The sequence below is a fragment of the Passer domesticus genome, unplaced genomic scaffold (genome assembly GCF_036417665.1).
Source record: "Passer domesticus isolate bPasDom1 unplaced genomic scaffold, bPasDom1.hap1 HAP1_SCAFFOLD_60, whole genome shotgun sequence".
Taxonomy (NCBI): Eukaryota; Metazoa; Chordata; class Aves; order Passeriformes; family Passeridae; genus Passer; species Passer domesticus.
Window position 1 is genome coordinate 637990 of NW_026990165.1, and position 69030 is coordinate 707019.

At 50.8% G+C, this 69030-nt stretch overlaps 3 protein-coding genes and 1 long non-coding RNA gene across 4 annotated transcripts; 3 read left to right on the plus strand and 1 right to left on the minus strand.

Annotated features, from left to right (window-relative positions):
* Positions 1-2367: 2367 nt before the first annotated feature.
* Positions 2368-28079, plus strand: LOC135292961 (hydrocephalus-inducing protein-like). The gene is made up of 16 exons (XM_064406994.1): positions 2368-2625; positions 4345-4461; positions 5580-5699; positions 8257-8376; positions 10719-10853; positions 12291-12490; positions 16104-16287; positions 17357-17456; positions 18739-18857; positions 19923-20209; positions 22135-22202; positions 24343-24575; positions 25373-25473; positions 26720-26855; positions 27302-27466; positions 28020-28079. The coding sequence occupies exons 2-16, from the start codon at positions 4390-4392 to the stop codon at positions 28077-28079; spliced, it is 2100 nt and encodes a 699-aa protein (XP_064263064.1). The 5' UTR covers positions 2368-2625; positions 4345-4389.
* A 120-nt stretch (positions 28080-28199) lies between these two features.
* Positions 28200-33502, plus strand: LOC135292966 (neurofilament heavy polypeptide-like). Its single transcript, XM_064406999.1, has 4 exons — positions 28200-28435; positions 28942-29104; positions 30398-30624; positions 32496-33502. Exons 1-4 carry the CDS (start codon positions 28317-28319, stop codon positions 33310-33312), a joined length of 1326 nt encoding a protein of 441 aa, XP_064263069.1. The 5' UTR covers positions 28200-28316; the 3' UTR covers positions 33313-33502.
* An 18504-nt stretch (positions 33503-52006) lies between these two features.
* On the minus strand, positions 52007-55460 carry LOC135292993 (uncharacterized). The gene is made up of 3 exons (XR_010355136.1): positions 54068-55460; positions 52301-53564; positions 52007-52140 (listed from the first exon to the last, which is right to left on the minus strand). It is a non-coding gene; the product is annotated as an uncharacterized LOC135292993 (long non-coding RNA).
* Positions 55461-61034: 5574 nt separating this feature from the next.
* Positions 61035-62033, plus strand: LOC135293000 (olfactory receptor 14A16-like). The gene has a single exon (XM_064407010.1). It carries the CDS (start codon positions 61035-61037, stop codon positions 61965-61967), a length of 933 nt encoding a protein of 310 aa, XP_064263080.1. The 3' UTR covers positions 61968-62033.
* The last annotated feature ends 6997 nt before the right edge of the window (positions 62034-69030 follow it).

The following is a 69030-nucleotide window of genomic DNA, read 5'->3' on the forward strand; positions in this document are numbered from 1 at the left end:
AAATCCCCCTCCCTGCCCTGCCAGGAGATTCCTCAAGTGACAAGTTTCTGTAGGGTGACAACCCTCTGGAGAGGCACAGAGAGCTTTGTGTCAGTGTAAGGCACCCCCACAAGGGCACATCCCTCATTCAGGCTCCATCTTTGTTCACAAGCAGTTCCCAGCAGAAAATTCGCAGTGATTGCATTTCCCCAGAACAGGTAATTTCAAGCACATTTTTCTCTTGAGCTGTTCTGCCTTTCACAAAAGCAGCGTGCCAGGGATTGCTTTGGAGCATCAGGAAACACAGCAACACCCAACAGCCAAGACCATCCAAAGGCACTTATCAGCTCATCCCTACATCTCCTGGACTCACTTGAATGCCCGGGAGAGTCTGAAAAGCCAACTGTTTTCCAAGAAACTTGTTGTTTGTTGTGCAATTGAAAGGTAAATGACAGGGACAACCAGCCCCACACAGGTGCCTCAGGCAGGGCAAGGAGCAGGAGGGATCCATCCCTAACAGGCAGAGGTGCAGCTCAAGTGATGCTCACTCTCTATTTGGGGTTGCTTTTTGTTGCTTTTACATTAACAATGCATCTCCACACCACAACTGTTCTCCCTCCCTGCAGCCACATGGAAAAAATTCAGTGGTCTCTCACCTCTTTCTGTCCTCTCTTTGCCTGAAATAATTTTTTCCCTCATACAACCAGCAAAACAGGGTTTGTTTTCATGCTGGAAATAAGTCCACAAACTCTTGACTGATTTCAATAAGGAGAACATCACTACAAACCACCCATTACGCAGATGCCCCAAGGCAGCAAGGGAGGGAAATTTGACAACAGAGGTGGCAACACCAGCCGTGGGTAACAGCATCACATTCTGCCTCTCTCACGGATGCTCTTCTTTCCAGTCCAGAAAATTCCCTGTCCTTTTTAGGGCTGTAGAAGGCTGCTGTCTGCCCCACAAAATGAGGAGCAAACCAAGCAGCAATGCTGCAGAACATCTCTGTTCCTATGATATTATTCTGCTGAAGCCATAAATTTGCAGAAGAATGGGCACTGCCAACTCCTGATTGCAGAGGAGGGAGTTCGTCACATGCTCCTTGTAAATTAGGATTTATCAGAGATGGAGAATTGATTGCCAAGCAACCTGCAGAGACAAAACTGCTCTGCAGTTTTCCAGGACTCACTGAGCAGTACAAAAAGGTTATTGATGCAGTTGGGGAGTGTTTCTGTACAGGATGTGCACCTCCTGACATCCCAGGCAGGGAAAAAATTACTTAACATTTGCAAGGAGAAAGCAATTCTTATTTAAAAAAAAAAAAAAAAAAAAAAAAATAGAAAATCAACTTCATGGCAAAGAGCCTCAGTAAGAGTTTGCAGAATTTGGTGAAAACAGGTCATTTACAAGGAAATAATTTTCATCTGCCTTCAAGTGGAGTTGTGAAGCAGGTGGAGATGGAGATGTCTCAGGCACTGAGTGTGCTCCTTACTGACAAAATGACACTGATATTACCAAATATTAGAAGTGAAAAACCTCAGTGATAACTCAGCCCTCCAACACAAAACACCTTCTCCCACGCAGTCAGCACTTGTCTGAAATCATTCCCCTTGGCAGGAGGCCCTGCATGGCCTGGCTGCAGCCATCGTGCTGCTCCTACTCCCTCCCAGCATGATCCCAGTATGGTCCCAGTACAGCCCAGTCACTCCTACTCCTGGCATCCCCTCTCTGCATTCCGCCCTGTCCCGGCTCCATCTCCGCTCCTCCCGCAGGCTGCGAGGGCTTCGGAAACGGGGGAGGAGGAGGAGGGAGGGAGGAAGAGATTGAGTGGGAGAGGAGAGAGGGAACCACGCCGCTCCGGCGCTTCCTGAACCCGCAGCGCCCTCCTGCCAGGGAGCTGTGCAGAGCCACAAGGTCCCCTGAGCCTCCTCCTCTCCAGGCTGAGCCCCTTTCCCAGCTCGCTCAGCCCCTCTGGCTGTTCCAGCCGGGACAGAACACTAGTGCTACACAGAGAGCAAGGGACAGACCTGACAGAGTTGCCTCTAGCACCACATTTTAGGCTTTCGCTAATACTTACAGAAAGACTCTTCACAAAGTTACAGCAGTAGTTCAAGTGACAATCTCCTTTGAAAATCACTGCGGCCCAGCCCGGCCTGGCCCTGCCTGAACCCGCCCGGCCCCACCGGAACCCGGCCCGGCCCCGCCTGAACCCGGCCCAGCCCCGCCCGAACCCGCCCGGCCCCCCCTGAACCCGCCCGGCCCCGCTGGAACCCGCCTGGCCCCGCTGCAACCCGCCCGGCCCCGAGGTTCGGGCGCCGCGGTTGCCTGGTAACCGCGCGGGCGGCAGCGTCTGTGACAGCGGCGCGGCCTCAGTTGCCCGAGAACGCGGCCCTGGCTGGGTGTGCGCAGCCTGGGCTCGTACAGGCAGCTACACTGGGCCATTCGCCAAGTGAATTGTTCGCGGAGCATTGGTCTCTGCCAGTGAGTCCTTTGAATTCGCGGAGCATTGTGCCCCGCTGAGAATTCCTGAACGTGCAGAGCATTGGCCTCTGCTAGGAGTCCTCAATTCACGGAGCATTGGTCTCTGCAGAGGATTCCTCAACGTGCAGACCATTGGCCTCTGGAAAAGAGCGTGAATTTCCTTTGAAGGTAAAGATTGACTAAAGTTGAACTGTTTGGTTTTGTCTCATGTGCACTCTGAGAGAGAAGGCCAAAGGGAAATACAGGATGGGATAATGCCAGTCTTCTGGTGTAGCAGTTCAGTGGCATACACAGCTGAGTGGATGAACAATAGTTTGTCTGCTGATTGTGCTTTTTTTTTGCACTGAAGAAATGCAACATTTTCTAAATGTACTCATCTATACTTTTTTTTCCCTAAAGTGATTGCTTAAACTGCTTCAAGGTGAATGAGTTCTGTTCAAGTTTCCATGGGTTGTTATCATCTGGTTATTAAAATTATTAGGGAGAGGCCTCTGAATTGAGGTGCAAACGAGGCAATTTGCCAAAGTCAGTAGTCTGGATTTTATGGAACAGTAAATGTGAGGAAGAGAGAGAAAGGAATAGAAAAAGGCGGGGGTGGGGGGGTGGTGAAGGGGGTGGAGATGGGGTTGGGAAGAGGGGGAAGAAAGAGAATGACAGAGACAGATTAAGTAAAAAATATCACCATTCCATGGATCCCATTGGCATACCATAAAATCCTCTTCTGGTCTTCTCTGTGGTGAGGTCTCGCAAAATGTAAGATTCCAATGGATGAATGCAGATTTGGGCAAGGTGGGACGTCCCAGGTACCTCCCTGGGGTGGGGCAAGTTTGACTGTCTATTGCTACTTTCAAATAATAGAAAATCTTCAGCACAAGTATATCCTTTGAGTCTGCCATGAATTGGGTTGTGGATTTTTGGATCTGTTGTGTTACTTTGCATGCCCTGCAGTCATCTGGTGCAAGGGCTCAGGAATGGCTCTGGGGGCACTTTGGGGGTCTTTGATGGGCTATGACACCCCCTGAGCTGCCCCTGATGGGAATGTCCCCTGGATGTGGCCTTCTGGGGGTGGGGGGTTTAGAGCTGAGCCAGTTTGTGTGAGGGAGGATGGGTGTCCACTGCCCCTTACCAGAGGTTGCGCCACAGACCCTAAATTTCCTCCTCCCCCTCTGTTGATGGGAGGTTTGTGTGCAAACCTGGCCTCAGCAGACGAGTCTGTGGCTATGACCTGCCCAGCCTGAAGGCAGACAGAGCTGATTTCCAGGAGAGCTGCTGGCTTTGGCTTTGTTGTGGATCTATTTTTCTCCCTTGGCCTTGTTCACTTCTCTGGAGACCTGAGCTAATGGGACAATAGTGTCACCTTTATCTTGTCTCAAGTTCCCTTGTGGGGCTGAACTCCCAGTCCCAAGTTCCAGTCAGGAGGCATTTTCAGGGAAGGGTGGGCTTGGGTGCTCTCAGCTTCTTTATAGAGTTTTGTCACAGTGGGCAAAACGTCCTTTATAGCAATATTTAAGCCATGAGCCATAACATTGCAGTCTCTCCCAAGTCCAGTGAGGAGCAGCTGAGAGAGCAGGGGGTGTTTAGCCTAAAGAAGAGGAGGTCCACTCAAGCTGATTTTAAGTAATATTTAAGCTACAGCTGTGTCTGCTCTAAGCATTATTAATGTTCAGCTTTTTAGCTCCAGGTTTCAGCAAGATCCATTTTTGAATTGCACAAGGTGGCCATCTAGTCCAAATAAAGTCCAACTAGAGGCCTAACAATACTAGCTACTTATGCCAAACAAGCACTTAGCTACTTTCAAATGATATAAAATGTTTAGCAGCAGTGTATGCCTTGAGTCTGCCATGAATTGGGTTCTGGATTTTCAGAGTTCCATTGTTCTCCTTCCAGTTTTGCTGAGGCCTTGTCACTCCTCCGTGACATCCTCCCTTCAAAATGGCTTCTGGATTCCCAAAAAAGACACCAACACCTCGTCTTTTGCAGAGGGAAAGACTGCAGCCTAACACTGTGAGTAGCCAGTGGGGCTGTGCTCAGGCTGGCAAGTGCCCTGGTGTCCCTGGTGTCCCTGCCCCTGTTGTCCAGCAGCGCTGGGAAGCTGCAGAGCCCCTGCCCAGCTCTTTGTGCCGTGCTGCTGTTGGTGGGGGCTGTCCTGGTGCAGGAGGGAACACTGTGTGATGTTTCAGGGACAGCCCAGCGCCTTGCCTGGCTGTGCCACGGGAGCCAAGTGAAAGCAATGTGCAGCTGAAGCCCTCAGCATGTGCTTCTGTGCCTGCCCTTTGCCACAGGAATTCCTTCTGTCAGGCTGGGCACTGCCCTGTGCTGCTGTGACCAACCTGCCCTTGGGCACCTGGGCATGTGGGGGGAGAGCTCAAACTGTGCCCAAAGCCTTGAGAGCCACGGCTGGTCCCAGCCAGAAGAGCTCCCAAAGCAGCAGTTCTCTCTCAGCTCCTGGGTGGGCACAGCTCCAGCCCTGCAGGCAGCACTGCAGTCAGGGCCACCAAGGTCCCTTGCTGTCTGGAGCTCACTGGGCTGAAGATGCCCCAGTGCTGAGGGTCTGCCAAGGAGATGCCTCTGTTTTCTTCTCTGGAGGGCTCTGTCAGCCCAGACAGAGGAAACAAATGCTCATTAACAGAGAGAGCTAAAACTTGGACACATTCCTGTGCACCTCCCTCTTGGTACAGCTTTTCTTTCTTGCTTCTCTTGGACTCAGCCAGCAGTGCTGTCTCCTGGCTGTGAGTTCTGAGTGTTGTGCAGGGATGGAGTTGGGGCAGTTCTGAGAGCTCCTTCCCACTCTCTGAAAAGGTCACTGCCTCAATCCTATGAAATGTAAGAGGAAACAAATGGCCAAAGAGCAGAAATCCCCAAACATGTCACATCAGATCACAGAGAGACTAATGGGCCACAGCCATGTGGTTGGAGTATGTGTATTGCACCCTGTATTATTAATTTATTCTTGCTATGCATTTCAGCAAGTAACTTCCAGGGCTTCCAGAACTATCCTGGTGGCTGTGATCACAAATTATTCACCAGTGCCACTTGCTCAAGAAATGCCTTTCTGAACAAGCACATCTCTGAGCTTCTTGCTGATATGTTTTTTTTTTTTTTGGATTTGTTTTGCCTTTCAGCTGCTTCCCTCTAAGTTCCAGCAGGAGAAGTTTCCCAGCACGAAGAAGGAGGCCAGCACTGGGGGGAGGATTCTGCCCAGAATTGGCCCATGGATAGACCTGAGCAAGACTGGTCCAAAGGTAGCCTTTTCCTGCTCTTTTCCTTTCTGTTTGATGGCAAGTTTGAAGAGGGTGTGTGCTTGTGACAGGCTTGCGTCCAGCAAAACACCTCAGTGTCCAGGTGCTGTTGTCATTGCAAGCTGCTGGTAGTGGTGGACTGGGAGTCCTGATGTGCACTGAGCCAACACAAATAACCTCTGCTGCAGCTGCTGGGCTGTGCTGGAGTGTGGCTGCCATTGCTAAAACAATGGGGGAAGGCTGGGGACACAAAGGCACAGCATTGCCATGTGCCATTCCCCTGCTGAAGGAGCCACCTCTTGCTTTGGTGTGGTCACCATCAAACGCTCGGGGTCACAGGATTCCCTCCACAGTGGCAGCATTGGCCTTGGAAGGCCGAGGACCTGCAGGAATTCCTTCAGATTTAACAAAACCAACTGCATTCCTGCTTTGGGTTGGAACAATGTGTTGGACCCTGGTGGGGTGTTAGATTTTGCAGGCTGCCAGATGTGCAGGGGACTCAGCCTGGGCAGAGGGGAATGGATGTGCTTTCTGTGGATCAGTGCCTACTTAGAGGTGTGTTTCAAGCTGCTTTTGTGGCAGGACTGGCTCAGTAGAAAGCACAGTCCAAAAGGGTAGGTGATCAAGGTGGGATGTTGTTATGAATGAGGTCCTATATATCTAATTTAATAAACCACAAAATTAGAATTTAGCAGCAATTTTAATTGAGAAGCAATTTTATATAAAATTATGCAATCAAATGTAATCAAATAGATACAAAATAATTTGGCAGTGGTTAGGATAAAGCACAAGCAAAACTGATTGGAGTACAATCAGGGTATGGGGGGGTTTCTCACCCTGCCTCCCGTACAAAAGAGAAAAGAACCCAAACACAACTTATATACTGTATGCTAATACATGTTCATCAACAATTTTTTGTAAATCTCCTATTTTCAATTCTTGAAATCTATGTCACTGTACTGCACAGTGCATGCTCAGCTTGTTTCCAAGGGGTCTTTTGGCTTTTCACTGGTTGCTTCCGACGAAGGCTTCTCCTCATCGTCACTGTCCTTTGAACAACCCCACAGGCTGCACATGCGTCCCAGGTCTTGTGTTATAGAAGCCAGCATTATATTCCAAAAATAAGCTATATTATTTCATAAACACCTAGACTCATCCTAATTTTGTCCATTTCAAGGCCAATTCTTTAATTATCCCAAGGCCTATTCCGTTTTGGGATTTTACTTATCTCACACTACATCCTGTCTCCTATTTTCTCATGAGCATCTGAAAACATTTGTTTTGTGACACTAATTACATATCCTTTTCCTCTATTACTTTTTAACATATATTTTCTAAAATATCTATATAGTTACAATTGTTAGCACGAATCCCATTCATTTATCACACTGTTGAGCACTGAATTGGCAGCAAGAGACATTGAATGTCTCTGCTCCAGAAGCATTTGCTGCTGCTGTGTCATTCCAGACATGCCTCTACAATGGTATCAAGTAAGGTAGCAATAATGACAAGAAAGCACCTATTTAAAGCTCATGGAAAAAGGAGATACCAACTCTACTTTTACCCAAGTTGCTGAGAAAATAACTGAACCTTATCCTCATTCAGCATTCACTTCATTTGTCTTTTTCCTAACTTCTGTGTTACTTTATTTTTGCCTTTACCTCTGTTAGAAATGCACTCACTTTTAAATACAATGAAAGGGGACAAAATCATTGAAGCAAAAGGAAACTGTGTATTAGTAAGGACTCAGCTGAGCCGGGCGTGTCTCCCTCCTCCTGGAGATGAACAAACACAGCCTCTGAGAAAATGGCAATCTTTCTATCCCCTTTATACCCGGTGAGGGCTGTTCTGTCCCCTTTCCCTTTGGATAGGTACTTGGGAACTTCCATTCCCTCCAAACGCCAGTTTTTCTGTCCCCTCCCCTCTCACCCTGCTTCCTTTTGGTCAGGTCTTCAACCCTGTTCCTCTCACAGCAACACCCAACAAACCAACCTGAACAAATCCAAACCCCAAACAACACAGAGAATCAACAACTTTCATTCTTTAACTTGATAACCTTTTGGCTTCAGCCAAATATCACCTCATCTCTCACACCTCCTCTGCTACTGGTGCCTAAGTTCTAGATCAAAAAAGGTATTTGTAGTTGTGTGGGCCTCGGTTTCCCTGTGTCAGAGTGAAGGACATCGCAAAATCGTTTCCCATGGAGTCTGATGTAAATGTATGGGTTTTACTTACTCCATGAGTGCTCAGGCAGTGCCCCAGAGCTCTGTGACCGCATGGGCACAGGGCTGTGCTTAAGGTAAGTGCTGCCTGGCATTGTGGAGGATGAAAGCTGGAGAAATACATGTCAAAAGAGCAGCTTGGCTGGAGCCTGCTCTGTGTGGCCAGCAGCTCTCCATCAGCTCCGAGCAGAGGTGGGTGAGCCACTGTTTGCCCAGTGTGGGCTGGGCAGATGTGCTCCCCCCAGAGTCTGCACTTCACTGGGGTCAGTGTAAGATTGTCCTTCATGAGCCTTCCTCCCAGCAGCATAAGCTGTCCCTGCTCTCTCTCGCCTCTCCAGCTGCCGTCAGCTCCCCCAAAGCAGAACTTGTTGCAGATTTCCCCACCAGAGGTGATATTTCAGAACTTCAACAGTCATGATGTCTCTGAAATGACAGTGTCTCTCATGAATGTGGACAAGGTAAGTGCTGGGATATGGAGCTTTATCAGTTTCTCTGGGTCGGGATTGAAGGCACTCGAGATGGTAGTTCATGGTCAGACTCAGGTGTTTATTATTTCTTATCAGTAAAACAGTCTCACAACCATGAGTTCGGCAGCTTGTCATTAGCAAGGCACGAAATGGCTAACAGTCTCTTGTTACAAGGTCTTTTAAGACTAAGCTATCCAATTCAGAAAGGACACCTGGATTATTTTACCTTTTAAGCCAATAACTGATCCCTGGAAGCATGCAATGCAGACTTTTCTGCCCAATTACACAATGCCACCCAAACCCATGAAGAAGAAGGAAGAAGAAGCATGAAGAAGAAACTCAGGATGACACCCTGTGCCCTCCATCTTGCTTCTATCCACAGAAATCCCAAAACCTAAATTTCTCAGCAGGTGATACACCTACACTACTGTCTATAATCTATTTCACGCTTTTGTGGATTCTAGCCTATATTGACGTCTAGGAAAGTTTCTCCATGAATGAGGGTCACAGTCAGTGCTCCCCCGGGGGTCAGGACAGCCCAGAGCAGACAGAGAAATATTCCCAGTGCCCTGGCCTAGGTTTCTACAGAGCTTTAACACTGTGCTGGAAGAGGAGAGAGCTGTAATTCCCGAAGTGTACAGCAAAGCAGGGTATCTGCTGCAGCACGTCCAGAAGAAAATGTCTCAGCACCTTTGTTCTGCAAGATGGTGGAAACCTTCCTGTGCTGGGAATTCTCCCCTGACTTTGGCCATGTGTTGACGGTATCTGTCCCAAAGGAGGTGCCTTCTCTTGAAAGCTCTGGATTGGTAGGAGTGTTGAGGCCTGTACAGTTCTTATCTGCTCTCGTGCTTTGCCTTGAGTGTTTACCACCTCCTGTGTCTCCTTGGTTAATCTTGGCTCCTCTGCCTCTCTCAGCCTGTTGGGCTCCCTTTGTGCAGCTTACAGTCAAAGCTCAGGGGCTGAGTCTTCTGCACTTTATGCTGGAATAACTTTTCATTAATGGCATTGGCACTGCAGGAGGTGTGTTCTGAAGCAGCCCTGGAATCAGAGTGACGTAGCAGAAGCAGAGGGAGCCCTTTAGGTGCCACTTGAGGCTCCTGCTAAGCTTCATCCAGCTCTGCTCAGCTTTTCCAAAAGCAACACTGCTCTGCTTTCCCTTTGGAGAACCACAGCACATCCAAAGCCATGTGCTCCTGGAGGTTTTCACCTTCACTTGTAGAAATTGTGGTTGTTTTGCAGTTTGCCAAGAGAGCTTTGAGGGGAAAAGTTGAAAAATGTCAGCAGTTGTGTTCCACTGTAAAGAGGAAAACGGAGACCATGGGAATTTCAGTCAGGGGAAACATTTTCTAAAAAGAGGCTTGTGCCAAGAGTGGGCTGGTGAGAAGAGACAGGAGGGAGTCAAAGTCATCTGGTTTAGACTTGTTGAGAGCATTTTGGTGCTCATTGGTTGATGATATCTATGTGCTAGAAAATGCTTGTTTGCTGTGTCTGTGTATCCCAGAGGGCAGAACCTGGCATGATGGCTGCAGGCAGGAATGCCCAGCAGCCCAGCTTGCCTGCACAGGCAGCAAGAATCCCTGGAGAGCCAAAATTGTCTTTCAGTATTGGAACCACACTGCTGGTCCTGTTTCTCCAGGCAGAAAATGCCTTTGAAGCCCATAGTGATAGGCACAGCCTGTCTGTGTTTCTGTCACTTTTGGCAAGCTGCTTGCTCTCATGGTTTTATGACTCTTCCTTGCTGCTTTACTGCCCATTTAAATTCTCTTTGCCATCTCCTTGTTTTAGGGGTTGTCCTGCTGTGTTCCTTCTTTGGCTTTTCAGCTTTGCTTTTATTCCCAGTAAGGCCACGGTGTTTGGTCTCCTTTCTTGCTGGTCTGCCTGCATGACTGTATCCCCAGAATGTCCCTACCCAAACCTGATGTACTAGAAGGGAATTTCTTCCTTCCCCCAGGACAATGTGCTGGTTTGCTTTCAGGGAGCACATTCCCCCTCTGGAACACGACTGCATGGCTGTGTGCAGGCAGGAGCCAGCAGGTTTTTTGGCCTTGTTGAATGTGCAGATGACTTGGTTCAGGTGCTCTGTCTCCATCCTGCTGGTGCTGACCTGCTCGGCCCTTCCTTCCCACCAGGCACCGCCCTACTGGGCCTGGTCAGAGTGCTGGAGCCAGACAGAAGGAATTTGAGTTCACCCTCATGAATTGTGTGCCTGTACATGCACAGCTGAAAGTGCTTTGGAAAAGGGGTCAAGGAGGGATGACACCAGGGCATGGACAGGTCTCCTCTCATCCTGTTTCCACAAGTGACAAAATCATTGTTTCATGTCTTTCCTGCAGTTTCCTCATGCGGTGAAGGTCTCCATGGAGAGATCACCTTACTTCCAGGTCATGGGCTCCAACGATGCCTACCGTCTCCTGGTGCCGGCCGTGTCTGTCCCTGTGCGCATCCGCTTCAGCCCCGGCGAGAACAAGGTGAGCCTGGAGGAGCCCAAGCACAGAATTCTCTGCAAAGCCATTGTTTTCCCTGCACTTTGGGTGCAGCCCATTCCGTGCTGGGAGCTTGGCTCCAGGCCGTGGGCAGGCAGCCTGCAGCCAGTCCCAGCTTGGCACGGGCTGCCAGGCACTGCAGCCAGGCCTGACAGGCTCTGCTTCCCCTCCCTGCACATCCCTGAGCATTGCCAAGAGAAGATGCACAGGGAGCAGGATGAAAATGACAGAGGGGGGTTGATAGATGTTGGGCCATCTCTAGGTACAGTGGAAGGGGGTTCATGATGATGGAAAACACTGGAGGAACAAAGAGGTCAGAGAGCTTTCCTCCTTCCTGCCTGGCAACAGCTTCCCTGCCTCCCCCTGGGCTGGAGCAAGGACGGTGCTTTTTCCCAGCCTCTCTTCTGCAGCCTTGCAGCTGTGCTGTGCCAGAGCACAAGTGAGCAAGGTGCAGCTGCAGGGCCAGGGCAGAGGATGTGCTGTGCCCGTGAGCCCGGCCTGGCACAGGCACCCTGGGCTCTGGGTGCCCTTGGTCAGCAGGAGGTTGCTGAGCTGCAGGGACTTGGACAGCTGCCTGCAGGAGCTGGTGTAGGGCAGGTGCAAGCTGCAGGCAGAGCTGTGAGCCCAGAGCCCGTGGCAGTGACGCTGCTGTGCCTCTGTCTTCATGCCTGTGCCTGTGCTTGCTCTGTCAGCTGGCACCCATTGCGTGCCAAAGGTGCTTTTGTGTGCAGGTTTGAACAGCAGTGCTGAGGCCCTGGCAAGTCTGATCTCAGTGCTGGCATCTGGGGAGTCAGTGTTGTGATCTGGGGGCTTGTTCATACAGAAGGGCTGAGGACCTGGCATGGAAGGGAGGAAGCCTTGCAGGGAAACAAAGAGAGGCTCTTTCCAGCAGCATCCTGCTGCCTCTTAGCACTGTTCTCCTCCTGACTTGGTTGGAGAGGCAAAGTTGGAGGGGAGTTCTGAGGCAGCTGATGTTTCTACACCAAGCCAGAGGTGCAGGATGTCTTTGGGTGCAGCTGTTTTCTCATCTTTTTTTTGCTGCTTTGAGTCAGTTGAACACTTTGTCCTATTCTCAAACAGTGGGAATATAGAAAGCTAAAGAGGAATGTCCTGTGTTCCCTAGCTCCATGTTCCTTAGAAGGGACTTAGGAATTCTTTAACATCATTAAAATGTAGAGTAAAAATGATGGTGGCCTAGGGCAGTTCTCTGGATGACCAAGTGACAGAAGAGCTTAATGCCACTGAGATAGGTTTTGCAAAGTGCGCTAGTGCCTCTAAAATGTGACATATCAGTAGAGCTTAGTGTTCATTTAGGGTGGGATAGGTAAATTGATGCCCTTGAAGGGTAATAGGAAATGGTTTTTCTTCTGCCATGGGGACGGCACTAAATGCCCTGTGCTGAGGCAGTTTCTTTTCCTGCAGGATTATTCCCACGAGCTGGTCTGTGTCACTGAAAGGGAAAGGATAGTGGTGCCAATTCGGGCCATTGCTGCCCGAGCTATCCTGGACTTCCCTGACCAGCTGGACTTCTCCACATGTCCAGTGAAGTGCAGCACCCAGAAGACTCTGCTGGTCCGCAACACCGGGAACCTGGAAGCTCGTTTCCAGCTGAGCACCCAGAGGTGAGGATCTGTCCTTGTGCAAAACACCTTTGGGTGATAACAGGGCTGGGAAAGAGCAACAAAAGGAGCCTGAGCATCCCTGCAGCCCTGGCTGGAAGGGAGCAGGATGGATGGCAGCTGCTCTCGCTTTCAGTCTTCAGAGCAGGATGCAGCCTTTGAGCTTTCTCTGTCCCAGCTTTCCTGGAGGCTGCTGCAACATGTTGGCAGCTGGCTTGCACCCTGCTGAGCACAAGCAGCTCCTGAAATGCTTTCTCAGCACTGTCAGCCACACAGAGCCATTCTCTGGGAGGCCACAGGCACGTGGCTTTGCAGGGGTCCCTGCATCAGATGCCCAACATGAGCTGTGCTGCAGGCAGCCCGTGCAATCCTGTTCCTGAAGCTGATCTGCTTTCCCTTGTCAGCTGAGGGCATCAGTCACCTCTTGTGTTCCATGATGAACCTTTGAAAGCCAGTTTAAAATTTCAAACAGATGATTTAAATCTCTGAATAAGGTTGTGCCCCCTTTTCACTGAGATTTCTTTTTGAGTACTCTGAAGTTCCTGTGTTTCTGCTGGTTTTTTCCATTTTGGTTTAAGTGTTTGACAAAAGATCATGAATTCTTCCTTGGGAACTTTCATGAAGGTCGAGCTCCTCTAATGCCTATCAATATACCACATGCCCATGGGTACTTGCAGAGGTGTGTAGGAAATATGAGACATTTAGTGAATATTTGAAAAGCAATTGGGCTGATTTAGAAGATAAAAGTATAGAATAACTTTTGGACGGGAGCTCTGGCAATCATCTGAGCAGACACACTGCTCAAAGCAAGAGCAGTGTCTGGGGATTGCCAGGTGCCATTGGGAGATCTGGACCTGCCTTTAGATGCCATGCAAGGAAACAAACATACAAAGGGCCCTAGTTAAAGAGCAGAAGAAAACAACCTATTCAAACCCTCTCCATACCTTATCTTTTCTGCCTGTCAGTAGTGCGGTAGTGCCTGTCAGGGTGCAGTAATGATTCATTGAAAGGGTAGATCTAACAGGATGAGAACTATCTTAAGGAACAGCTCACAATTCACAGATAAAATGCCAAAAATTTAGCTTGCCAGCCCCATCTATTGGCACTGGTATTTTCATTTGGTTATTCCAATGTCAGGGATGTCTCCTTCACAGCTCTTCTGTCTGTGGGCTCAGGGAACAGCTTAGTGATGTTGGCTGAAATTCAGAGGAGTTAAGTTCAGCTGTAGAGCTTGTGTCCTTGGGTCTTGGGGAGCCAGGTCTGTGTGAGAGATGACTGCTCCAGCAGGAACAGAGGAGTCTGGTGGGTACAGCCCGGGCTGGGATGTAGGAGATGCAGGGGCTGATTTGCACTTGGTTTTTCAGTCCTGAAAACTCAGTCCTGAACTGGGCTGGATCCTCTTCTCCTGATAATTTGAAAAGAAGATACCTTCTTTCTCAGGCAAGCCCTGAAGTCTCCCCCAGGAGTGTTATTGCCATCCTGCCATCTGAGGGCAGGAGCATGTAACATGGGGCAGCAGTGGGAATGGAATGGAATGGAATGGAATGGAATGGAATGGAATGGAATGGAATGGAATGGAATGGAATGGAATGGAATGGAATGGAATGGAATGTAGTGCTGAAGTGTGGCCAAGGATTCCCTTAACTGGCAGCTTCTCTGTTCCAGTGAAATTTTTGGCAGAAGAATAAGAACAAAATGCTGTGCCTTGCCCAGAGCAGGCACTGATCCCCCCGAGCCCCAGCAGAGAGCTGCAGCAGCCCTGGCATCAGCCCTGGAGCACATGCAGGAGCTCTGGGGCTGCTGGGGCCTTGTCTTTCCTCCCCTCTCTCCAAAGCCTCACATCCAGCACATAAGCACTGCTGTCCTAAGGCTTCTCCCTCAGCCAGCAGGGATGTTCTCACCAGTGGTAATGGGAACTGGGCAGGCCCATCATTGCAGCAATAGGTCCTTCATGAGCAGAACCTGAAGCAAGTTCATCACTGCTGACATGAACAAAGTTCAGCTTGGCAGATGTTCTCTTTATTTTTGTGTGTGATGCATTCATCACCAAAGTCCCCAGAAGACACTTGGAAGTGACAGATTGAGCAGCAGCAAAGCACCAAGGCCAGGAACTTTTGTTTCCTCAGTGGGGCTGTACAAAAGCACAAAGGCCAGCAGCTGCTGGGCAGAAGCACATTTCCCCTGAGCTCTCCCTGAGCATCAAAGCAGAGATTCTTGTGTTTGTCAGGCAAGAGCTGTTCACCTGGTGACCAATCCTGATTGCTGCTGTTAAATCCAAAGTGCACCAACACATCTGCATAATTATTTCCAACACATTGCACAGAGTTTCTCTGCTGGGCCAAGCAAACAGTTACCAGCGTGGGTGACAACCCACAGTCCCAGACTGCATTGCTGGTAAATACAGAGAAACCTCCTGTTCTGCTTCCTTGATGTGCTCCTGCTCATGGTGCTTCATTGAGCTGGGATTGGATCCTTCAGACTGAAAATGGCATCCTCCTTTTGGGTTTCCATGTCACTGTATTGCTCTGATGTGCATTTGCACTCTTTCAGAGTTTTGACTGCTCCCTTTCTTAGCGTAGCTTTCATTGAAGTACTGCTAAAATGTGCCCTTTTTAGGCTCAATCAGGATGTTTTCAAGGTAAAACACACCAAAGAACCACACTGCAAATTCAACAGTTATTATTCCTTGGTCTGTAAAAAAGGATTAATACAACATCACTTTCCAACATCACACATATAGTATTCATTTTAATATTTGCAAAAAGCCAATAATATAATAGGCATTTTTCACAGTGCTGATAACATGGAGCTGCAACCCAACTCTGTCTCCCCTTCCCAGGGAAGTCCTGCTCCATAATCTTTATCTGCCTCCCCCAGCAGCTCAGTGGGAGGAAAAGCCACTTGAAGTGGCTGGTGGATTCTCCCTCAGTTTTGGCAGAGGCTTTGAGCCACGAGGTTCCCTTGAGGGATTCTGGCTTTGGAAACCTCTCGCGAGCCTGCAGGTGTGGAGTAAAACTACCTGCTATGCCAGTGAACAACAAGTTATCCTGTGATCCCTCTGAGACCCGCAGGGCTTGGGGTCAGCCCTTGCTGGGGAGCAGCTGCTTGTGAGAAATAGCCACTCACTCTCCCTAAGTTTAGAAAGGTTGATTAAACCTTATCAAAAATACAACAGAAGACTGGATAGAGAAGATGTTACAGCTCTGGGAGCAAAGGATTTGCCCCACTGTGTGCTCACCCACACAATGGAGGTTTTGCCTTTTAACCCTTTAGCCTCTCCCAAAATTCTGACCATCGACCCCTTCTTCACTGTCCTGTGGTGGAGTTCACTTCCTCCAATCTTGATTGGAGGTCAGATGTCACCATGGTGACAAGCCGACCCTCCCAAATGTCCCAAACCCAGCTGCCCCTTGATAACAACTCAGGGGGTAAAAACCCTTTTCTTAACCTATAGACACGATATTGGTCTGTTAATGGTGAGAGTCAGTCGTGGCATTGCTCATCTGTCACACTGCTGCTCCTCCCCAGGTGCTTTGTTCTCCTGCACTCACACTTCTCTCTGCAAATCTGTGGCTTATTAAATGACCTGCTGGCTTTGTCTCTCCTCTGGCTGCAGGCAGAGTCTTTTTGGGCAGTCACAGAGAGAGCTGCGGCTGGAAAAATTAATGGAGGAGAAAGAAACAGGGAAGGAGAAGGGCTCTTGTGAAGATCGTGCTGCCCTCCTGAGAGCCTCGGGGGAGATGGCAAAGGTGCACCAGGACCCCATGTTCTCTGATGACGTTTCTGTCATTGAGCCAATGGTAAGTGATAGCTGAGAACCTCATTTTCCTCCTCTTCCTCCTCTCCCTCTTTCTCCTCCCACCCACTCCAACCCTGGCTGTGGTCACTGGGCAGATCCTCAGCTGGCCCCACATGCTGGGAGGGAGGGCATTGAGTTTCTGGTGCAGCTGCAGAGCTCACCTAAAAATGCTAAAGTGCTCAAAGCATTTCTGCCCTGGAGGGTCAAGGCAGGGCTGGGAGCCTGACAAAGCCGAGCTCTGCTGCCAGGGCTGGAGCTCAGGGCACTCCGTGCGTGTCCTTGCAGTGTCACAGGGAGCAGTTCTTGTAGGCAGGGGCTGCCCCCACACGTGGGGCTCAGCAGAGGCTGTTGCAGCACTGCCAGCTCACACACTGACCTGAAGCTGGCAATGGCTGGCTGGGAAAAGGAGGCCAAACTCAGCCCAAGGTTAATCCCAGAAATGCCAATGGCCTCCTGTAACCACACCTTGCACTATTTCTGAGTCTGCCTTCCAGTGTCATCTGAGAAGGCTGGAAGGTTCCACTGGGCCTTTTGAGTTCTCCTGCACACAGGGACAGAAAAGCTTTTCCTTTTCTGTTTGTGCAAGCCAACTGCCATGTGCTGCCATCAGCCAGAGCCCTGATTCTGAGCACTGGCATTGTGAGAGATGATGAATGCCTGGTGTCTGCACAGTGCAAAATCACTTCTCCCCTTGGAGTAAAGCCCAGAATAATCCCAACCTCTGCTTTCTTTCAAAACAGGTTAAACTAATATTTTTATTTCTGGGGGAGGGGATCATGATCTCTCCTTGTGAAGAGCCACCAGTGCACATTGGCAGTTACATCCCACTGCAGCTGACAGCAGCATGATGTGAGCAAGAGCTTGTGTCAGAGCAGTAGGAAATTGTGGAGAGTGGGACCTGCCCATCATTGAGAGCTTCCAGCACTGTGTTGAGCTGGCTTTGGAGGGTTTCCTTGGGCTCCTTGTGTTGTTCACTCATCACTGATGCTCTAAACAAAGGCTGACAGGACTATGGTTGAAAACAAGAAATGTGAAGATTGAAGAGAAATGTTTTGCTGTTTCTGTTGTAGGAGGGAGAAATCGAGCCGGATGGTTTGGCCAAAATCAAGATGACTTTCAAACCCCTGGAAGCAGTGGAGTATCAAAGTGTGGCTTGTTGCAGCATCTCAGGTGCAGCTCCTTTGCCCTGCTTCTCTCCCCCTCAGTGCAGCCATGGTGCAAGCCTGAGCCCACTGGGCTGCCCTGGCAGTGCTGGGAAGAGTCCCTGGCCAGCAGGGCAGTGCTGGCACATCCCCAGTGGCCCTGCAGCTCCCAGGGAGTGTCCCGTGCAAGGCCAGGGCTCAGAGTGCTGTGTCTGGGTTCCTGATCCCAGCACAGCCCAGGCAGTGCAGGGAGAGGTTTTGATGCCATGGCTTTGCCGGCATTTCCTCAAAGGCCAGAGAGCTGCAGAGCAGAGCAGCTTTAGTGAACAAGCACTAAGCCCCTGCAGGCCACTGGCCTCCAGGATGGCTCCACTGGACATGGATCCATCATCAGGTGGCAGGAGCTGGGTTAGAAATGTGCTCCCTGAGCCTGGATCAGCTCCCACTGCTCCCACTGAGCCCCCTCCAGAGCAGAGGGGGCTCAGCCCCCTCTGCTCTGGAGCCAGACAGCACCAGAGCAGAGGGGGCTGAGCCCCACTGAGCCCAGGCTGTTGGTAGAAGGAGCAGCCTTGGCCAGCAGCTGCTTCTCTCCCTGTGTGGGAGCTGTCACCTTGCAGCTCTCAGTCTGTGGAAACAGAGCCAGTGCTGAGGGTCAGAAGGTGAGGACTTGGGCAACAAAGTCCTGTGCTGCTGGGCCAGGTAGTTTGGTAATTGCCCAGCTCTGGATGAGCTTTGTGCCTTCACTGAATGGATTTCCAAGCTCCTCTAGGTGCATGGGAAGGAAAGCACAGAATCCTAGGATGTTAAGAATGGAATGGGCCTTAAAGATCATCTAGTGCCAAGGCCCCTGCCATGGGCAGGGACACCTCCCCCTAGAGCAGGTAGCTGCAAGCCCCATCCAGCCTGGCTTTGAACACTTGCAGGGCTGGAACCTGCACAACTTCCCTGGGGAACCTGCTCCAGTGTCTCACCACCCTCACAGGAAAAAATATCATCCCAAATATCTAACCTAAATTTCCTTTCTTTCAATTTCTACCCATTACTCCTTGGTCTGCCACTCCAGGACCCCTGAGATGTTTGAAACTCAGCAAACTGGTGGCTCCAACTGGAAACCAGCCCGAGGAATGGGTTAGGAATTAGAAGTCAGCCCCAAGGGATACCTGCTGAGGGAAGAGAAGGGTCCATATCTTGTCCTGCAGCATCAGGAGCTGGTGGCATCCAGCTCAGAGTCAGGGACTAGCACTGAGGCAGCCTGGAAAAGACAGTGTGACAGAGGGAATGCTTGTACTGAAATGGACATCTCTCCCCAGGCCGTGAGAGCAGGCTGCCCCTGCAGCTCAGAGGGGAAGGCCAAGGACCCTTGGTGGAGCTCAGCTGTGACACTCTGGAGCTTGGGGACATTTTTGTCAACACCCCCCATGTCTGTGAGGTGAGCAGCAGGGCTGGGGATGGATGCTGATGGCTCCTGAGGCAGCAGCAAGCCTGGTGGAGCTGTGGAATTCCTGCCAAGCTGGGCAGTTGTGAGCAGGGAATATTTGATGTGCTGGTCCAGTCTGGGGGGTCAGAAAGGTGTGTCTGTTGTTCATGAAGCCCCAGCCCCTGCTTTTGGGCAGCCTTCCTTAGGGATCAGCTGGGAGGCTTCCTGCAAAACAAGCCCTTGGCAGGTGAAACCAGCACTGGGTGCAAAAGCTGCATGTTCAGAGGCTTTTGTGGCAGTGCCAGACACAAGGCACCTTTGGACTGGGCTCTGCAGAAGCAGCTGGAACCAACTGGCTGCCTTTGAGCTTCAGTCAACTGCCAACAGCTTCCAGTCAAGGGTCTCCTGCTCATTCCTGGAAGTCCCAGGAAAGCCTTGGGAGTTCTGTCCCTTGCTGACCAGTGCCACACTTCAGCCTTGGTGCATCTCTGGCTCTGGAAAGAGAAAAGTGTTCCTGGGAATAAAGCAAAGGATTTTTCTACCTATTTGCCTCCACCCCCCAATAGTGTCAAGCTTGTAAAAAAATCATGAAAGAGCAACTGAAAAGAGGTAGGAAATGAGGCACTGCATCAGGGCAAACACTTTCAAAAGCTTGTCTGGGGAAGAAAAAGACACCACGAGTTTTCTCTACCAAAAGATGGTGCTGTCTGTACATTTTGCTGCTGATGCCTCATTATCAATGTCTTGTTTCCATGGTGTGGGAAAAGGTGAGTGAGTACATGGTGCTGTTGGAGCTGTGCAGGCTGGGGCAGCAGCAGCTCTGTGCTGATTCACCAGGCAGCTGCAATCACCCCACGTTGCTCTCAGGGCCAGGTCTCCATGAGCTGGGTGATGCTGCCCAGAGGTGCACTGCTCTGTGTCCATGGGATAACCCCAGGCTGACTGCAGGTCTGTGCAGCTGCCACTGCTTTGCATGCAAACCCAAAGGCAGAACTTGTCCTCTTGTATCTTTTGACTTCTGCCATTCAGCAGCACAAAGCATCTTCTGCCTTTTCTGGCTGTTCATTGCATCCTTAGACAATAGCTCCCAAGAAGGGAAGATTCCACATGGATTTCCACTTTGCTTTCTTGCTGCTGCAAGTGAACCTGATCAACCAAGGAGCTCTTGATGCTCCCTTCAGATACATCCCTTCAGCCACAAAGGTGGGCTTGGGCTTCAAGCTGGCACCCCAGGAGGGCATCATTGCAGCAGGTGGGAGCCAGACTCTCCAGATCTCCTTCAGTGACACCGTGTTGGGGAGGTTTGAGGAAGAATTGCGGTTCAGTGTGGCTGGATCTCCTACGCCTGCCATCCTGACCATCAGGTAAGGACCCTGGGAGCTTGGTGGGCACATCTGGAGCTGTCTCTGGGACATGCCCCACCTGCCTCCTGTTGGGGTGGAGCAGAGAGAAAAGGTGTTTGCTGAGGTCTTCACCTCTGCTCTGATGCTGGCATTGCTTTAGTGGGAGGATGCCTCCTGCCCTGTGTGGTACCTGGAGCTGGAATGACTCCTCCCTGCAGGGATCTCCCTCTGCCCTGGGCCATGGCAGGCAGTGGGATGGATCAGCTTTGGGCAGCAGCTGCTCTGGGATGTCCCAGCTGAAGAGCCAGCAAGGCCCCCAGGGCTTTGGAGATGGGCCAGCCTGGGGCATTCTGCAGCAGCAGCAGTGCTTTTAAAAACTTCTGTCAATAATCCATGCCAGATGGGCAGCAGCAGCCTCACCTCCCCTCTCATGGCCATGCTGTGGGGGACAAGCTGTGCTCCCAGCTGCTGTGCCCAGAGGGCTCTGGTGCCTCCTGTGCACAGCCAGGCAAGGGCTGATGTGGGAGTCAGGGAACTGTGCAGCAGGAACTGTGCCAAGGACTTGGGCACCATCCCCTGGGCTGGTGCCATGGCAAGAGATCATCCTGGCCCAGCACAAGGGACAAGGGGTGATGATAGGGGAGGCAGAGCTCAGTGCTCAGCACCACAGCAGCACGAGGCCCTGTCCCTGCCAGCCTGAGCCATGTGCTGCTAGGATAATGCAGTGGGAGCAGGAGAGCTGATGCTGGCTGCTCTGCAGCTTTGGAGCTAGGCTGCTGCTCTTGGGAGGCACTGGGGCAAGGCAGTGAAGAAATGAAAGCAATCTGCACTGGATTATGGCAATAAGATAAGGGAGATGGATGAAAAAGAACAAGGAAGTTATTACTTAGCAAGGGAAAAGTGGTGAGTAGGTCTGCCCCTAGTGGAGAAAGAATGATGATGGCTTTGTTTTGGAGGAAAAGTGATGCTTTTTTATTTTGGAGATCAAGAGGGAACCTTCCACCATCCAATAAGTGATTTTCCTCTGTCCCTCCCCTAAACTGGTGATGGGATGTTTGTGCATCAGCAGCTTTCTCCTTGAGCAAGGGCAGGTGTCTCTTGTTGAGATGTGTGGAGCAGAGCCAGGGGCAGTCCTGTGAATCCAAGAAGGCACAGGTCACTGGGCCTGGATTTTTAACCACAAGGCAGAGAGGGCATGGATTGGCATCAGCCATGAAATCAACTGGTGAGTGTTGTGCAGCTTCAAGTGCTGCTTTCAGTGGGTGTTGGTGACTTTTGGAGTGTGTCTGCTGAGTTCAAGGACAGGTGAGGTGCTGTGCTAGATTCAGGACCCCCTTGTTTGGTTGTTGAAGCTGTTGCTCTTGGCTGTGCCAGCTGCTGCACTGCTGACAAGCTGCTCCTTTCCTCTAGGATTCATCTGTGCCCTGTGTAGAAGTGTTGCTGCTCTTTTCAGAGGATGTTTGGGGCTGCCCTGGGTTCATGGCTCAGAACTGTGTCTGTAATGATGGTGTGGGTCAAACTCTGCTGAGAAAGCTCCTCCATGGGAACAGCAGTTCCAGCTAAGAAGTAGCAAAGCAGGGAACCTGTGGCTGGAAGGGCTGGTTACAGAAGTTTGTGGGGACACCTTGATGCCCATCCCATTGCAGATGGGGAAACTGAGGCCCGGAGCCATGTCTGGCTGTGTGTTCAGGGTCCTTCATGGGACCAGCAGCATCCCAGGGGCTTTTCCTGCCTGCCCTGTGCCCAGAGCCCATCAGTGGCTGCTGGCTGCTGGCCACTTGGCTTTAGCTGCCTCCTGTGCCCAGGGGCACTGTGCTGAGCACACGGTGTGTGCTGGTTTGAAAGGCACGGTGCCCTGACACCAGGTTTGTGCCCCCAAGCCACGACAGCCGGAGCTTTGCAATTCCTTGAACCAAGGCATTTCCTGCTCTGTCCTCGCCATGCAGGGGCAGCGTCACTGGACCCAGTTTGCACTTCGACCTCCCTGAGCTCGACTTCGGGGACATCTCCTTTGGTGAGTGCTGCCTGGGCTGGGACACAGCGGGAGGGATCTGTGCCTTCCAAGGGAAAAGCATCCCTCCCTCCTGCTCTGCCACAGCAGCCTCTTCAGGGTGGGAACTGCAGGGCTGCTGGTGCCGCAGGGAGCATTTGGCCATTGTCAGATCAAACAGAAGCAAGGCAGAGAAAGTCAGGATTTTCTGGTGTCTCTGTCCTGCTTGAAAAGACAGATATCTGCCAAGAAAGGTGGGGATCTTCCTGGAATGGAAAGATGAGCCCCTCCCTCCAAATGATGATACCTTTGAAATTACAGGGCTCAAACTATGGGGAAAGAAATAACAGTTCTTTCCTAGACTATATCAGGAGAGCCCAGAGAACAAGAGCAGATGTTTGCCAGCTGCCAAGTCCCGTTTTTGTCCTTTGGTGCAGTGAGGATCCCAGCAGGAGGAGCTGTGGGCTCTGGCAGGGCAGTGATCCCCTGCCAGCCGGCAGCGGCAGGGAAGGAGGGAAGGAGGGAAATGCTCCTTTTGCAGAGGGACAGAGGGCAGGGGGATGTGGGCAGTGGCTGAGAGCAGCAGGCAGCAGCGGGGAAGGCAGGCAGGGTGGGTGCCAGGCTGAGCTGCAGCCAGGGCAGTCCCAGGCCAAGCACACAACCTCCCGCAGCAGCACGCGGCCGAGCTCCCAGCCCCGAGCGGGAGGAAGGGAAGCTCCGCTCCCTGCCCAGCCTCAGCTCCCACTGCACAGTGCCCACGGCATCACGCCACAGCTGCCAAAAACCCCCAAGGGAAAAGCCCACCCCCAGGGCCAAAACCCCCAAACCCCCTATCCCCCTTCCCAGACCAAGGGGAGCATTCACTACCAAGCCTGAACCCAGAACAAGGAAGGTCATGGACTTTTTAAGGAAACTACTTGCCTTTCCTGAGCTGCTTCTGTCCCCCCCTGCATCACCATGGAGGCACTTGTCAAGTTGCCTTTTTGAAGAAATGAAACAAGAAAGGCAACCAATGGAACTATGGTTCTGAACCAGGAGATTGATCCTGCTGGATCTGATTTCATTCCTAAGGTCTCTTCAGCTGAAGGCAGCTGTTGTATCTTTGCTTCTTTGGAACTGTTGACTGTTGTCTGCATGCCGTGAGCTCAGTCTCATTGGAGGTTTTGCCATCTGTGTTTGTCCTTGTTGTGCCTCTCTTGCCTCCCTGCTGGAGTCACTGCTGGAGCTGGCAGTGCTCACTGGGATGGGCACAGAGAAGCTCTGGGCTGCAGCTGCAGTTGTTTTTTCTCCCCATCTGTGTTCCAGTGCCTCTTGGTGAGCAGGCCTGGGGAGAAGTCTCCTCCCCACAGTGCTGTCAGCCCAGCCAGATGCCCACTGCAGAGCAGCTTGTGGCTGCTCTCCGGGCTCTGCAGGACATCCCCACCATGAGTGGCTGCATCTCTGGCTTTCCAGCATGGAAAGCAAATCCCAGAGCTCCAGTGGGGTAAAGCCTTGCAGGCAGCAACCCCAGTGAGCAGCATGGGTGTGATGTCCCCGTTTGTTGGGTGAGGTGGGACCCGTTTCCTCATTGCCAATCTCCAAGCAAGGCTTGGGTGTGCCCCCAGTTGAGTGGGCTCTGAGCTGTCTCGTGCTCAGTCTGTTTGGCCCAAACCAAGAGATGCCTTTAGGATCCTGCAGAGAGAAGCTGCATTGGGCTGCTTTGCCTCACGTTCTAGTTCCTGATTCCATCCTCACTTTCTTTTGCTGTAGCTTCTTCTCAATGCTGACTCACTGTTTATCTATCTTGAAAAGGGTGGGAGTGTTGGCAGGCTTAACAGGGAATTTGACAGCTTGAATTCTCAGAGGAAATGCTCGGTCTGGGTGCACACTCATCACTGGGAGATCACTGGTGCTGGTTTGGGGCAGGTGAGGCAGCTCCTCCCCATCGCCAAGAGAGAAGCTTGCAGTGTTCAGCAGGGCTAAGAGTGGGCATTTTCAAGGCTGCAGTCTGCAATCTGTGTCAAAGGGAACTGAGTGGCGATTCATTCCTCATGCAGCGTCTGGGTGAGCTGTAGTTCAGATAATCCAGAGCTAAACTCCAATGCCACTTTCATCGTGCCAGGCCATTCCCAGCAGGAGTCATGCCACAATGGGAGCCTCAATGGATGTTGGTGTCCTTTCCTAGGCTTTCCCTACACCCAGCGCTGCCGGCTCACTAACAGCTCCCCGGTGCCCGTGACGTTCCAGCTCCGCATGTCGTTCGATGGCACACAGCCGGCCGTGGACAGCGTGGATCAGATCCGCTGCCACAGTGACCCAGCCTGGAGGAAGGGCGTTCACTTGTATGTGGAGCCCCGGGAGTTTACAATCACTCCCAGCCAAGGGACCATCCTGCCCCAGGGACACCAGGACATCCAGGTACGGGCAGAGTGCAGCCAGAGACGCTTCAGCACCAGGGCTGCAGCTGCACTGCAGTGTGGGAGGGCTTTAGCTCTGCTGCAGCTTTGAGCAGGGTGTGAGTGAGAGATCTGCACTGCTCTGAGGCCTCTGCTAGCTGCCTTACTCGGGGTGTTCCTCAAGGAGCACTGTTTTTTTTCCAAAATCATATGCTGAGGTCACATACCGTATGGTCAAGGCCAGAAGTCACTCTTGTGTTCTTGAGAACCATTTATTTGATTGCAAGTGGGCAGAGCAAAGATGAGGGCAGAAGGTGGCTGTTAGAGAGATGTCATTGTATAAAACAGTTAGCTTTTCTTCTTGGTCTCATTTCCCCTCTCCTGGGGAGCAGAAGGATTTGTGTTCACTGCAGGAATCTCCAGTGGGGACAAAAAAATCTGCAGCCATGAACTGCCCAGCACCTGCTGGGCCACACTTTGCCCTCAGCTTCCTGCTGTGAAGCTGAACTTGTTGTGTTCAAGTCAGATTTCTTCTGCATTTATGTCATTGTAGTCAGATGAGAAATTGGCCCCTTAATTTGAATACAGTGGTGCGTAGAGCTTTAGTCTAATGTTTTAATGTAGCTGAGCTATGCCCTGATAGCAAGGTGTGTTTAACACATCTGCTATTGCCAGAAGGCTTTTGTTGCTTTGAGACTGTGCTCTACACATGGAGCAGCAGCAGAATTAAGACAAAATCTTCCCTCAAGGACTGGAGGATATCACATGTGGATAATGAGCTTTTGTAAGGAAGAATTTCCTGTTCTTCTCTTCCACCAGGTGACCCTGTGTTCCAACTCGGTGATGGAGTTCTATAGGAAAATGCTGGTGGATCTGGAGGGTTTTGGCAAGGGAGTGGCATCACTGCTCATCACAGCCAGGTACCAGCCCTTCCCTGGCCTCCCCCAGCCCCTGCCTTGCCCAGGCTTTGCTGGCTGCAGCTGCCAAGGAGAAGTGCTGGTTCATGAGCTCATGTTGTGCCAGCTGGGCATGAGAAGAGCAGAGCTTGGACAGCAGCCTGTGGTGAAAAGCAGCCCTGCTCCCAGCCCAGCAGGGTCCTGGGCCCTTTTCTGAAGGCACCAGGAATGAGATCATTTCTTGGCCTGGCTTTTGGTGCTTGAGGTGGAACAAATTTCCCCAGGGCCTCCTCTCCTTCTTGCTGCAAGAGGTGGAGTTGTGCTGGGTGCGAGCACCGTGCATTGGTTTGGGACACAGCAAGCAGCCTGCTGAGAGCCAGGCTCTGGTTCTGTTCATGAGGGCACGTGGCAGGGGGGAAGTGGCTGCCAGCAAGAGTGCTGAGGGCAAGGTCTCAGGAGGGGAAAGCAGCCCTTGATGTGGCAGCTCAGCTCTAGATTTTCTCCTTCCCTCTGCTTCCCACTCTGAGCTTGAATGTTCTCAGGGTTGAGAGCAAAAGTGGTTGTTGCTGCAGCAGAATTCCATCCTGCTGTGCTGCTGTGGGTGTCAGTGGGATGCCAGGAGGGATGCAGTTCCCTGGGGCTGTTCCCTCTCCCAGGCAGAGCCATCCAGGCAGTGCCCGGGCTGGCATTTTGTCAAGCAGGTGGGGCTGGGGACAGTCAGTGCCTGGAGCTGTGGAGGGAAGGAGCCAGGGAGCTGTAGGGCCTGGGAGGGGCTGATCAACCACTCTGGAGGGCAGCTGGTGTCTCGTGCCCTCCAAGGCTGGGGCAAGCAGCTGAGTTCCCGGGCAGGGCAACAGCACCATGGCAGAGAAGGGAGTCATTTTTCCTGGGCACTGGAGTTGTGTGTTCCTTGAGCCTTAGTGAGCTCTGATCCTTGTTGGGAAGGCTCCCCCAGAGCTCATGGATCACTGGGAGTGTTACAGGAGTCCTTGCAAGGCTTCCTGGGGAAAGGAGGGGCTGAGGCAGCTGTGGGACAAAGTGCTCTGCCTGGGGCACTTGGCAGCCTCTGGGTGCTGCCTCTCAGGGTTTGCCCCTCCTTGACAAGACCTGTTGGAGTGGGAAGATGTAGAAGGCAATTTATCACTGCAGGGCTGTTCAATGTCCATTTGACAGTGACCAATGTGTTATGCTCCATTTCACAATCTTTGGGGGTAAATGTTCTCCATTCTCTCAGTATCTCTGATTCCCCTGGGCTCATCTCTTTGTCCAGATGTCTCGTTCCAAAGCTGCAAGTGTCCCCCCATGTGCTGCAATATGATGAGTGCCTCCTGAAGGTGCCATACGAGAAGAAGTTCCTGATTAGGAATCCCAGCCACCTGCCTGGCTGCTATGGGCTCATTGAACAGGTTTGGCATCCCATCCACCTCCCCCTCTCAAATATTATTGAGGAGCTTATTGGGGGAAAAACGGATTTGGACATGACCTTGCTGGTTTGTATTCAGTCTTAAAGATCTGCTGAGAACAGGATCCTACCCGAATGTAAACTTGAGGATGCAGTTTAACCTGCTGAGGGAACAGTTGATGTTCTAGTCTTCAGGGTGTTTTCTTGTGGGAGATCTTAGAGGGTTGTGAAAGCTGCTGCATCCACAGACACCAGTGCCTGTGCTGGCAGCCTCCTTGCAGGATGCCCTGGGAATGCTAAGTCTACAATTCTTGCATCTTGTTTGTGCCTTTTACCTTTGTCCTGGGCATTTTTAAACACGTGTGTCAGTTGCTGTTGCGGTGGATGTTAGGGAGTGTAAAGTTCCTTCAGAGGTGCCTCTGAAGCTGCATTTCATTGTGTCTCTTGCAGAAACGCAGGGAGGACGCTGCTGTGCTCTACTCCAGCCCCAAGCCCTGTGGGATTGTCCAGCCTCACAGCACTGCAGAGATCCCAGTGCTGGTGGAAGTGCAGGCGCTGGGCACGCATCGCACCAATGTTCTCATCGGCGTGTTTGGGGATGAGAGAAACCCACTGGTGAGTGCAGGGGAGATGTGTGCCTCTGTGCAGCTGCTCCTGGCAGGCTGCAAAGGGCACAGGGATTCTGCCGGGGAAAACAGGCACAGGCTGCTGTGGAGAAGGCCAGGAGGGATGGGTGGCACAAACAGCTCGTGCCTCACGGGTGGTAATCTCAGTGTCTGGCACAGAATGTCGTTGGTCTGAGCTGGAATCCAGGGTCACTTTAGTGCATTACTCTTGAAAATGCTGTTAACTTTGGAAACATCTGTTTGGAAATGGCATCTCTCTGAGCACAAAAGGGGATGTCAGAAGACTTCTGGGAACCTTGAGCTTTCTGTCAAGGAAAGGAAAGCTGGCATTTGAAGAGTGGTTGCAAGGATTGAAACTTACATTAAAACATAAGGAAATGACAATGCCAAATTCCCTGAATGGCACCAAACATCTGAACCTGGGCCATTGTGGCATTGCATGTAAATCAGTGAAGAGGAAGGACTGGCAAGGCAGGCTGTGCCAGGGAGCCTGAGGTTGGACAGAACAGTTGCTTTCAACTCTCAGACTGCTTACCTTAAAGAGGAGGGCTTCTCCCCACCAGAGGAACCAGTTGTTTAACTGTCAGCCTGGTCTGAACTAGAGATTTCTTGCAAAGCTTTTACCTTTGGGGCAATCCTTTGTGGTTTGAAAGGTTCTCTTACCTTGATCCTTTTAAATTTGGAAGTGAACATGTAATTTGCTTTTTATTTTTTCTCCAAAAGCCCAGCATTTCAGCTGGAGAGTGGTAGCTGTCCCTAAAGAAATAACTAGAGCAGGGTTGAGCTGTTGAAGGATTTTTAGGTTTCCCTGTTGTGGTTTGCTTTGGGTTTTTTTAAAAATGTTTCTTGCCTGCTTCCTGGGACAGAGAAAACAGTTATGGAGCTCTGGACGGCTGGCAGAAACCTCTCCAAGCCCAAGGCTGATGGAGTCTGGCAGGATCCCAGCACTACAGCCCATGTATGTATGTCTGGATGCATGGGGAATGCCACCTGAGTCCCCTGGGAGTGTTGGAAAATGTCAGCCAAGCCCCCAGCAGTGTCAGGGAAACATTCCTGATAAATACCTGGTGGAGCTGCAGAGTTTCTGCTGTTGGGCCCTGGGGGGGCTGTGCTGGCTGTCACTGCCTGGGTCTGCCCCTGGATGTCTCAAATCTGCCCTTTTTGCTTGCCTTCTCTGTCTTTTCCTCTCCCACTGTGCTTTTTGCATGCCCACAGAGTGTTCATCCCTGTCCTCTGCAGTTCCTCAGTGCAAGCAGTTGCAGCTGCTGCAGCAGCTCAGTGTCGTCCCTGGGCTGCCTTTAGAGCAGACCTGCTCCAGCCTGGATTGGGAAGGGCTGGATCAAAGCATTTCTCAGTTCAAGGTGCCAGCAGCCAGCCAGGGGCTGCATCCTGACCAGGAGCTGCTGGTGCAAGTGTCCCTCCCTCCCACTGCAGGTCCCTGTTCACAGTTATCTTCTTTTCCAGAGATGAGCTTCACCCACCTCAATTCACTCCCCAACCACCAAAGGAGATGAGAACATGTTTGGATTGCCCAGCGTCTCGATGGAGGCACTTCAAGGCTGGAAAGCAGGAGGCAGCCACAGCCCTGACTGAAGAGCAGGATTTGACCCAGTCTTCAGGAGTAGAGGTAGATTTTCTTGTACACCTACTGCTTGTGCTGCCTCCCCAGCCTGCCACCAGCAAGTCATGCTCCTGCTGAGCTCCCTTTTTGCTGCCCTGCTGTCCTGTGCCCTGACAGTGGCTGGGCAGCAGGGCCAGTGGCTGGACATGGGGGAGTGGGAGGGAGAAATAAGAGAGTTTTCCTTGGAGAAGCTCACTCAGATCCTACAGGCCTGTGTTGAGTGTGGCATTTTTTGCCTTGTTGCCTTCCCAATGCAAGATGAGGCTTTCATCTGCATCATGATGGGAAGAGCTGCAGCTTCCTTGGCAGAGCAAGCTGGGATGAGTCCTGATCTCCATGTGCCCTCTTCCCAGCCCAGCCAGACTCCCTGTTTGCAGCTCTCTGCTGTCACCCGAGAGCTGCTCTTGCACTGCTGGCCCTGAAGCTGTCTTACAAACTGAGACTTGGCAAAGTGGCTGTTTCTTCCTGCAGGCACAGAGAATGGCTTGTTTTTCAGGTGCCACCACAAGCTCCTGCAAGCCCTCACCTCCCAGCAGGCCTGGAGGGATTCAGGTGCTGCGTGGACGCACCGCACACTGCCCTGGGAGCGGAGAAGGGAAGAGGGAATCTGTCTCCCTTGCACACTGTCAGTGTGGCAAGCAGGGCTGGAGCTGCCAGTGCCACTGGTGGCCCTGAGCATTGGCCACAGAGGGGCCTCCCATCCCTGCAGGCCCAGCACAAAGTGCTGCTGGAGCAGCTGGGTGTTGGAGAGGCCGTGCAGGACACGTTGTGGGGCTGCCCAAGGACGCTGTGCAGCCCCTATGGAGGGCACTGCACCCCCTGCAACTCCTCAGGTGGTCCAGAGGAAAGTTTTGCAGGAGCTTTTGCTGTAGCACCTTGAGGGAGCAGCATTTAAATCAGAGAGAGAGGGGCAGAGCCTCAGGAGTCAGATGAGCTGGGCTGGGAGTCCTTTGCTCAGCTCCAAGAGCTCTCACTCTGAGTCTCCTCCTTTTCTAAAAACAGTAAGTTTTGAAACTTTGTCAAGGCAAGTTGTGCATCAGAGAGAATTTCTAGTGCCAGGAGACATCCCAGTTCACTTTCATGTCATGTACTTATGAATGCATTGACCCGTGAGGATGGGAGGAGATTTTCCCCATGGTCCCTGCACTGGTCAGTGGCATGGATGCAGGATGAGATCAGGGTGATTCTGGCAGTGTTTGGGGAATAGGCCCCTCTGGCTGCAGCTGCACTTTGCTCCAAGCTGCTCTTCTGCATCCATTTCCATGCTCAACACCTCCATCTCTCCTGTCTTCCATGCAGGCTTCCAGTATCCTGCCAGTGTCAGGTGTGCTGCAGCCAGGAGAGAGCCAGCAGGTCTCCTTGCCCTTCTCTGGCCACCTCAACAGCATCTCCAGTGCCACGGCGCTGTGCCACGTGGAGGGAGGCCCCAGCTCCGAGGTGCTGGTGCCCGGGGAGGCCTCACGTGTCAGCTGCTCCCCGAGCCCCCAGGAGATCAACTGTGGCTCTGGGGCACCTCTCAGGGAGAGGTGAGTAAGCCTTCCATGGGTTCCTGCTCTCCATGGCTTACTGTCCCTGCAGGGCTTCCCTGCTCCAAGGACTCTGAGCTCAGAGGTGCTGCATAGCAAAGGCCAGAAGCAGCACAGGGATGGCCACTCTTGGCTCCCTGGCTCCCAAGAGAGGAAGCACCTTCTTCTGTTGGGACAGAGCATCTTCTTCTCTAGTTTAGTGGTGAGCCCTCCTGGCTCAGATGCTGCCTGCAGGGAGCTGGGCTCTGGCCTTGCCTTGGCACTGCCTCTAGAGGTGTCTTTAGCTCCATGGTGTTGAGTCACATCTTCTTCAGCATCTCCCTTCTTCACCAAAACAGTGGGATTGTGGTGTGGGCAGGCGTGGGGCACAGACCAAACCTTGGTTTGGGTGCTGGTGCTGCCACAGATGAAGTCCTTGCAGTGCAGATCTGCCAGGGTTCTCCTGATGGTGGGGCAGCAGCCATAAAAGCTCCTGTCCTTGGGGCTCCCCTTCAGCTGCAGCAGTGGGCAAGCACAGGAGAAGCTCTGCTCCAGCAGGGCAGCCCAGCTCAGGACACACAGGCAAAGTGTGAGCTGGGAGTGGAGGCTGCTTAAAGCAAGCCTGTGCATCAGGACTTCCTTCAGGCCAGGCTGAAGTTGGTGTCATGGGGAGGAGAGGGACGAGGCTGCTTCAGATGGTTTCCATGGCAGACAGCACCAGCTGGCTTGGTCACAGCTGGCTTCCAGCAGGAAATCTGGCTGACAAGAGCCTGTCTTACTGGAGAGCAATTCCTGCAGCCTTTGCTTTCTGACTGATGGGATTATTCTCATTTAGGATCAGGCTATGAGTTGTTAAAACCGAGGCTCACGGACAGTGACTCTCTAACTCATTGAAGTTAGAAAGTGGTATGTTTATTAACCCCGGCGGGCGGCACCAGAGTCGTTCCTACAAGGCGTGACCGCGCTGTACAAGGTTATTTGCCCTCTCTTTATTTCCAAGGATCTTACACACAATACATGTGCACAGCCCCAGCACCTCCCCTCCCTGCTCTGTATTAAAATGTGGTCATTGGTCCTTCACACCTGCGCAATTCTTCTCTGGAATTGGGTCGGTGGTCTCGAATTGGGTCAGTGGTCTTAAGGGATGAAGTCAGGAATGTCTTCATCAGGTCTCTGTGACCCTCTGGCACCATCCAAGGTCCCCTGCTTAGTGACTGATTGACATCAAGCCCAGGTGCTAACCATTGTTCTGCTGGTTTCAAGATGTTCTTCTAACAGTTCACTTACTCCACTTCCTTCTATCAAGAAGCTCATCATGGTAAACAATATAACAATCAGCTCTGGCTTAAGCATCTCATCATCATTAACCTATGGTCTACCTGTCTAACTGACATCCTGATCAATGTGAATTGCTTCTAAGCCTCAGCTGAAATCCGAACTCATTGAAATCCTGCTTCAGTTCTGCCCAGGCAGAAGGGAGCTGAATGAGCTGAGTAAGAATTGCAGGAGAGATCAGCAGACGTTGGCAGTCTGTGCTCTGCTTGAAACTGGGAAGTCAAGAGACAAAGGGCGTTTTCAGGCACAGCGCAGAGAGCTGGTGGATCAGCCTTTGGCAATGGGCTGGAGGTGTCTGGCTATGCCTGGAGAGGGAGCTTGCACAGTCAAGCCCTTCTGATGGCAAGGCTCAGGCTTGGCTGGTCCTGGAGGTGCCCTTCCACCACTGCCCTCCCTTGGGATGTTCCCAACCTCTGTGGGTTGAGGAGAATTCACGGAAATGGTCTGGCGCTGCTGCCTGGCCTCAGGGTCAAGGAATGAAGTGCAGGGCCAGCCAGGACGAGTGAGCCCAAGGTTCTGGTGCTGACTCTCAGCCATGTTTTCTGTTTTGTCTGCAGAAGGGAGCTGAAGCGGCTGGCTCAAAAGCTTGAGGAGGAGACAAAAGCCTTGGCGGAGGAAGAGAGGCAGAAGGAGAAAGAGAAGCAGAAGAAAGAAAAGAAGGGTGTCTCTGTGGGGAAGGAACCTCCAAAAGCAGAGAAGGGGAAAACCAAACCCCCAGAGAAGAAGGAAAGCAAGGCCCCAGAGAAGAAGGACACCAAAATCTCAGAGCAGATGGAAACCAAAGCCCCAGACAAGATAGAAACCAAACTCCCAGAAAACAAAAACAAACATCCAGAAAAGAAGGAAACTAAATTCCCAGAGAGGAAGGAAAGCAAGGCCCCAGAGAAGAAGGACACCAAAGCATTATTAGAGAAGAAGGAAACCAAAGCTCCAGAGAAGATTGAAAACAAACTCCCAGAAAAGAAATACAAACCTCCAGAGAAGAGGGAATCCAAATTCCCAGAGAAGAAGGAAACCAAAACTCCAGAGAAGATTGAAAACAAACTCCCAGAAAAGAAATACAAACCTCCAGAAAAGAGGGAAATCAAAATCCCAGAGAGGAAGGAAAGCAAAGCACCAGAGAGGAAGGAATTGAAAATCCTAAAGAAGGAAACCAAATCTCCAGAGAAGAGAAGCAAACCTCCAGAAACGAAGGAAACCAAATGCCCAGAGAGGAAGGAAATCAAAATCCCAGAGAAGGAAACCAAGGCACCAAAAAAGAAGGAACCCAAAGCCCCAAAGAAGGGGGAAGCCAAAGTGCCAGAGAAGAGAGAGACCAAAGCCCCAAAGAAGAAGGAACCCAAAGCCCCAAAGAAGGGGGAAGCCAAAGCCTGAAAGAAGGGAGGAACCAAAATCCCAGAGAACCCAGCTGAGCTGGAGAAGAACTCTTTCTTTTATTCACACAGCTTATTTTATACAGTTTGACAAACCTAATGTGCAACTTGAGTTAGTTAATAGATTTCTTATTATTAGTTATGCCAGTTATTCTGTTGGATAATAAAATATATTTTACTTGTGCATCAAATCTCTCTGTTGTATTGTTTGTATTGTTACCTATTCTCTTCACTGATTCTCATGGGACAAATCCCTTGTTCTTGCAGGTGCATTTGTTTTTCACCCTCAGATCAGATTGGTCACCAAGTCTCATTCTCAAAATAACTTCACATGGGAACTTGTGACTGCTTAGCTGCACTTAGAAGAGATGACAGGCCAGCTGTTAATATAGCAGAACAAGGCCTGGTTTCATAAGGCCTTTCTTTTATCATTATTCTACCTGTCTCTGACATCTCCCCTTTTTCTTCATTTAAAAAAGGCTCCTATGTTCTGATGTTGAAACAGCTCACTCTTGGGAGGGTATGATCTCATGAAGGTTATCACTGGTTATCTGTTAGATGTGGGACAAGATACATAAAAGACCAATTACAATCAACAAAACTTACCCAATTCTGTCAAGTCATTGACACAGGGTTTTGCAGCATGAGCAAACAAAAGAATAATGTCCAATGTCTCTTAGGGAACTGGAAAGAAATGGCCATTTTTTCCAATTAGCTGAGAAGTAGGAGAAGGTCCATTAGCTGGAAATGTTGATCTTGGACATCACTGAATGTCCTCCTGGAGCTGGAACAGGGAAGGACTGAAGAAGGTTGGGAGGAGCACTGTCCCATGATGATGCCATGAGGCTTTTGTTGGCCAATTGCCTCTGTCAGTTTCCAGGCACAGCTGTGTCTTGGCAGTCCTACTCCTCTTCCTGTTTTGGCCACAAAGGCTGCAAAGGGATGAGGTTATTTCTCTTTCCACTGGGCCTCATTTCTTCAGAGCTGATCAGTATCTGATGGAATGAACAGGTGACTGCTTTGAGCTGTTGGTGATAAAACACAGGCATCTCTTCTCCTGAAGTTAATGAATCAATTAGGCTTCCCTGTGGGACACTCCATTGGGATTTAGATGGGATGATCTTTTTTCCAAATTTCTAATGTAACTATTGCATGATTCACAATGATTAGTCGTCCAAATTTCTCATGTACATATTGCATTATTTGAATGTTCTTAAGGCATTCATTTTTTTTTTTTTTTTTTTTTTAATAAGAATGAGATGCATGTCTTTTGTTATGAGTATAAAGAAACATCGTAGCAAAATAATACATGTAGTGGACAAGAAACTTAGAGCAATTAGGAATAATTTGGATACAACGATCAGGAATATTTCTAATAGCAGACAAAACTAACAACATAGGTGGAATGAGGTAAATAGAAATCTCTGAAATAATGTACCATCATCCCAGAGTCTGCAAACAGCTGACAAACCTCGATTCAGTGGGGACTTGGATAATTATTTCCAGATCATAATTCCCAAGCTCCCTTTAAAAATAGTTCTACTGTCATCTACAGACGGTCAAATTGCAAAGTCAAAGCAACTCAAATCTAGTTTTGATGCAGAAAACATCTGGGTCTGTTGGCAATTTCCTGTCCAGGCGGAGCTAAGGCCTGGCCACCACCCAAGCTCTAAGTGGGAGAGAATTCCCTAAATGTAATTTTAAACAAGGCTCTTAAGAATAGCACTTAGGAGTAAAGGTCTAGGGGTGAAAGACTGATGGACCATCCAATAGCTGTCTCCTCCAGAATTTCCTCAGCATGGAGATGCTTTAAACACAGCAAACTGTTGGAGTGGTTCTGTAATAACAATTGGGACTGCATCTGATTGCTTAGAGTAGATGTCACAATACCATCAGTTTAGAGGAGGCTTCTGACAAAGCTGAGATATCATTTCCTGGAACTCTGAAAAATACTTGAAAATCATGAGGCAGCACTGGGTCAAACCATGGAGCCCCAGTGCAGAGCCCAGCCAGAGGGGTAGTCTGGTCTAAGAGATACATGAGCAGCTAGAGAACAAAAGAAGGATCCTGAAATGACACGTGTCTTGTAGATAATTACACCAAAAGATGGTAAAACATATGAAAAGCTGGCTATAAAAACAGGAATACAAACATGAATGTATTTATGACACAAAAAATGCAACAAAGGAAACACTGAACAGCTCACTCATAAAATTTATGATATCTCAGATTAAATAACACTCAAACCTGATATAAATTCCTTTCGACATCAATAGAGCTTAACAAGATGAACTCAATAAAACCCAGCCCTAAAAGGATTTCAAATTAATAAACATAATTTCATTATAACCTTAGTAGAACAAAAAGCACTCTCAAGAGAACTCAAAGTTAATCACTATTAATACCGAACATAACTGGATCCATAAAAAGCTGGAATAGATCTTTGTTCAAACTAAGTAAAACTGAAACTTAACATTTATAAACTCTACCAAAATTTACTTAATAAAACTTAACCTTATTCAAGAAGGTAACTGAGCATTACAATATTTGGCCTTAATTTAACAGAATTCAAATGAACATTTTAAAAGTTATAGATATGACATGATGTAACTCAGTCTAAGGTTATTAACACAAAAAGACAACTTAAAGGTGAACAAGCTGTAAGTGAAATAACAGCATGATGGTCTGCTGGAGGCATTAAAGTTGTAACAAGCATATTAGAATTAGAAGTAAATCAGTTATGAGTAAAACCCATGGTAACTGCAAATTCCATGGAAAAAGAAATTCAGTAAGACTTTTCAAAGTGCAGGGTTACTGGGAAATAAATATAATAATGTGCAATTTAACATATTGCTGAACAACCCAACAGCTTTTAGTGACAGTATCTGGCATCATTTTATATGGCAAATGTGTTAGCATTCTTCTTAAAGAGATCAGACCATGTTAAAATTTGATAGGTAATAAGGCGCTGCATTTACCGCTTTTCAACCTCTCCAGTAACTGTAAAACTACATAAAACAATCAGAATTTAGTCAGAAACTAAAATAAACTTTTAAAAACCCTAGAGCACCACGTTTTCAAGGCACACAAACACAGCTCTGGGCCGGAGCGGGGCCTGTGCCGCCCACAGGGGAGAGGGAAGGCGCTGCCCACAGGGAAACTATGGGGAGAACAGAGGACATCTAAACTGCAATAACATAACTGTACACCAATAAAGCTTCTCTCAACATTCACACAACATTCATCCCTTAATTGCCAGAGCCAATCATCTCATTTTCCATCTCCCAGCAGGGCCCTGCGGCCGTGAATCCAGCCCGCCGGGGCTGGCCCGGCTCGGCTGCCACAGCCCTCCCGGGGCCGCTGCACCTCTGCTCCCCAAACACTGCGGGAAAAGAGCAGGGGAAAAGCAGCAACACACAACAAACCCTACAACCCGCACACAAAAGATAAACACAGAAGAGGCACAAGCTGCATTTTATTACACCTTCTGCCAACAAAGTTACTGACTGAGAGTTGCATTTCCAAGGCCAAGATCTGTCTTTTGAGAAACTTCAAACTCAGAAATACCATTCTTACTAGATGTGTACCAGGCCAGGCCTCATTGGAGGCACAGCTTTTCTTGCAACTCTGCATCATCTTGAACTGAAAAAGAATTAAGCAGTGTGCTCATGAGTCTGGCATCTCAGCCAGAAAGGCCAGGTGTTAGAGTGAAGAAGTCAGCCTATTTTTTCTCTTCCATTGGTCTGTCAATAATGATGATCAGAATATATTTCTACATGTTAATATGAAGGTGTTTGTATTTACATAAGCAGTAATGAATCTGTAAAGGCTTTTGAATTCTCTTCAAGGGCAAGGAAATTTGAACCAATAACCCTTTCTTAACAGAGAGGCCCAGTTTAACTTTTCACTGAAGATGTTAAACCCAAGGGCAGTTCATGTAATGCTGTCTTCACATGTCACTGTAGAGACAGACAAGACACCTATTTCTTCATGCACAACAGCCCATCTTTATTCTTCACAGCTCATATTTCTATGGTTTTCTGAAGGCATTGTGTTTCATTTTAATTGGTTAGTAACTTAGTGCAACTCAGTTCATTGGTTAGTAGTTAGTTGCTCATCTAGGTGTCAGTCAAAACCTTTCCTCTCTAACGCTGTTTCCATTCTTGTCTCCTGCATAGAAGATGTGGGTAGAAGTCTTTCCTCTCACAGGTGCAAATTGCTTTCTCACAGGAACTTGTCAGGCTAGCTGTTAGCTGTACTTAGCCCAAGCAGCAGGCCGGAGCCATCATTTTACAAGGGTAACAAGGCTCTTCTCTTATAGGGCTTTACCTATATGCAACATTGCCATACGATTCTTTCAATCTTAAAGAATCATATTAAATATCTTTCACGTAAATTTTGACCTTTGTAATATTTGTGTATGGTAGATTTGGAGTTCAAATCTCTTTTGAATCATCCCTTCATAGAATCCCAGACTCATGGAATCATTCAGGCTGGGAAAGCTGTGTGAGACCATGGAGTCCCAGCTGTGCCCGATGCCCACCTTGTCCCTGAGGCGACTCCGGCGTTTCGGGGTCTCCCGGCCCCGGCTGCTGTGGGTGCCCAAGACAGAGAAGTCCAATTCAGCACAACCTGTCCAGGCCCCTCAGGCAGGCCCCAGAGCTGCAGGCAGTCTTAGCAAGCTCAGCTCTTTATTGAGATCAGCTCTTTAGTGATTCTCAGCTCATTTGTGATTTCAGCTCTTGGCTTGCTGTGTGCCTTTGGCAGATGCTGGCAGAGAGAGGAGAAGGCTGTGTGAGGTTCCACAGAGATGTCTTTATTGATGTCTTCTGAGAAAGTCTCAGGGACAGCTCTTCTGCAGAACAGGGCAGAAGTAGGGCTTTATATAGGGTACAGGAGTTTTAGAAACAATCCAATAGTGAGGGTCGAGGCAAAAGTGACCTGTGGGCTTACAGAGTGATAAGCAAGGGTCCGAGGGTGGAAGAGGGGATCCTTAGGTCCAGTCATCATGACCAGGCATTTCCTGTCTTAGGCTGCTGAACACCAGGGAGGCATTGCAGGCCCTAGGCCTGCTACAACTCCACTTTCTGTATTTAGAAAAAAGGCCTTCCCTATAGTTCTTTTAAACCAATGGAAAAGGCATGAGAACATAGCTAATACAATGACAATTACAAGGAAAATCCACAACATTCCCTTAATCAAAGATGCAACCCATCCTGTACATCCCCACTGACTGAAAAGGTCATTGACCCAGTCTGGGCTGTTTTCTACTTTTCAGTCCTTCACCAGTTCCTTCAGTTTCTGGATGTTTGCGTGGATGGATTCCCAGTGTGAAGAGAGATTGAAGCAGCACATCCCTTCCAAGTCTTGGCAGCCATGTCCGTGGGCAAGCAGCAGGAAGTCAATTGCTGCTTGATTTTGGAGTGGTGCATGTCTTGTGGTTTCTTCTTCCTTTCAAAGATCGCTCAGGGCAGCCAGTGTAGCGCTGGCTTACTTACTGAGCCAGCACCCAAGGTGATTCACTTCACCAAGGGCTTTAGCTGCAGCTACCCATGGTAGGAATAGGGAGACAGCAATCCTTTTTGGTTTGTTCCAATCGTATAATTTGGGATTGCAATTTTCATCAAATTCTGTGTAGGATCTTTTGTGCCATTTTCATTCACTTTCTTTTTTTCAGTTATGTAGCAAGGTTATATTTGATGTGAGGGTAGAAAGTTTTCCAAGGGTACAGGGACCTCCCTGTAGCCATGAGGGGATTCCAGCCCATCCTCAGTCACCACAGATGAGAAACGTTCCCTTGGGTAGTACTTTGGGGTGGAGAGAGGATACAGAGATCACACGAGCAGTGTAATTACACCAATCAGGAGGGTTATAGGCTTTATTAATTGGTGATGTGTCTTTCCCGTATCTGGTTTTGGTCTGGTCAATTTCTGGCCAATTACTTTTTGGATGTCTAAAGTAAATTTGACACAGTATGTTGCCTTGGAGGACCCCAACAGGTCCAATTCTTGGGGTTCCTCAAGAGCATTGGGCAGCATTTTTGTCCACTGGTCCCAGGTGCCCACCAGGTTGGGTCTCTTACCTGTGGTGAGGAGGAGCTCTGAGTTATAGACGGGCCAGGCATCGGCTGCGAAGGGAATTCCTACCAGACATGTGGGAAGTGGGTTATCCATGCTTCCCATGGATAAGCACATGTTATCCTGTTTGAATGTCCTTGCTGAGGTTACCCAGACATTGTGGCCAGGCTGTGGGCTAATCCAGGTGATGGCACACGGTACGTGAGGAACATCCAGGCAGCAGTGAGGACAGCACCAACGGAGACATTTTTCATCTCTGGACAGGAATGGGGCTTCTGATAGGGAATATAAGCAAAATTTGTTATCTTGATGGTGGGAGGGGAGGGTTAGGGTTTTCTCCCTTGTTCCTTTCCTCCATTCCTTCCCCTCCCCTTTTTTCTTTTTCTTTTCTTTTATTTTCTTTTTTTTTTTTTTTTTCTTTTTCCATAAGCTAAGGAGGGGGGGTGTGTATAAGGTTAGGGGGTTTTGGTAAGAGTTGAGAAAGGGGAATAATATGGGTTTTTAGGGTAAAAAGGAGTAATAACATATAATTCAGAGAACAATTTTGTGTTCAGGCTGTGTCTGGCAGTAAACATGTTGTAGCAGAATGTTGTTCAGCTTTCTGTTTTGTCTGCTGTCCTGTGATGGGATGGTCTTTTCTTCTGTATGTGGACGTTCGGCGATGTATTCGTCTCCAGGCAGAACTGGTCTGGTTTTGAGGAGGTCTTGTGTTTGACTCTGGGGAATTCTTGTCAGTTTTTATGGGAGTGGCTTTTGCAGTGCCTAGGTATGGTTTTATGTTTTTTCCTGGGTACCATCCAGGAGCAGATGGTAGTAGAACACAGGCATCCCCTCTTCCCCAGGTAATCAACTGGAAAGGCCCAGAAATTTGATGTGTTTCTGGGTCCTTCCCCAGCACAGGTGGTTTCTCAGTGAGCTTTGCTTGGGTGGTACTTGCAAAGTGGTGAAGTATTGGGGGGTCAGGCTCTGATGTTGTACAATTTAGGAAGTTGATGACGTAGAGAGCCTTGCAAAGTCTTTCCACTGGAGATTTGATTTTTGTTTCTCTTTGTTGCTGATTGAGGACTCTTTTGAGGGTTTGATGTGTCCTTTCTACGATGGACTGTCCTGTGGGATTTGCAGGTATGCCTTTCTTGTGTTCTATTCCCCACTCACTGAAGAACTCTTTTAACTTACAGGAGGTATAGGCAGGTCCATTATCAGCCTTGATCTCCTTTGGTGCTCCCAGGGTAGCGAAGGCAAGGAAGAAATGTTTAATGGTGTGCTGTGTGGTCTCTCCTGGATGAGCTGGTGCAAATACTGCTCCTGAAAACGTATCGATCGATACGTGCATGTATTTTGATTTCCGAAAAAGTGGGAAGTGGGTCACATCTGTCTGCCACAGCTGGCAGCTCTTCAGGCCTCGGGGATTGACTCCTGTCCCCATAGATGGTATCTGGTAGTTTTGGCAGTTCAGACATGTGGCAACAATAGCTTTTGCTTGATCTTTTGAGAGCTTGAACATTCTGATAAGGGCAGGCTCATTTTGATGAAAAAATGAGTGTGACAACTTTGCCTGGGCAAAGATCTCAGGGACATTAGCAGTCTCTATTGCCATGGCCAATGCATGTAATTCCCTGTTTCGTTCTGTGATGATACCTGGGAGGTCGGTGTGTGACCTCACGTGTATGATATGGTAAGGTTGCTTTCTGTGGGAGATTAAGTGTGTTAATGCAGAAATCAATTAGCGTAACTTTGGATTGGAAACCTCTTTGAGAAGAGCATGTTCTGCTCTCATACTACACCACTCAGCCAAGAGCACCCTGTTACCTTTGGGGACACCCCTTAAATACCTTTTCCCTTACATCAGCCTGTTGCATATTCATACACCCTCATGCACAGCAAACTTTCCCCCAAACTAGTTTACATGTTCCAAGAACTGTTTGGCATGGCTCCTCCTTGGATCCACCTTTTTAGAGCATGCAGATTCCTTGGCTGTGGTTTCAGTCCTACTTACCACCTCCAGTTTTTGGGCCTTGCTCCACTCTGCCTTCAGACGCTGAGTGCTGACAGTTGGCAGATCTGTACAGGTGTCCTCATCCTGTGTTCATTGGATGTTATCCCATCCAAGCAGCCATTTTAACACAACCAGCCATTTCACTAAGCTTAATGAACAACAGAAATAAAAACTATGTCTTTAGAACAAATTTACTTTAGCACCACACATATAAAATCCATTTTAATATTTGAGAAAAGCCAATATTCTAATACGTATCTATAACAGGGTGAAGGAGCCCTGGCCCAGGCTCTGGCCCTGGGGGACACACAGACACTGCTGGGGGGTCCCTGTGCCCCTGTCCCAGCCCCACAGCCCCAGCCCCCCGTCCCCGTGCCAGGCTCTGGGGTCGATCTCGTGGAACATCCTCTGGGGGAGGCTGCGGCGCCGGGGGCGGGGGGACCCGGGGGGACAGGGGACCCCGCTGTGCACGAGCAGCCTTGGACTGCTCTGGGGGAGCTGTGAGGGGGCTGGGGCAGAGTGACCTCCCCAGTGACCTCACAGTGCCCCAGTGATGTCACACAGCCCCTGTGATGTCACACAGCCCCAGTGATGTCACACAGCCCCCTGTGATGTCACACAGCCCCTTTGTGATGTCACATAGGCACTGTGATGTCACACAGACACTCTGATGTCACAGAGACATTGTGACCTCACACAGCCCCTGTGATGTCACACAGCCCCTGTGATGTCACACAGATACTGTGATGTCACACAATCACCTGTGATGCCACACAGCCTCAGTGATGTCACACAGCCCCCTGTGATGTCACACAGACACTGTGATGTCACACAGCCCCTGTAATGTCACAGACTACCTGTGGTTTCATACAGCCTCCTGTGATGTCACACAGCCTCCATATGTTATCATTCAGCTGCTATGTGATGTCACAGAGCAGCTTTGTGATATCACAGTCACCCTGTAATGTCACAGCCTTCTCTGCGACATCACACAGCTGCTCTGTGATGTCACACTCTTTGTCACAACCCTCATTCTGATGTCACACAGCTGCCATCTGTGATGTCACAGCTGGCTCTGTGATGTCACAACCCCCTCGGTGATGTCACACAGCCCACTCTGTGCTGTCACACACCCCCTTGCTGACATCACAGCTGCTCTGTGCCTCTAGGACACAGCCACAGAGGTGCTGCTGTGACACAGCCCCCTCTGGGACATCCCCCAGCCCCTGCCAGTGCTGAGCCCCTGTCAGCTCTGGCTGTGCCCTGCTGGTGCCCCTGAGCTGCCCTGGCAGTGCCCCAGCCCTGCTGGGCTGTGCCCAGGAGCTGCTCCTGGCCAGAGCTGTCTCTCTGCAGCGCTGCCCTTGCCAGGAGCTGCCTCTGGGCCAGGAGCCCGGCCCAGCTCAGCAGCACAGACACAGCACCAGGACTTTAATGACCCTCTGGGGCTTTGCTGCTCTTTGCATCACACCCAGTCCCTCTGAGTGTGCTCAAAGAACTTCTCAAGAGCTCAAAGTGAGATTGAACTACTGAAGGTTCTTGTACTTTAAATAGATCCTGTGAGGGACAGGACTGAGAGAGTGTCCCCAGGTTCCAGGGAGATCAGAACACTGGAGGCAGCAATGACAGCTTCAGACAAGCAAGGGAAAGGTGTCTCTGGTGCTGAGCAAACCTGGATGTGTTTCAGGAATGCAAAGGGCCAAGGCCTCAGCCCCAGCCCCTGGCCAGGCAGATCCTGTCCCTCCCTCCTTGCTCAGGGCTCTTCCCGGGATGGGCTCTGGGATGTGGGGATGGGCAATGCCAAGGGCAGGACCATGGGGCGGCCCCTGCCAGGCTGCTGAGCAGGGACAAGGAGGCAATGAGGCCCCAGGCCTGCCAGGGTCACTTGTCCCCTCCTGGCTCAGGCCCAGGGCCAGCAGCCGTGGCCAAAGTGCTGCCCAAGGTGGCTCTGTCAGGGCCTGGCAGCTGCTGCCCATCCCTGTGCCCTGTGCAGCCCAGGCTGTCCTACGGTGTCCCTGCCCTGGCCTCTGTCCCTGCAGGCTGTCCTCATCCCCCGCTGCCCCACCAGGCTGGCCCCTTCCTTTGCTGACAGCTCTGCCTCCTGCCTGCCTCTGCCTGCCCACACAAAGCCTTGGGCTGCTCCAGGCTCCTTCTGGGGGATGTGTTGCACCACAGCCCTGCCCTGGCAGGGAAATTCCTTTCTCCTGGTGTCCAGTCTGGACCACCCCAGCTGCACATGGTGCCTCTCTCTGTTTTATACAAGGAAGAAAAACTCCAGCCTCTCTGAAACCACCCTTCAATCCCTCCCAGGCAACTCCTGTTCTGTCCTCAGTCTCAACACCACTGAGCCCAGAGCCATCAGCCTCTCCCTGCTGGTTATGTGATGAGGCCTCCAAACCCCATCTTGGGAGATTTTTGGGTCCTCACCAAGATCTGTGAAAATGGAAAAATAGTGGCCAAAGTTATTTTTTTCCAAATCTTGCTGTGACAGAACAAGAGTCAATATTTCTAAACTGAATGAGGGTGGATTTACTTTGTTGAAAGGAGGAAATATTTTACAATGATGAGAGTGGCACAAAACAGCAACTTTTTCCAGAGAAGTGGATTCCCTATCACAGCACTACTCCAAGATCAGCAGCTTTGTGCAGCCTGACCCAGTGAAACCCTCTCATCCCCAATGACAGAATTCCTGTTGTGTGGGTTCTCTGATGTGCTGGGTGCCCTCACAACGCTTCTGGCCAGAATGTCTGCTGAGGGCAGCCAGGCTGCTGCAGGGGCAGTGACCTCACAGCCATCACCATGGCAGCCCTGTCCCCTGGGCCTGGCTCTGCCCTTTCCTCTGCCCCTGCCGTGTCTCTGCTGGCATGAAGAGTTTTGTCATTAATATCTTGTGTCCAAGGTGCTGGGGCCAATGGCTCCCCAGGCAGGCTCCTGGAGCAGAAGTGGCTTTTCAGAGCCCAGGCAGAAAGGAGCCCTGAGGCAGCAGCTCTGCAGTGCTGGCCACCAGGCCGGGCTGCCAAGGGAGGCTTCTGGCCATGCCCTGCAAGCAGCTGCTGCTGCCAAGGTGCCTTTGGTGCCTCAGGCTCTGCCTGGCACAGCTCCCAGCACGGCACTCTGCCCTTGTGCCCGAGCCCTTCCCTGTGCTGGGGCTGGCCTGGGGCTTTTCCTGCAGCGGGACCTGCCCTGCTCCTGGCACAGGAAAGGCAGTTCCTGCTGGAGCAGGAGGCGCTGCCTGCAACGGGCTCCAACAACTCCAGCAAGCTCTGTTGACATCAAATTGCTTCCTAGATCACTATATTCTAATAATTGTTATAGCTCCTATACTGTGGAGTAAATTACTCTCTTTTTTAAAATTTAATCTGTGGTGTAAACAAACCATTCTGTCAAATCATGATCAGAATCAATCAGAGCTGTATTTATATAAATTTATCTAGAATTCCATCGATAATCCTGTGGGACAAATTGCATTAAGGTTCCATTCTACCTGTCCAACCTTTACACCTTTGAAAATGTCTGGGGCTGGGATTGGATCCAACCTATCCCAGTCTCCTGTATTAAAAGGAATTTTAGAAGTCTAGGGGCCCTGCAGGGGTTTGAGGATCCATGGTGTGTGTTGGGTGTCATTTCTCCACATCATGACTCAGCAGGAGTTTCTCCAATAAACAAATAAAGCTTTTGCCTGAAGCTCCAACTGCACATGACAGGAACCCCTGGGAGTGTCTGGGACATCCCGGCTCTTTGGCAGCCTGGGAACTCCTGGGATGTCATCGTGGAGCCCCTGTGAGTGCCTGTGACAGATCAGTGCCTTTGCAGCCCAAGGTCCCCTGGGATGTCACCATGTGACATCCTCTGACTGTGACTGTCTCTGACCACAGAAGCTCTTTACCATCCCCAGAAACCCCGGGGAGGTCTCCATGGAGCCCTTGTCTCTGCCTGTGACATTCCAGCTTTTGAACAGCCTGGAGACTCTTGGAAAGTCACCATGGAACCCCTCTGAGGGCCCGTGACTAATCTGATCCTTAGCATGGCAGCCAGGGCTGGGACCAGCTGGTATGCTTGGTTTCCACAGGGCAGGGATCAGGAATGGGATTCCCCAATTTCCTGCTGCCCCTAAAACTGCGCTGCCGATTGCTGCCCTCCTGCCTCCCATGGAAAGCACAGAAGGCAAAGATTCTGGGCTAGGATAGGAACAATTTATTGGGAGCAGCAATAAGATCAGGAACAAACAGGAACAGCAACAATATTCATAACAAAAGGGACAAGAGAAATGGAAAACTACAACTCAGCTGACTGTCTCTTCCCGGACACAATTTCCTCCTGCCTGGAAAGAACACCCTTCTCCTCAAGGGGAGAGAGAGAGTCCCTTTCCTGCCTGTGGCAATGACCTGAGGTGGGAGTGAATGGAATGTCACGGCCATGGCCACAACCTCATGTTCATCAATCCCACATCATGCCATCTTCAGGGGCAGGAGGAGGGACAGGTGTCTTCCCAGCATGGATCACTGGGAACATGGATCACCAGGGCTCTGACCAGCATGGGTAATCCAATGGGGGATGAAGCTGCAGCAGTGCATGGAGCTCTCCCTGCAGTTGGGGAATTTGCAGGGCTTCCCTTACCAGTGACTCCATTGGTGTCTGGTCAAGTGAGAGCTCTGGGTGAAGCTCTTTCCACACTGGGGACACTCGTAGGGCCTCTCCCCAGTGTGGATGCGATGGTGGGTGATGAGGGTGAAGTTGTTCTTGAAGCCCTTCCCACAGTCGGGGCAGCAGAAGGGCCTCTCCTCTGTGTGAATCCACTCTTGTAGGCAGAGATTTGAGCAGGTGTGAAACCTCTTCTGACAGGTGCAGCACTTGTAGGGCCTCTCCCCAGTGGAGAGGTGGGTGACGAGGTGGGAGTTTTGCTTGAAGCCCTTCCTGCAGTCAGGGCAGAGGAAGGGCCTCTCATCAGTGTGAATCCTTTGGTCCTGAGGAGATTGGAGCGGGTCTGAAATCTCTTCTGACACTCAGGACATTCATAGAGCCTCTCCCCAGTGTGGATGCGCTGGTGGGTCACAAGGGTGAATCTGTAGCTGAAGCCCTTCCCACACTCCCCACATTCGTAGGCCCATTCCCCAGTGTGGATCATCTGGTGGCAGATCAGGGTGCTGCTCTTCCTGAAGCTCTTCCCACACTCCAAGCACTTGTAGGGCTTCTCCCCATCATGAATCTGCTTATGGACCACCAGCTCCGATCCCTGCCTGAAGCTCTGTCCACCTTCCTGGTTCAGGGTGGGTCTTTCCTCCTCAGAGCACCCTGGGCTGGGTTTGAAGCCCCTCCTCCTGTGGGATCTCAGGGAATTTTCCTCCTTGTTAGATTCCTGTGCCATGGAGCCGCTCAAATCTGCCTCTTCCACGAGGTTCTGCCATGGGGATTTGTCCTCCCTGGTCTCTATTATCAGCTGGTTGTCTGAGGAAGACAGGGCATGGAGAGGATGGGATTTGCTTCCGTGCCAGAGGGAAGGGAAAGGAAATCCCCCCAGTGCATCTCTGGCAGGACAGCATTGGCAGTGGGGCTGTCCTGCAGCCTTGGGCTATGCTGGTTTGGGAGATGGAGCAGGAGAAATAAGGAAAGGGGCCCTGACTTCCTCCTCACCTGCCTGAGTGTCTCGGGGCATCTTCCTCTTCCTTGCAGTCTTCTCCTCCATCTGGCAGTGGGTTTGGGATGTGAAATTCTGTTTTGGGAGGAAAACAAGGGATGAGTGCATTGAGTTTTGTACTGGTTTGAGGTCAAAGCAGGGGGAGATTTTAAGCCAGAATTACAATTTAACAAGAAAATTGAGATCAAGGCAATGATACAGAAACACTGCCTTAAACGGGCAGAGTCAGGATGTAAGCTGACGCCCTGTTGGTCAGGGTGGTAGCAGCAGTCCCATTAAATGGTGGCTGCAGTAGTGTTGGAGTGATGAACGTGATTCCGTCAAAGCAGTGATCCTGTAGAAGGGTCTGGTCTTCCTCTGAAAGTCCAGTGGTGCCTATGGAGCTCTTGTCCTCTGGGAATCCAGTAGGCAAGGTGCTCCTGGGGCTGTAAGCCTCAGCTTATATCCAGATAGGAGTGCTTGGCTCCTCCCCCTGGGGGGAGCATCCCACAATAGGATGACGTAATTTTATCAGTCCTGCAGGGACACTCAATGGCCCATGAACAGAAGATAACCCCTGGAGGGCGTTATCAGGGCTGAGTCATGGAAGAGATAAAGAACACTGCCCCGCCTGTTTATAACAGTTTGTAAAGATGATGATGGAAAACATGCATTTGGTTACATCTTGCACTGTAACCTGAAACAGTGGGGTAATCCCTGCTGGGGGGGTGAACACCACCCCCCTTACCCAAACTGGCTCAGGTGTAAAACCCCCACCCCGAGAAGGCCATGCACACAGGGGAGAATGTCACACTTGCCGCACCCGAGTGAAACTCTCTGTCCCTGTCTCTTGCTCTCCCCCATTTTCTCGTTCTTTTCATCTCTCTCTCTTTACCTCACATTTACAGTCAATAAAATCTACTTTAAATTTGGTCTCATTAGCACCTTAATTGGGGCAGAGGTATCTCTCAAACAATTTTATTAACCAGATTGCAACATTATTTTGGCACAGTGAGTTTAGGCACTGTTCTCTGACCCCAAGTGCCTTCGACAACAGCATGGTTCCCTCCTCTGAGGAGCTTGTGGCTCTTTCTTTCCGGAGGAACCCTTGGAAACTTGGATGCAGCTTCCACTGAGCAACGTATGGGAAAACTGATGCAGAAAATGGCTGTTGTGTGTGGCCAGTGTAAAGAAAATATTTTGTTGTCATTCCTTGGAAAGTTTGTTCAAATCACTGGAGAAAAGTGAACAAATATTACCAGTGAGGCTGACAAGGTTCATTCACCCCAAGGTGAGGAACACAAGGCTGCTAAAGTGCCACAGGAAGCCCAGCTAAGGTAGCTAACTTCCTGAATCACTCCCAAATTCACAGGCTTAGGGGCTTTGCCAAATGTGAGAATCATTATTCTCTTCATCCCTGTCACCTTTGTGATAGTTACACAAAGCTTTCTCTTGCTTTTAATAATCTGTACTGGGCTGAATTTCCACTTTTCTTTTATGGGAACCTGCCAGCAGCTGAACTGGAACTGTGCAGGAACCGATGGAACTTGGAATTTTCACACACTTGCTTCTATTGCCAGTTTATTAATGCTTGGGATTGGTTTGCGTTTTCATGACATGCGACTTGTGGGAAAATCAAATATTCATGAAAGTGGTTTATGCAGAGTTGAATTTGATTTCTGCCTAGTTTATTTTGTCCAGTCCCCATGGGATGCTCAAGGGGTCTCTGTGCCTTTTGCCCTGGGGGATGCTTGGGAGGGGCTTGTGGGGGCTGTTCCTGTCCCTGTCACCCCATGCCATTCCTCAGGGGGTTTCCATCATTCTCACTCCAGGGAATGCCTGGGGGGGTTTCCCTCCCTGTCACTCCTGTGCCAGGGGATGCTCAGGGCAGTCTCTGTCCCTCTCAGCCCAGGGGATGCTCAGGGGTCTCTGTCCCCTTGCCCTGGGGGATGCTCAGGGGTCTCCATCCCTCTGGTGTCAGGGAATGCTTGTGCAGGGCTGGGGACCAGGGGCTCTGTGTCCCTCTCACCGCTGAGGGTGCTTGGGGCTGGGGGGTCTCTCTGACCTTCTCATCCCTGGGGAGGCCGGGGGGGGTCTCTGTCCCTCTCAGCCCTGGTGTGATCCCACCCAAACATCATTGAGGTCAGAGGGACAGAGACACCCCCAAACCCCCAGAAGGGCTGAACCTGGGATCATGCTCATACCCTCTTCATGTCTTTAGCCCAGAAATGAGTTCTGCACCTTTAAGGCTGGTTCTGAGACCGAAGGGAGGGAGGAAGTGAGCAAGTTTTTTAAGAAACTGCACTCCTCCATATTCTGGCTGCTGGACAGACAGACAGCAGGACAGGACTCTCCTTTGGTTTTAGTTAGTTTTTACCTCTCTAAGGCAGATAAGTGCCCTGGACTGTGGTTTTTCTTTTACTTTAGAGCTGTTTAAACCTGCTCTGAACATCCAGAAGAGCACTGGCAGCTCCACCTGTGGCCCATTGGTCCGAGCCTGGTCCACAGCATTTCCAGTGCTGGAGAAACTGAGAAGAGACTGATAAGAGACTGAGTGAGCAGAGCTACAGCCCACAGAGGGATTTTCTGAGTTTGTCATCTCTTTTGGAGCGGCAAGAGGTTTTATTGTTTAATATTGGTCATTTGCTGTGCTCGTGAATGCTTTGTCTGTTAAATAAACAGGGTTTTTCCACTTTTCTCCAAGGAAATCTTTTCCCAAACTGATTGGGGAAGAGGCTGCTTGAATTTGCTTTCCAGAGGAAACGCCTTTTGGAGGTTTTCTCCCAAATTTGCCCTAAACCAGGACAGGGCAGTGGGGAGAGGAGAGAGCCCCAAGTGCCTGGACTGGGGGGAGGCTGGAGAGAGGGAGTCTGGGACCCCAAAACCCCGCAGCATCCCTAAGCAGGACCCTGGAGAGGGGGGATCCCCAGGTGCTCTGGGATCCTTGGCAGCCATGAGAGAGGGGACCACCAGAAGCCCAGAGGGATGAGAATGGAAATGAAACACTCCTGGTGGCTTTTTTTGATTCACTTTTGCTTTTTGAAGGTTTTTATTGATATCAGGTGACTTCTAGAGATGGACTTGGGCAGAGGCCTTTCAGACACACTGTGCTCATCCCTTGTTTTTCCCCAAACCAGGATTTCCCATTCCCAAATATTGGCCCAATGGAGGAGAAGGCTGCAAGGAAGAGAAAGATGCCCCAAGACACTCAGGCAGGTGAGGAGGAAGTCAGTGCCCCCTTCCCCCTCTCTCCTGCTCCATCTCCCAGCCCAGCACGGCCCTGGCTGCAGGACAACCCCGCTGCTGATGCTGTCCTGCTGGGGATGCACTGGGGGATCTCCTGCCCCTTCCCTCTGGCACGGAGGCACATTCACAGGCTCTGGGGCAGGAGGGGGAGCCGTGGGCGGTTTGGGGTGCATGGCTCGGCTGCTCCTGGCGCGGTTCCCCCGAGCCCCCGGCGCGGCTCCGCCAGGCCCCCCCACCACGGCACTGGCCAGAGGCACTTTAACAGAAATGCTGGTAAATTTACCATCTGGAGTCACACTAAATACAATTTCAAGAAGCTGCTGGTTTGCTGGGCAGTTTGCCGAATTCCACATTGTTGTTTCTTTCAATAAAACTGCACTTTAAAAAGTCTTTGTAAATTCATGCTTGCCTAAAATTTGTAGCTTCCATGGGTTTCTCTCAAAACTAAATTACATAAAAACCTGACATACTTATCACATCCTTTTAATCCCTCCAGTAAATCCTTCATGCTGTTATTTCAATCTCAGATTGTTCAACTTTTTCAGTGCCTTATTTCCCTTAACAGCATCAGAATAAGTTAAATTTTTTTGTATGTATAACATTTAAGGATATTAATTTTTAATTCTATGATGTTTAACTTAATGCAAATTCAGGGTTGACAAGATTAAGCAAAGTTAAACTTCATTATTGTTAGATTTCAGCAATGTTATGTTACATTCTATTAATTTGAAATCCTGTTGTTCTGGATTGAAAGACAATGTGTGTATTCTATTTGCCATCTGTCAGAGGCAGGGCAGTTATCTTCTGTTAATCGGGAAGTAAACTGGACCCCCAATAGCCCCCACAGTTCCCCAAACACCTGCAAGGACCTCCAAGCTTTCTAAAATCCTTCTTGTGAGAGGAGCTTTGGAGTAGCTGTTTCCAATCCCAGTCCCAGACTTTCAAGATTTTGTATGTAAAGAATTATAAAGGTGGAAGAAAACCTTTATAGACTTTGTCCCATGGGATTAAAGACGGCACACCAGAGCTATTTCTATAAATATATATTATTTCTTATGGTAATGATTAAACAATATTATCTTAATCAGAAACATTTGCTTCTAGGTATAACAGCTGTAACTCATATTAATTATATTATATTATATTATATTATATTATATTACATTACATTACATTACATTACATTACATTACATTACATTACATTACATTACATTATATTATATTATATTATATTATATTATATTATATTATATTATATTATATTATATTATATCATATATTAGGAAGTGATTTCAAAGTAACTCTGTTAAAGCAAAACCAGTTATTAAGCAAAGATTGATGTCACTCCCTGTCTTGGTTTGGAAAGACGGGTGTCTGCCAAGGAAGGTAGGAGCCTGTCCTGAAATCTAAAATGTAAACCCCATTCCTCTGAATTGTTATAAATTTGGAATTAAGGGGCTCTCAGGCAAAGATATGGGAGCAGGAACAACAGTTCTTTATTAGGGAAACAAATAAAAAGATGAAATAAACAATGCAGTAAACCAAGACAACACTGACAGAGTCAGAACACAACCTGACACCCTGCTGGTCACGGTGTTGGTAGCAGTCCAATTGGAATGGTGGCTGCAGTCCTCCTGGATTGTCAGATGTGGTTCTGCTGGAGCAGGGGTCCTTTAGAAAGGTGTAGTCTTTCTCTGAAGATCCAGTGGAAGAGGCAGCTGCTGTTCCTCTAGGAAATCCAGTGGAGAAAGCCATGCTGGTGTTCCAGAATTTTTAATATTATATCTGGTAGGAATGCTTGGCTCTCCCCTCTGGGCGGATCATCTCACAATGGGATGTTGTAGTTCTTACCAGTCATGCAGTGCCATTCAGTAGCCTGTTATCAGCAGATGTCTGCCTGGAGGGAGGAGTGGGTGTGGAAGAGATAAGGAAAACTGCTCACTTAACAGAAGACAACTGCCACACAGATTGCAAAGAGAACGCAATCTGTTTGGCAATCCAGGAAGGTCTCCATTGTGAAACTCAGGGGCCCCAAGGAACCAAGGGTCCATGGTGACCTTGTGGAGCCTGTAGTGTCACAGAGGAGCCATTGTGACACAGCGAGGGTGCATGGAGCCGAGGGGCCCTGGTGACACATCAGGGCTTTGTGGAACCACAGAGCCATTGCGACATTGCAAGGTCTCATGGAAGCACGGGGCCATTGTGACACTGCAGAAGCAGGGGGAACATTGTGACACTCTGGGGCCTCGTGGAACCAAGGAAACCATTGTGACACTGTGGGGTCCCACAAAACCAAGGGAACAGGGAACAGGTCTGGCTGGCTGGGCCTCCTGGGGACCACCTGACAGGTCCAGCTGACCTTGGCATGTTGAGGGCTGCTTCTCATCTGCCCCTGAAGCACTGGGGCTCTGGGCTTTCCTTCCTATGGGAGAGAAATGTCCTTCTCCTCCAGGGGCCCATTGTCAAAGCTGGGATTCCTCCTCCAAATCTCCTTATATGCAAAAATTGTTCCCAGATGAAATCCACCAGGAGAGACAGCTCTGGCTGCCTTGGCCACCTGGGGGCCACCTCTCATCAGCCTTTGAAACACTGGGACCATGTGCTTTTCTTTCTTATGGGATAAAACCATCCATCTCAACCAGGCACACATGGCCAAAATTGGGGATCTGCCTCCAGAATTTCCTATATCCAAGGATAACTCCCAGACAAAAACTGCCAGGGATGACTAGTCTGGCTTCCTGAGGGCTGGCACTCATCTGCCTCTGAAACACTGGGGCTCTGCGCTTTCCTTCCTAATGAAAAGAACTCTTCTTCCTGTCCAGGCAGCCATGGCCAAAACTGAGATTCCACCTCCAAAATGCCCTATGGCCAAGGATAGCCCCTAGACAAAAGGCGCCAGGAGAGACAGGTCTCGCTGGCTTGGCCTGAAGGTGGCCACCTCTCATCTTCTTCCAGAACACTTGGACTTCGCACTTCTCTTTCCTGTAGGAAAAAAACTATCCATCTTGACCAGGTGCCCATGGCCAAAACTGGGATTCCACCTCCAAAATTCCATACATACAAGGATTTCTCCCCAGTGAAAGCTGCCAGGACAGACAGGTCTGGCTGCCCTTGGCCTCTTGGGGGCTGCCTCTCACCTGCTTTTGAAACACTGGTGCTTTTGTTCCAATGGAAAAGAACCATCCTTCTGCTCAAGCTGTCCATGGTCAAAATCGAGATTCCTCCTCCCAAATTCAATATAACCAAGGATTCCTCCATGATAAAAGCTGCCAGGACAAACAGGTCTGGCGGGCTTGGCCTCCCAGTGTAGGAATGTGCCCCCTGTTGACAGAGTAACCAAATTATCCTTGTCTCCTTAAAAAGGGAAAAAGCCCAGAAGTTTCTCTCCTCACTTTGGTAAAAAGACACCTCATAGGACTTTGGGGACTTTACTTCAAACTTAAGGATAGATAACTCGACAGAAGCAAAAAGGTCCTTCCTAAACAATTTACTAGAAAAAGTGGAACAAAGGAACTAAACACTTTTGTGGGGTTTTTACCAGAAGCAAGAGCCTCTTGCCACTGGTGTAGGTTTTCTCTGTAAAGACCTTTGTTATTTTATCTTTTTTTTAAACTTTTCTGTTTCCAACACTACCACTGAAGACATGCTGATTTTATGCCATCTGAGGTGGCTGAACTATCTTTGGTGTAATATAGGTCCCCAAGAGCTCATAAGACCTGGCCTGAGGATATCATTACTATCATTCCAGGAGCCACCTCTCTCCTCATCTGCCTTTGAAACATATGGGCTCTGTACTTTCCTTGGAAAAGAATGATCTATCTTACCTACACAGAAGTGGCCAAAATTGGGCTTCCATCTCCCAAATTCCCTATATCCAAGGGTTGCTTTCAGACAAAAGCTACCAGGACAGAGAGGTGTAGCTGGCCTAGGCCTCTGATGGCCGCTTTTCATCTGCCCCGAAACACTGGAGTTCCATGCTTTCCTTCCTATGGAACAGAACCATCCTTCTCTGGGTGTCCATGTCTGAAACTGGAATTCCACCTCAAAAATTCCATACATCCAAGGGTTGCTCCCAGGCAAAATCTGCCAGTACTGTCAAGTCTGGCTGGCCTTGCCTCTGGTGACTGCCCCTGCAACGCTGGGGCTGGGTTCTTTCCTTGCCATGGAGATCCCTGGGACACTGTGGGGACCTCGTGGAACCAAGGGGATCATTGTGGCACCACTGGAGCCCATGGAACCAAGGGGCCATGGTGACACAGCGGGGCTTCATGCAACTCAGAGACCATTATGACTCTATGGGGCCTGATGGAACCATGGAGACCATTCTGACCCTTCAAGGCCTTGTGTCACCAAGGGGGCATTGGGACACTTCAGGGCCTTATGGAAGCAAGGGACCATTGGGACACAGTAGGGCCCCATGGAACCGAGGGAACATGGAGCAGGTCTGGCTGGCTTGGCCTCCCAGGGGCCACCTGACAGGTCTGGCTGACTTGGGATGTCAAGGGCTGCCTCTCATCAGCTCCTGGAGTGCTGGAGCTCCATGCTTTCCTTGCTATGGAAAAGAACCATCCCTCTTTTCAGGTGCCCATTGTCAAAATAGGTACTCTCCCTAAAAAATTTCCTCTATGCAAGGGCATCTCTCAGAACAAAACCTGCCAGCTCTGGCTGGCCTTGGCCTCTGGTGGTCACCTCTCATCCGCCTGGGAAACACTGGGGCTCTGTTGCTTCCTTCTTATGGAAAAAAACTGGCTTTCATGTCCAAAGGCCATGGCCAAAATTAGAATTTGGCCTCCCAAATTCCGTATATCCAAGAATTGCTCCCAGACAAAAGTAGCCAGGACAGACAGGTCAGGCTGGCCCTGTCCTCTGGTGATTTTCTTAGACGAAGAGCTGCATGTTTTCATTTCAAAACACCTTGGAGAGGGCCCTGACATCTCCAAAGGTGGGGTTTTGAGGCCTTTGGCACATGACTACTACATATGGACAAAGGAGTTCTGTGCTCTGTGCTGTTGTGGTGGTTTTGCATCACGGAAGTCATGTCCTAAGAGAAGGTGCTAGCAGTTTCCTCCATGTCTGACAAAAAAACCAATCAGTAATTAGCTTTGAGAATTGACAATCTGTTAAACCACTAAGGAAACTGTACACACCTCTGTGAAGACACATGTTAAAGACGAGAAAGCCTGGGAGGGTCTCTTTCCCTTCTGTCTGGCAAAGAGGTAACAAGGCTGGCCCAGCCCCCGTCTCAGCTGGGCCGGGCCGGGCGGCTCCTGCCGTGGGGCCGGGCCCCTTCCCAGGGAGCCCCCCAGGCCCCATCGGCTGCCGGGCAGGGCAGGGGAGGCCGCGGGGCCGAGGCCGGGCCGGGCCATGGCTGCGGTTGCCAACACCTGGGCGCTGCCGAGCCCTGCCCCGCCGCCAGCCCGGGCCCGGCCAGGATCCGCCGGGCCCCAGGAGCAGCCCCGGGCTGGGCCAGCTCGGCCAAGATTCTGCCACCCTTGGGGTTCACCCGCAAGCCCCGGGCAGGGGGAGGAGAAGCCATGGGCCCCGGCCGTGCTGCTGCTGTGCTCTGGCCTGGCTGCTGAGATCCTGGCCCTGCCCCAGCGCGGCCCATCCTGACACAGCCCCAGCGCAGCCTCTGCAGAAACCTCCATCGTAAAACAGCTCTGGCCGCAAGGACCCAGCCCGGCCGGGGTCACGGAACCATCTTCAGGCCCCGGGAGAGATATTAACTCTTTCAGTGCTTCCATCCTCCCTGGAGTGAGAGAAATGGACAAAGTGCAGGCACACAGAGGAGCAACATGAAGACACCGAGGTCAGTGAGGAGAAGTTGCGTCCCATATGAGAGGGATGAGGATATGCCTTGATCTTGGGGATGAAATCCTCTTGTAAAGCTATGGAGAAGGATGTAATTGATCCATCAGACTCTCTTTTTCCCTATAATGCATTGAAAACTATGGGGAGACGACTTGTTCAGCGAAGGCCGCCATGCTAAAGTAAGCAAATATTGAAGTAGCTGTGATCCCATGAGAAGTTTGAACAGAGAAAGAGAGCAGAGTGATGAGACCCTGGGTCCTCATGAAGAGAAGAAGATCTCTGTTCTCAGAGACAAAGATGATTTTAGAAATAGATTAAGAGAACCTTTGCTCTTTAACAGCTCATCTTGAAACTAATACCACATAAGCTGTCATGGCCCATAAACACAGCTGTGGGAAACCCTGTGGAGGAACAAATGGGAGGGACTTCACCACTGCAGATTTTCTGGGCAGTTACTATTCATGGAAAGTGAGAGCCATGAGAGAACTGTTTTCTTACGGAGAAGTCTCCATATAATTAAAGAGAGACTCCTCTCCCTAAGTAGAAGCAAGAAAGATTATTCTAGAGGTGGTAAAATGATGAAAATTTTAGGTTTTGTCTCCTTACATTGTCAGTAAGAAAGAAAATGTTGTAGGCAGAGAACTGTTCTGAATTCTTATTACTCTTTCTTTTAGTTAATATTGATAAACCTTTCTTTATAATTTCTTAAGTTTTTGAGCCTACTTTGCCCTTCTCTAATCCTATCTCACAGCAGGAAATTATTAAGTATATTCTAGTGAGTGCAATGGTAATTAGCCAACACTGAACCTACCACAATAATTAAAGCATTCACCAAGTAATCTCAACATAGCAAAGCAAAGCCACTACAGAAATATTCCTAATGAACTCCACGAGAGCAGAGGGAAATCAAGACAGAGCCATGGTTTGTCAGGACTTGCTTGATCCTAATGAGCCCCGTGGTGCATTTGGAGCTGAGCCCTGGTACCTCAGGGTCTGAGAGGAGATTGCACAAACCTTTCCAGGAGTCAAAGTCAGAAGAAAATCCCAAAGTGTCTCAAAGCATGAAAGGGTCCCACTGAGGTCCATCCCCAACACAGGCTCCTCATGGAGCACAGAACTGGAGGCCAGGATGGTACAAAAACCTCTCAGAGACTCAGTGTGGAAAGGAAAATCCAAAGTACCTTAACAAACCTTGAGTATCTCAAAGTATTATTGAGCCCCACCAAGTGTCAGTACAAAGCTCTCAGGGGACTCATTAAAGCAGATAATTGGGGCCATGATTGCACAAACCTCTCACAGAGTTTGTTCAAAATGGAAACAACAAGTACCTTAAAATAACTGAAGTACCCTGAAGCATTAATGAGCCCCACTGAGTGTTGTTACTGACAAAGCCTCTCCAGGGACTAATTACAGCAGATAATTGGAGGCCATGATTGCACAAAGCTCTCAGAGACTCCAAGGCAAAAGCCAAACCCAAAGTCCTTTGAAAAACCTGCAGTCCCTGGGAGCATTCAGGAGCCCCCAGGGCCATTGCTGAGCAAGGCTCCCCAGGGACTCCTTCCAGCAGATCCTTGAGGCCACTGGGATGTGGGCTGGGGGGGATGCTGAGGGCAGGACAAGGGGCTGACAGTGCCCAGCCTGGCTGGGGCTGTGCCAGGAGGCCCCAGGGCCTCAGGACAAGGTGTCACCTCCCAGCCCTTGGTGGCACAGACCCTGCTGTGCCCCAGGCCACCAAGACTTGGCTTCTCTTTGTTCCCACCTGTCATCAGTGCCTCCAGTTCTCTGCTCTGCCTGGGGCCTGGGAACACTTTCTCAGTTGTGTCCCACAGTGGGACCCATTAAAAGTCCAAGAAACTTTGGATTTGGATTCTGACTTGCAGTCCTGGAGAGGATTCTTCAGCTGCCTCTGAGGGACTGATGTTCAGGGCCTGAGCACAAAGCCCCAGAGGGTCATTCAAGTCCTTGTGCTGTGTCTGGGCTGCTGAGCTGGGCTGGGCTCCTGGCACAGAGGCAGCTCCTGGTAAGCAAGAAGAGCTTCAAAAGCACATTTCCCTTGATGAGCAGCTCTTCTGCCAGCCCAGCAGGGCTGGGGCACTGCCTGCAGCCACCTGGACACAGCCCAGAGGCACAGAGGGGTTAAACTCAGCCTGGGCTGGGAGCACAGAGCAGAGCTCACTCAGGGCTCACTAGAGCAGAAATCATCCCAGGTTTGAAACAGTCATTCTCTGGCTGTGGAAGAGAAGCTGCAGTTCCTGCAGGGATCTCCTGGAGCTGGCACATCCCACAGCTTTTAGGAGCTTTCAGGAGCACTCTCAGAGCTGCTCCAGGGCCGGGATGTGGCCCCAGGGCAGGGCTGGCTTTCCCTTCTGCCCCAGCGGAGGCACAGCCCAGGGCAGCTCCTGTTGCCAGGCTCTGCTGCAGGGCTGAGCAGCCGCAGGTGCAGCCAGGGGTGCCCAGGGCTGTCCTGCAGAGCAGGCTCCTGCAGCCCAGGGCGCTGTGCTGGGGCAGGGACTCTGCTGCCTGTCAGGGACAGCTCTCAGCCGGCCCAGGAGCTGTTCCCAGCGCTGGGGAGAAGCTGTGGGGGGAAGGAGCCACCCTGAGCAGGGCAGGTGCTGCTGCTGAGAGGGGCTGGGCGGGGCAGGGCTGCTCCCAGCTCCAGAGCAGCCTGGGCACAGCTCCGAAGGACACTTCCCAATGAAGGTAAGCCTGGCATTGCTGGAAAGATCAGGAGCTTTCCTGAGAGTGTTTTCAATTTCCTGCTTGAAGAAGGATGGGAAAACTGGGGTGATGTGAAAAAGATTTTTGCTTTTTATACATTTTTCATATATTTGTAGCCTTGTAAACTACTATTATAAAGTTATAAAACTATAATCCTTACTTAACTCTATTAAACACTTAATTAACTCAATTAAACTACTATTATATGCTTATATAACCATAATCCTTAATTAACTCTGGTAGGTTTCCTAAATTTTTTCTCAGATTTTAGAACAATAAGCTGACTTTCTAAATACATTCCTGAAATACTCTCTAGTCTTATTATAAGGAAGAGGATCTACAAGACAAATGTTTTGGATTTTGACCAGAATGTGAGCAGTCATAGCAAAAAGTGAAGAAACCCTTGGACCTACTCCAATGGGATGAGCCAGGGGTGTGTAACTGGGCTAACTGAATGTCCTATTGGATGTTCCTGTTAAATACCCTAATTAATCAACCTTAATAATTGTTGAAATCAGGGGCTGGGTGTGCCCCACTCCCACTAAGACACCTGGAAGCTTCCAATAAATGTCTGGTTTTTACTTTACTGTTCTAACACAGTTGCAAGGGGTTTTTTTCTCTTTTGGTTATATGCAACAGGGGGATGAGAGAGGCAGAACAGGAATTGTAATCTCAGAATCACAGAACATTCTGAGTTGAAAGGGACACACAGGATCACCAAAGGAATGTTGGAACATTTACAGGGACACCAGAACTGTAACTTTGGGTCATCAGTCTCTGCTGGGAGCCTCCCAAAGGGCCCTCAGCCACTCCTCAGTCCTGGACAGCAGCAGCATCACCTCTGCAGGGCCCAGCAGGGCTCTCCTGAGCTGCCCTTGCCCACCTGCACACAGAGCCTGCCCCAGCCAGGGCCCTGCACACAGGCAGCTTTCTGTAGGGCCGGGGCCAGGGCACACAGGGTGGGATGGGCTCTGTGAGCGCTGGCAGGGACAAGGCTCCTCTCAGGAGGGAATGTCCAGGCCCAGGGAGATGCTCCGGCAAGGAGAGGGGCTGAAGAGAGCAGTGCTGGGGCAGGAGGGCACTGTTGGTGTGTGGGAGGTGCTGGGCACAGCTGGGCACAGGAACACTGTCCTAAGTGCCCGGCTGTCTCTGCCCTGCCCTCTCAGGCACAGCACCACAGCATCTTCTCTTGTTTCTGCCCTACCCTGATATTGTCACTGTTATCTGCTGCCCTCAGGGAGGCTCTGGCATTTGCAGCAGCTGAGTCCGGCACTGCCCTTGGCATTCCTGCCAGGCAGGGGTGTCCATGGCAATGGGGTGTCCAAGCTTCCCTGGGACCTGTGGGGCTGTGGGCAAAGCAGTCCATGGGAAAGGGGAATGAGCTGAGCCCCCTCCCTGAGATCCCATCATGGGCACAGCCAGGGATCTCCTTGCTGTGCCCTTCCAAGCTCTGAGCTGCCCTCCTGGGTGCAAATCTGTGCCAGAGCCTCTGGCCATTCCCTGAATGTCCCATGGGGAAGGGCAGAGCTGCCACAGCTGGGGAAGTGCTGCTGGGTTTGCCAAGGGAGCCGTGAGTGTTCTTGGCAAAAGGGAGTGCTGAGACCTTGCCCGGTGACCTTGAGTGAGGGTGAGATATTCAGGGATGCCTCTGGTCTGGTTTATCCAGAGTGACCCAGGAGTGTGACTGTGCTCTGATTGCAGCCAAAGGTGCAAAGCCAGGGCAGTTGGGAACAAGCCCATCCAGCCCCTCACCTTCCCTGAGCCACAGGGAATCTTTCGTCTCTCACATCTCTCAGTGGCAAACTTGGAGTGCAGCAGGAATGCTGGGGATTTATGACCTCACACAACCAGGAATAATGATGTGTGGGTAGGAAAACAATTCCTAAAACCAGCTCCTGCCATCCTTTAGACTTGGGAATGCAGATGCAACCAAGCCTTTCTGCATTAGGAGTGATTCCATTGCCAAATCCTGAATATCCAGCCTTGTCCCTCTGCCACATGGCTGCAAACCCAGGGCAGGATGGCAGGGATGGCTCCTTGAGAGCCCCCATGCACAGCCCTGGCTGCTCCTGGCACACTCAGCCAGCACAGCTGGAGCTCAGGCAGGGACATGGGGAAAGGTTTTCCCAGGGCAGGAACAAGGGTTGGTGAGTCCCAGTGGGACAGTCTGCAGGGAATGGCCCAGGTCTGGCTCAAAGCAGCCTCTCCTGACTTGGCACTGTCCTTTCTCCATGAACAGGTCCCCATGTGCAGCCACAGCAAATGTCCAACAGCAGCTCCATCAGCCACTTCCTCCTGCTGGCATTGGCAGACACGCGGCAGCTGCAGCTCCTGCACTTCTGCCTCTTGCTGGGCATCTCCCTGGCTGCCCTCCTGGGCAACGGCCTCATCATCAGCGCCGTAGCCTGCGGCCACCACCTGCACACGCCCATGTTCTTCTTCCTGCTCAACCTGGCCCTCAGTGACCTGGGCTCCATCTGCACCACTGTCCCCAAAGCCATGCACAATTCCCTCTGGGACACCAGCACCATCTCCTACACAGGATGTGCTGCCCAAGTATTTCTGATTTTCTTCTTTCTTGCAACAGAATTTTATCTCCTGACCATCATGTGCTACGACCGCTACGTGTCCATCTGCAAACCCCTGCACTACAGTACACTCCTGAGCAGCAGAGCTTGTGCCCACACGGCAGCAGCTGCCTGGGCCAGTGCCTTTCTCAATGCTCTGTTGCAAGCAGCCAATACATTTTCCCTGCCCCTGTGCCATGGCAATGCTCTGGGCCAGTTCTTCTGTGAAATCCCCCAGATCCTCAAGCTCTCCTGCTCCAATTCCTACCTCAGGGAATTTGGGCTCATTGCAGTTAGTGTTTGTTTAGGTTTTGTCTGTTTTGTGTTCATTGTTTTCTCCTATGTGCAGATCTTCAGGGCTGTGCTGAGGATCCCCTCTGAGCAGGGACGGCACAAAGCCTTTTCCACCTGCCTCCCTCACCTGGCTGTGGTCTCCCTCTTCCTCAGCACTGGGATATTTGCCCACCTGAAGCCCCCCTCCATGTCCTCCCCGTCCCTGGATATGGCTCTGTCAGTTCTGTACTCGGTGGTGCCTCCAGCCCTGAACCCCCTCATCTACAGCCTGAGGAACCAGGAGCTCAAGGCTGCAGTGTGGACACTGATGACTGGATGCTTTCAGAAACATTAAACTGCTGGGCAATTTCTGAAAATCACTTGTAATAAAAGTTGTCTTTGATGCTTCTTGTTAGTTTAATTTTGGAGATTTGTTTCCTTTGTTTTATTTTTTTTCATATTGTCCACAAAACAGAGTCATTGTTTGTATAATTTCTCATTTTGTTTCTCTCCACCTTCCCTCTGGCAACAGACTGTGTCAATGAGGGACTGTGCTCTTGGTGGCTTTAAAGGAACTAAAGGATCTCCCAGCAAAGTTTTCTGCAGAGATGCCCTTTTGTTGCCTTCTCTGGAGCTGCAGCAGCAATGTCTGTGTGCAGAGCTGGGGGCAGATCAGTGCTGGCACAGCAGCTCTGGTCCTGCTGGCAACACCATTCCTGATCCAGGCCAGGAGCCACTGGCCTTCTTGGCCACCTGGGCACGCTGCTGCCTCATGTCCAGCCTGCTGTCCCTCAGTCCCTGCAGGTCCCTTCCTGCCTGGCTGCTGTCCAACCACTCTGTCCCCAGCCTGTAGTGCTGCAGGGGTTGTTGTGGCCAAAGTGCAGAACCTGGCACTTTGTCTTGTTAAACCTCACCTTGGGTTGGGTTTGGTCTCTGGATCCAGCCTGTCCAGGTCCCTGTGCAGAGCCCCCCTATTCTCCCACAGATCAACACTCACACCCAGCTTGGTGTCATCTGCAAAGATGTCCTTGGTTTCAAGGGGCCCCTCAGTATCACAGTGGCCTCTTGGTTATACCAGGCCCTGCACTGTCACACTGCTCTCCTTGGTTCCATGACACCATGCAGAGCAACAATGCTCTCCTTGGTTCCCTGGGTCCCCGAAATGTGACAATGCTCTTCTTGGTTCCATGGGGCTTCACAGTGTCACAATGATCTCGTTGGTGCTGCAGTTTCACAGTGGCCCCTTGGTTCCATGGGGCCCCAGGGTGTCACAATGGCTCCATGGTTACATGAGGTCCCACACTGTCACCAAGGTCTCTGCGGTTCCACAAGTGCCCTCAGTGTCACAATGGACTCCTTGTTTCCATGAGCCACACAGTGTCACAGTGTTCTTCTGGATCCCTTGAGGCCCCATCATGTCACAGTGGCCCCTTGGTTACACAGGATCCTACAGTGTCACAATGTCCCCTTGGTTCCATGAGGCCCTGTAGTGTCAGAAGAGCCCCTTGTTTCCACTGGGCCCTGGAGTCTCCCAGTGATCTCCTTGGTTTCTCACTGTCAAAATGGCGAAACCCCGTTGGTTACACAAGGCCCTGCAGTGTCACAATGGCCTCTGTGGTTCAATGAGGACCCTGAGTGTCACAGTGCACTCCCTGGTTCCATTTGGCCCTGCAGCACCACAATGGACCCCTGGTTCTCTGGGTCTGCACAGTGTCACCATGGTCCTCTTAGTTCCACAAAGCCCTGCAGTGTCACAATGGCCCCAGAGTGTCCCAATCATCACAGAATGACAGAATCAGATTGGCTGGAAAAGACCTTTGGGATCATCAAGTCCAAACAATGCCCTAATACTGCCTTGTCACCCAGACCATGCCACTGAGTGCCACTGGAGAAGGACAGTGACTCCACCACCTTCCCCCTGGCCTGCCCATTCCAATGCCCAATCACTCTTTCTGTGAAGAACTTCCTCCCATTGTCCAGCCTAAACATCCCCTCTTGTAGCTTAATGCTGTGTCTTCTTGTCCTGCCCTCCAGCAGATCCAAACTCTCACCCAGCTCGGTGTCATCTGCAGTTTGTGAATGGTGGACTGGATCCCCTCACCCAGATCATCAGTGAAGATATTAAACAGAACTGGGCCCAACACAGATCCCTGGGGGACAGTGCCTGGACACCAGCTGGGTGCAGCACCATCCCCACCACTCTCTGGGCCCAGCCTCCAGCCAGCTCTTAAATCTCCCAGCAAGGAGAGAACCTGCCCAAGCTGTGGGCTGCAGCTTTTCCAGGGAATGCTGTCAGAGATGGTGTTAAAGGCTTTGCTGAATTCCAGGCACAAAACATCTACAGTCTTCCCCACATCCACCAGTGGGTCAGCTGGTCATAAAAGGAGAGACCAGGTTGGCCAGGCAGGACTTGCCCCCCCTAAATCCACGCTGGCTGGCTCTGATCCCTCAGCCATCCTGTGGGTGCCCTGTGATGGCTCTCAAGGTGATCTGTTCCATAACCTTGCCAGGCACCCAGGTCAGGCTGACAGGCCTGGAGCTCCCCAGATCCTCCTTCCAGCCCTTCTTGGGGATGGGCTCACACTGGCACCTCCACTCCTCTGGGACCTCCCTGCTGAGCCAGGACTGATGGTAAATGATGGAGAGCAGCTTGGGGAGCTCATCCACCAGCTCCCTCATCCCCCTAGGATGGATCCCATCTGATCCCATACACCTGTGAGCATCTGAGTGGCTCAACAGGTCCCCAGCTGCTTCCTCCTGGATTCCAGGGGGCTGTTCTGCTCCCTGTGCCCATCTACCAGCTCAGGAGAACACTTGTCCTGAGGACAACCTGTCCTAATATTGAAAATCGAGACAAACAAGATGTTAAGTAGCTCAGCCTTTTATTTAGATTTAGTTACTCCATTCCCCAGTGCATCCAATAAAGAATAGAGGTTCTCTTTATCCAGTGTTTTGCTATTAATTTATTTATAGAAACTTTTCCTATTATTTTTCACAGAAGTGGCCAGGTAAAGCTCTAATTGAGCTTTCACCTCTTTCCTTTTCTTTCTGCATAACCTAACAACATCCTTAAACACTTTCTGAGTTGCCTGATTCTCTTTCCAAGGTTGATGCACCCTCTTTTTCCCCTTGAGTTCTCACAAAAGCTCCATGGGCAGCCAGGCCAGTTGTTTTCCTCTCTAGCTCATCTTTTGCCACACTGGGACAGGCTGCTCCTTCACCCTTAAGATTACTTTCCTGAAGCATGTCTATCCTTCCTGGACCCCTTTGTTTTTAAGGGCTGTTTCCCTTTAAAAAAATCAGTAAAAAAATTCGGTACTCCCCAAATCTGCATCATAAACAGGCCAAAGTCTGCCCTACCTCATTCCAGTGTAGAAGTTTTGTTGCTGCCCCTCCTTCTTTCACAGAACATTGAAAACTTGATTATTTCATGCTCACTGTGCCCCAGGCAGCCTCTGACCACCCCATCTGCCACCAGCCCTTCTCTGTTTGTGAACAGCAGGAGACAGAGCTTTCCTTGGCAGTGGGAGTGTTACCAAAATTTGGTAAAACAGAAAACCCCTTAACCCCAATGCAGCATTAAGAAGCAGCATTCTTTATTCAGGCGGATGCACGGGGGAGAGCTCCTCCCAAAGCCATGCAGGCTGAGTACAGGATAGTTTCTGTTTATATTCTGTATTTTGCACACATATTCATTGATTGTCCTGGACTAAACACACATACGGTAATAATTTCCCCAAAATCATTGACATATTTCCCCTCCCCTTTACCCATGCATTCTTCTGTCCTGGGGGTCTCTCTGGTGGTCCCTGGTGGTTGTGGACCCCAATGTTCCAGTGGGCCTGGCTGAGCTGGCAGGACACTGAGGCTGGTGAACTTCCAGTTCCCCTCCTCACACAATGGGCATTGAGTGATTTCCATAGGCCTGGGGTTTTGGGGAACAAGCTACAGATGTGAGCTCACCTGGTGTAGACAATTGATCATCTGGTAACATGAGGTCACAGAGTGGGATACGACATCGCAGACTGGGGTATGTGAGGTCATTGAGAAGCTATGACAATAACAGGCCACTTCTGTGACATCACAGATCTGGCTGTGACATCAGAGACCATCTGTGTGACATTAGAGAAGGGGTTGTGACCTCACAGAGCAGACTATGATATCACAGTCCAGGTGTGTCACATGAGCACATGAGCTGTGACATCACAGAGCAGACTATAACATCACAGAGCTGCCTGTGACATCCCAGAGGGGCTGTGTGACATCCCAGGAGGGCTGTGTGAGGTCACCGGGTTATTCACTCTGCCTCAGCTCCCCTCACAGTTTCTCTCAACAAGTCCAAGGCTGTTCATGCCCAGCAGGGTCCCTGTCCCTCGGTATCCCCCCGGTCCACCTGGAGCCACAGCCTCCACCAAAGGATGTTCCACAGGATCCAGCCCAGAGCCTGACATGGAGACAAGAGGCGAGGGCTGTGTGACCAGGACATCAAGGCCGTGGATGATCCAGGGCACTGCAGCCTGCTTTGGGTTCCCCTGGAAAGATGTCTGGCAGCTGGAGCAGGGTTAGGGAAGGGCCTCCAAGGTGGGGCTGGAACCCTTGGGCTGTGAGCAGAGGCTGAGGGAGCTGGGCTTGTCCAGCCCAGAGCAGGGAAGGCTGAGGGGCTCCTCATCCCAGCCCAGAGCAGTGCCAGCCAGGAGGTGATGGAGAACACAGAGCCAGGCTCTTCACCAGGGGGCCTGGTGGGAGCATCCTGATACAAGAACCTAATTGTGTTTAGATCTATCACAGAAACACGTTTTTCTGAAATTAATTCTAGTATGGAAATCACTTGTGGATGGTGGACTCATCAGACACTGCTGGGATGTTGCATATAGCTCAGGGAAGAGTGTGATTGTTATTAAATTGTATCCTGTTCAACCATGGTCTGTTGGCCATGAAGAGAAACATTCTGTGCCTCTGAGTCTCCCCAGTTCTTGACACCCAAAGGACACAAACCTGATGAGTTGTGGTTCCCATTCCAGTGGCGGCATTGCACCTCCCTCCACAGCCAGAGCAGAGCTCCCTTGTCCCAGAAAGTCCCTGGCAATGCAGGGATGAAGGAAAGAGGACAGGCTGTGGGGATCAGGGGCAGGGCACAGCCAGGGATTTGAGGTGGTTGTGAGCCCAGGTCAGGAGTCGGTCCTTGGCCTTGGTGAACCTCATCCCATTGTCCTGGGCCCATGGCTCCACCCTGCCCAGATCCCTCTGCAGAGCTTCCTGCCCTCCAGCACAGCCACACTCCCACCCAGCTTGGGCTCACCTGGGAACTGACTGAGGATGCCCTTGATGGCCTCATCCAGATCAGCAGTAAAGAGATTTCACTGACCTGGCCCCAGTCCTGAGCCCTGGGGACACCCCTGGATGAGATGCCATCCCACTGCTGCTCTGAGTGACAGAGGGTGGATGAGGGAAATGGTGGGGAGGGTGCAGGGACAAAGTCTGACTGATTGTTAGCCATAAAGGACCTTGATTTTCATCTGTATTTAGACTGTATTATGAAGTGCTGGGGGTCTATATCAATTGGGGATTGCTGACATCAATCTATAAACAGGAAAAGAAAGGAGGAAAAACCAGTTCTCTCTGCATTGGTTTCAATATAGCGTATTCACTTTGAATACACTTCTGAAATCTATCTAATAAGCTATGAAAGAATTGAAAACTTATATTACTCCCACAGGCTTGTCTTGTTTGCGTGTTTTGAACAAATGTTTATGAGCCTTTCTCACTGAATTTCTCAACTGAAAAGCTCAAGAAAGAAAAGGTCTCTGGAGTGGTGAAATTCATCAGCAACCTCCAAGTGGCTGAGGATCCATCTCCATCAGAGCAGCAATGAACAGAAAAGGGCACAGCTTTGTGGTTGCCCCAGCTTTGGGATGGGCCCTGGGCCTGGAGCCGGAGCAGCTCTTGAGGGCCCCAAGGCCGCGGCTCTTGTGCTGCCCTGGGCACATGGGATGGCAGCAGGGGCTGCAGAGCTCTCAGCACCTGAGCCAGAGGGGAGCAGGGCAGCCAGGGAGCCTCCTTTGGCCTTGGCCCAGCACCTTCCCCTATGGCTGGGGCTGAGTCCTGTGTGAGCTGCAGCTGCTGCTGTGCCCTTGGCAGGGGCTGAGGCCGTGGGGCCAGTGGCCAGGGCAGCCTGGCCTGAGCAGAGCTGTGGGGCCAGAGCCGGCTGGGCTGGGCTGGGGAGAGGCCCTTGGTGCTGCCCAGAGCTCAGGGCAGCTGGCAGAGCTTGCAGGGAGCTGGGCTGGGCTCAGAGAGCCTGCCCCAGAAACCATCAGTGTCCATCTCAGCCTGGCTGAGCGTGCAGGGGCAGGACTCAGGCCAGGCCTTGTGGGGCAGGGCCAGCGCCTGTGCAAGGCATTGAAAACAGGCAAGTGCCCCAGAGAGGAGGCTGCTCTGTGCCCTTGGGGGCATGGACAGAGCAGGGAGGGGGCCCAGGACATTTGTCACCGCCAGCCTCTGTGCCCAGCCCTTGGCAGCCCTGGCTGCTGAGCCCAGCTTTGGCCTGGGCTGAGTTTGGCTGTGGCCCAGCTCCATCCTCCTGCGGGGCTCAGGGCCTGTTCCCGGCCATGGCCACCCCTGGCCGGCCTCTCTGCTGGCCCAGAGGCCGGCAGAGCCCGGGGCAGGGCTGTCTGTGCAGGCCCACAGGTGCCAGGGGCTGTGCAGGAGCTGGCAGAGGCTGCCCAGCAGGGAGGCCATGGGGCACAGAGCCCCAAGGCTGCTGTGGGCACCACGGCACAGGGGCCGTTCCCAGCCGCAATGCTCCTGGCCTGGGCTGGGCCTGCACAGGGGCTGGGCCACCATGGCTGGGCCAGCACAGGGCCACCAAGGGGCCACGCAGCCGCTGCCGGGGCTGACAGCAAGGCCAGGCACACACAAGCAATTACTGAGCATGGCCTGCGCTGGCCAGGGCTGACTGTGCCACAGGCAGAGCTCAGCTGCCCTTGGGGGCTGCAGGAACAGTCAGGAGCCCAAAGAGCCTCCATGGCTGTGCTGGAGACCAAGGCTGGAGCAGGGAAATGCAGGGCTGCTGCGGGATGGGGAGGGCATTGAATTCCAGCACACACCTCAGCTCTCTGATGATCCCGGCACCATGCTGGGCCCTGTTTCACACTGGAGCAGAGCAGATGTTGATGGGACAGGAGCCCTGCAGGGCTGGCAGGGACCTGCAGCTTGCAAGGTGCTCTGCTCTCCCTCAGGTGCTCTCAGAGAGATCCAATCCCAGCTGGGCACCTCAGGGCACAAGTGGCACTGCCTGTTCATGGGCACACAACTGATGGCTGCCTGGAAAGGGGCACAAGTGTTAATACCTGTTAGTTTCATAATATACAATCACATCTTTATTATCTGGGTCATTTGAGTACTTTTAAGGAATGGCAAAG

What these genes read in the sequence shown, in the direction of transcription:
- LOC135292961 (XM_064406994.1), top strand. Translation starts at nt 4,390, where the DNA reads ATGGCTTCTGGATTCCCAAAAAAGACACCAACACCTCGTCTTTTGCAG. An exon ending in TGAGCAAGACTGGTCCAAAG is followed by an intron (nt 5,700 to 8,256) that starts GTAGCCTTTTCC and finishes TCGCCTCTCCAG; the next exon opens with CTGCCGTCAGCTCCCCCAAA. An exon ending in TCAGCCCCGGCGAGAACAAG is followed by an intron (nt 10,854 to 12,290) that starts GTGAGCCTGGAG and finishes CTTTTCCTGCAG; the next exon opens with GATTATTCCCACGAGCTGGT.
- LOC135293000 (XM_064407010.1), top strand. Translation starts at nt 61,035, where the DNA reads ATGTCCAACAGCAGCTCCATCAGCCACTTCCTCCTGCTGGCATTGGCA.
- LOC135292966 (XM_064406999.1), top strand. Translation starts at nt 28,317, where the DNA reads ATGTTTCTTGCCTGCTTCCTGGGACAGAGAAAACAGTTATGGAGCTCT. An exon ending in CCCAGTCTTCAGGAGTAGAG is followed by an intron (nt 29,105 to 30,397) that starts GTAGATTTTCTT and finishes TCTTCCATGCAG; the next exon opens with GCTTCCAGTATCCTGCCAGT. An exon ending in GGGGCACCTCTCAGGGAGAG is followed by an intron (nt 30,625 to 32,495) that starts GTGAGTAAGCCT and finishes TTTTGTCTGCAG; the next exon opens with AAGGGAGCTGAAGCGGCTGG.